The 72089-nt window shown below is 40.3% G+C and overlaps 1 non-coding gene across 1 annotated transcript; it reads left to right on the top strand.

Moving 5' to 3' along the window:
- Positions 1-50361: 50361 nt before the first annotated feature.
- Positions 50362-50465, top strand: LOC130952862 (small nucleolar RNA R71). The gene has a single exon (XR_009075038.1). It is a non-coding gene; the product is annotated as a small nucleolar RNA R71 (small nucleolar RNA).
- Positions 50466-72089: the final 21624 nt, after the last annotated feature.

Below are 72089 nucleotides of genomic sequence, written 5' to 3'. Positions count from 1 at the left end.
GATAGGACTTCTAGTTCTCATATCTTACCAAGAGCTTTGTTAGTTGTTAGTTTATTTCCTTTGCCATTTATAATTCTTGTCTATAATCTCAAAAACCCCAAAACAACTCACAACCAATAACAAGACACTTCATTACAATTCCTAGGGAGAACGACCCGAGGTCCAATACTTCGGTTTATAAATTTTAGGGGTTTGTACTAGTGACAAATAACTTTTTGCATGAAAGGATTATTGTAGGTTTAGATACTATACTTCAACGAGATTTCATTTGTGAAATTCTAAACCGTCAAAAATCTAATAATCAAAATGGCGTCGTTGCCGGGGATTTGCAATGGTGTTATGTTATTGGTTATTGTACATATGTGAATAGTGTGAATATCTTGTTTTTTGCTTTGTTTGCAATTTATAGAATTTTGTTTCACTTATTTTCTATTAGTTTTTGATTTTTATTTTCTCTTTTCACCATGAATTCTCATTTTGGCTATGAGTTTTGTTCCCAACATGTTATAGGAAATGAGAGCTTCAATGAGAATGTGTATCAAGGATGGGATAACCAAAGGTGGGAGGAGCCATATGCATATGATCAATCCTCTTGGCAACAACCTCCACCAATGCACTATGAAGAAGAGCCATTCTATGATGCATATCAATCCAATGGCTATGGTGAATCACCTTGTGACTTTCAAGAACCACCACCATATGCCTATGAGTCATATCCTCAACATGAACCTCAACCACACTCACAAGCCTATTTTCAACAAACACCTCCATATGACCCTAATCCATATCCATCCTACCAATAACCATATGAGCCATATGAACCACATATAGAGCTACCACCATTCTAAAATCAATATTTTCAAGAGCCACCCCCTCCATATTATTACCAAGATGAACCACCTCCAATATATGAAAATTTTCAACCACAAGACGAATTCTACCTTCCACCACAACCTCCCATGGAAGAATACTCATATCCATTGAACCAAGAGCCCTATGGTCCTACTCATGATATCCAAGAGGAACAAGAGTCAAGGGATCATCTCAAGGAAGCATTGGATCAATTTCAAGCAACCATGGAGTGTGTTGTGCAACAAGTAGAAAGAATGGAAAATATTGAACCACCACAATTCTACCAAGAAGAACTACTTTCCTATTATGAACCCTTTCCCTAAAATGATGAACCCTTCCATCCACCCCAATCTCTAATGGATGAGACCCTTGGTGTTCTTATTCAAGGGCAAGAAGAGATGAAAAGGGATGTGCAAAATTTCATGGCCACCTTGGATGCGGTAACAAATCAATTAGCATCCCAATGCTTGAACACTCAAGGAACTCCCATGGCTACATGTGGAGAATCGAATGAAGAACATAGCATGAAGGAGAGATTGGAAACCCCGGTGGGAAATGAGGGAAGTTGCTTTGTATTGGAACAATTGGAGGAAGCTTTAATTGTTGAAGACACGGAAGAAGTGGTAGAAGACTTAGGAGATGCGGAGCCTCTGTGGGAACATAGAGTTGAAGAAAACCCCTCCATGATGATTGAAATTAATGCTAGGGAGGAAAGTGCACACCTTCCAAGGCATATATCATATGAAGACTTGGATGGGATAGAGAAAGAATTGAGTTCCCTTGGTGATGACGATCAAGCATCAAGTCTTAGTGGTAAAGCATCCTTTGAGCGTGAAGAACCTTCTCCGGCTGAATTTGAAAGCGTTGAGGAGGTAAATTTTTCTCACCCTCCCTATTATGATTTAAGTAAGGGAAAAGGTTTAGATAAAGTTGTTGAACAAAGGATTGAGATTAAGAGATTTTGTGAAGAGGTGGAAGTCCTTAGAAATAGAAGGATGGGAGTGGAATACACTTTGTCAAGATCGTTGGAAGCATCTTTGCCTAGGTTACCATCTACACCTTCATTTGAGTGGGTAAAATTCGTTTCTATTAGCTTTATTGTCCCACTTGAGTATGGCTTGCTTGAAACGGATGGTCAACTTAGGATGCTTTGTGGGATGAAGCGTAAGCGAAAGATGTTTCGTGGTTGCCGTTGCAAATCAAGGCACATTTTAGTTGATACTTCAAGAGTTGAATACAAAGGTGGGAATAGTGCTCAAATAGATGGGTCTAGGAGGTTTGTTGGGCACTTCATAGAGAATTCATCTTGTTCACCACCCGGATGGACCAATAATGATGATCAACTTCAAGACAGGTGTGAAGATAAAGTGTGGGATCCCAGATCACAAGAAGAGGATCAACTTAGGAAGCCCCAAGCTTGTGAAAAACTCCATCAACACTTGGCTCAATCCATGAGAAATCTTGGGGCACAATGGAGAACCAAGCATTGGTGGGAGTTCCAAGACGAGTACAAGCACAAGCCACCATGACAATGAGTCTCTCAACATGTCCAACTTAAGGACTTAAAATAAAAGTGCTAGGTGGGAGACACCCCACCATGGTAAAATCTTTCCATACTCTTTTAATTTTGCTTAATAAGTGATTTGAGTTGCCATTGTAGGTAGATGTTTCATATAAATTTGTTTGTACAACTGAATTGTTATCATAGTCACATGTATGTTGTGTTTAGTAGTAGATGAATAATATCAAATTGCATTTTTTGTGAATTGTATGATGGTTGATTGAATAAAGTGTTGTGGGCAGTATAGGGAGCACCTGAGCACAATTTTTTTCTGCTTAAAGGGAAAAAAAAACGGGGTTAGACGCGCGCGCATGATGTACGCGCACGCGTCCCTGAGTAGCTGCATCATCACCCAAATTCCAGAGAGTTGGGCCTCTCTTGGGCAAACACTATGCCCTGAGCCCAATACAACCCACGCTGACGCGCACTACGTGCGTGCGCGTCCATATAGCTACAAGGAAGTGCACGCAGACGCACACCTGCCGCGTCCGCGTCGATCTGCTGCTACAACTTCTGAGCCAATATCCAGAGAGTTGCACTGGATCTAGGCCAACTTTAAGCCCCCAGCCCAACTCATCTCGCGTGGATGCGCACTAGCCGCATGCGCGCCCAAATGCCAAAAGGTGGAAAGGATGCGAGCGCACGCATCGCGCTTGCGCGCTTTATGTTACACCACCGACGAACGCGAACGCGCACTTGCCGCGTGCGCGTCTTAGCTGATGCCGCCATTCCAGGCCTTTGTTCTGAAAGTTGGGCGCGCGCTGAGCCCACTCTAAGCCTCCAGCCCAACTCCATGTACGCGTTCACGCACTGTACGCGCGCGCTCTTCTGCATAGTTTCCCCATCCACGCTTGAGCGCGCTGTACGCGCACGCGTAGGTCCCTAATTTTATCAATGCACGCGGACACGCACAGTGCGCGCTCGCATCGATTCGAAAAAGGGGATAACCCTAGTGCGCGAAGAGCACTGCGCAGCAGCGGACATCTCTTCTCCTTCCTCCTCGCCTCTTTCTCCTCCCCTTTCCCTTCAGCCACCACCAGCGGCCGCATTCGCCGCCACCACACCACTAACCCCATTCACCTTTATCACTCGCTCTCATTCTCCCGCCTCTCTCCATCTCTCATCTCACCTTCTCCACTCACTCTGCCCTCTACTCTCCCGAGCACGACCGCCGTAGCTCCGCCATAACCGCCACCATCCACGGCGGCGCGGCTCTCTGATTCTGTTGCTCCCGTTCCAATCCCAATCTCCTTTTCCATTTTTCGTTCTTCTCTGCTCCTAGGTTCCTGCTCGAACTCTGCTTTCTATTAATTTTTCATTTCTGTTAGCTACTGTTAGTTTTCTGTTAGTTAGTTAGAATTGAAATTTTGCATGTTAGGTTAGTTAGAAATAACTGCGGTTAGGTAGCTAGGTCTGGATAGAGGATTCTAGGCCTGATAAGTGCTCCGTTTGTGCATATCCGCTGTTTGTTTACTTGGGTGTTGTATGCTGATTTTGGACTGCTTTTTATGCAATTTGTGTTGCCTGAATGCTGTACCACTGCTGCTGTGCTTAATTGATGTTGCCTTCTTGCTATTTGTCCTACTTTGCTATCCGGGAACGTCCAATTTTAAGCCGGGATGCTGCCCAATTTTCAAGAAATCTATTTTCATTTTAGTCTCTATTGCAAATTTGGGCTAATTTCTATTTCCTCTTGACTTCCGGGATTTGCACCAATCATTGTGAACATGATTTCTATGTCTAGCCACAACTCCTCTTTTATTGAGCCTAAATATCATCATACCACTAATCCACCTTTCTAACTCACTAATTTCTTTAAACATTTAACTTCTACTCAAATTTAACCCTCTTTAACCATTCTTTCAAAAGTATGATGATTTTATGGCTTAATGAATAAGAGTTGTTGACTTTCGTGAACATTGCATTCTTGGTTTATTTGTTCACTTATGCTTACTTGTTTACCAATTTTTTTCAAAGTTCAGTTCACATCGTGATTGTTCATTAGCCAATTGATATCCTGAACATGCTTTCTTTGCTTCGTGCTAAGTGCTTTACTGCTTATATTCTATCATAGTTTCCAGGATGTCGGATAAAGGAAAAGCTATAGCCACTACCTCCAAGAAAAGAAAACATTCTACACCCTCTATTCCCTCCATTTACAAGAATTATGCTAAGAATCCATTGAATGACGAGGAAAAGGAAAATCAATTGCTACCTTCTACCGATCCAACCATGTTTTCCAATCTTTACTGTGAGCTTCGCCTTTCCAAGTATCGGACGACGAAACTGAATACTGAGAAGAAGCTTGTCCTTCCCATTGATGTGAGACGAGCAATTACTAGTCGCATCCTAGAGTTGGGTATGGACTTTGTTGATAGAGATTTGGGAGATATCAACATTTCTTGGGTTAAGGAATTCTATTGCAACTTCTTCTGTCCTACTTTAGATTCAATTCAATTGAGGGTAGAGAGGTTATGATCACTGAGTCAGCCATAGAGGAGGCATTGCAGTGCCGACATCTTACTGATGGCACCTGCGCTCATCAGCAGGCTGAGATAGATATTCACAGCATGACCTTTGACTATGAGGCGCTTAGGCGCGTGATTGGTTTACCAGATGCCACTTGGGTCATGGATGCGAACAACACTAAGTCTAAGGGGATGCTATTTGCTCATTTGACTAGAGAGGCCAAGACTTGGCAGATGATATTTGCCACTATGTCTTACCCACCACTCACTTTTCTGGGATCCCTATGGAGATGCTACTTTTGATTGGTTGTGTTATGGAGGGAAATGAGGTTTATTTTCCCCAATTAATCCGGCAGTGTATGTGGCAAGCACATATTCGTGGCCTACTTCCGTTTCCCACCTTGGTTACCAGTATGGCCGCCTTAGCTGAGGTCCCCTGGTTGGATGATGATGTGACACCACCACCCCCAGATGATGATGACAAGGAGGTTACTATTCCTTGGGGTGGTTGGGTGCACGAGAAGCCCCCGGCTAGACGCCGATCTAGGGCTAGAGCAGTGGTAGGGACAGTTGGACCTTCAGCATCCCCGTCCTCTTCTACAGCAGCTGCCCCATCTTCTTCGACAGCCCCTTCTTCAGCACCTGAGCCGACTTACCTACTGGTTCAGCATCTGTTTCGGTTTTTGGAGCGTGAAAAGCGCCAGATCAAGCGCCAACTAGATCGGATGGATCAAGCACTCATCTCCCTGGGCGCTGAGTTACCTCCGCTCCCAGACTCTCCGGCCTCCGATGAGCAGGATCATCAGGAGGAGGATGTTGATGAGTCGACTCAGCAGGATGCACCTCCAGCTGCACCTGACGCCACAGAGACTCCACAGCCACATGGGGAGCCGGTCCCACAGCCTCATACAGAGTCAGCACCTACGGTTGTACCTTCCCCTGATCCTCCAGTTTAGCATCGAGGACGATGCTTGATCTTAAGTGTGGGGAGGTCACCGGTAGCATTATTAGAGGACCGGTGAACATTTTTGCCACTTTCTTAGCTATCTTACTTTTCATACCTTTGTATATATTTGATGCATTTTGAGTTTATTTTGGATACTCTTACTATTTTTGTTCATTTTGGATACCTTTACTACTTATTTTGGATTTTAGATATTTTGGATGCTCTTGGATATTTTAGATACTTTAGATGCTAGACTCCATACTTTTTGTTGGATTTTTCTTTATATACTTTTGCATATCCTTCTTTTTAGCTTCTAGTGTGATTAGAAATCATGTTTGAATTGCAAAAACTTAGTCACCCTTTTTGCATAAGAAATTGTTTTAAGTGAAAAAGGAAAGGGTAAACTAAGGAATTTTTGAATCTTTCGATCACAACAATGCTTAGTCAAATATTGAGATTTTCCAAGAAATTTAATTATAGGGCATAGGGCACCAACCCAATTGATTGAAGAAAATTTTTGGTGAAACTTGCTTGAATTTTTACTTTATGAAGCATGTATTGAACTAAGAACACAAGCTCGTGAGACTTGAGCCTATTGATGTGGTTACATTTTATAACCACTTATTTTCCATTCTTGTGTGCAATTGTTCTCTTTCTATGATTGTGATCCTTGATTTGCTTGATTCTATATGTCCATTTATTTCTTGTATTCATGCATTTGTATGATTGAGGCCATTATTTCATTAGCCCACGTACCCAAACAGCCTACTTTTTGCTCTCCATTGTTAGCCAATTTTGAGCCTATGCTTAACTAACTTGTTCTCATTTTAGCACATTACAAGCCCAAGGCGGAAAACCAATGAAAGTCCCTTGCTTGGATCTTTGATTAGCCTAGGCTAGTGAAAGTGTTTATTATTCAAAGTTGGTGAGGCTTGGGAACATTGGATGGGATAAAAAAAAGGGGTAGTATACTTTCATATTTGGGAATTGGAAATATATTCATGTATCGATTGAATGTATAAGACCTTATGCAATTGACGTCCTTGTGCAAAGTATAAAAAAGAAAAGAAAAAAAGGAATAAAATGAAAATGAAAAGAAAAAAAAATAAGAAAAAGAAGAAAGAAAATGAAAAGAAAGCAACCAAAGGGGACAAAATGCCCCAAGGTGAAGTTCAATAAAAAGGAATCAATGCATAAGTGTTATGAATCAAGGAATAGAATGCATGAATATGTAAGAAAAAGTGAAGAATGGGTAGTTAGAGTAGTTTGAATTTGTATAGGTCATTATATAGGTTAGGTGGGAAAGTCTATGCTAATCCAATATCTAAACTCTAGTCCACTTAACCATAAATGATCCTACCTTGACCCTAACCCATTATAACCTAAATGAAAGACCTCATGATGAATGTATGCATGCATTGAATAAGTGTTGATTGTTAGAAGAAAATCAAATTTTGGAAGGCATGATTAGAAGAGAATTGAGTGAATTAACCCTTAAACACTTGAGTGAATAGAGCGGATACACATCCAGTGAGGGTTCAAAAGTTAAATCACATGTTTTCATTCATATTATCTATATTCTCCCAAGCTTGAACTTCTTTTGATAATTCAATACAATTGTGGTTTGGATTTGATCCTTATTGCCCTAGCTCTTGTGCCTACACATGTTCTCTTGGGAATTGATTTGTTTGAACTTAGCATTTGCATTCACTTTAGGTAGTTGCATTTAGATAGGTTCATATAGTTTAGTGCATTCAAATAAATGTCATACCCCTTAGTTCCTTCTTATTTTAGCATGAGGACATGCTAAGGTTTAAGTGTGGGAAGGTTGATAAACCCCATTTTTAGGGTTTATCTTGTATTGAATTTAGAGTATTTTGATGACCTTTTCTCGCATTTAGCCTATGAATTAGCATGGTTTTATAATCTCTCCCGTATTTGTGCTTAAGTATAAAAACATGCTTTTTAAGCCTTATTTTGATGAATTCTAATTCCTCTTTGATTCCATAAGATGCCTTGATGTGTTTGCTAGTAATTCCAGGATTGAAATAGGCTAGGCATGGATCAAAGGGAGCAAGGAAGGAAGCATACAAGTGGAGAGAAGCATAAAAAGTCAAAGAAGTGGAATTACCCATGCACGCGCACGCGCACAAGGCGCTCGCGCGCACATTGCAAAATCGGCCAGGGACGCGCACGCGTCGCAGTCCGCACATGACTTCATTAAAGCAACACATGCCTGGCGATTTGGAAGGTTTTCTGAACCCATTTTGGTGCCAATTGCTGATAAAAAGGAATAAAAGGATTAAGGATTGAGGGGAATAGGGAAATCTATCATCTAGTTACCATTAGTTCATTTCCACTCATTAGGATTAGTTTTAGAAGTAGTTTTTAGAGAGAGAAGCTCTCACTTCTCTCTAGAATTATGATTAGGTTTAGGTTAATCTCTCTTCTTAGATCTAGGTTTAATTCATGCTTTAATTCACTTCTCTTTTATCAAGTCTTAATCTTCTCCTCTTCCTCTTTCTAGTTATGTGCTTTAATAATTGTAATTCTTCACTTGTTTTGGATAGATTGTTGTTCCTTTGTTCTCTTTTAATAATGCAATTTGAGGTAATTCATGATAATTGTGATTTCCTTGATTGTTGTTGTTAATTTCTTTGCAATAATTGTTGTTAGATTTTATTCTTGTTATCAATTTACTATGCTTTCCTTATATGCCTTCCAAGTGTTTGATGAAATGCTTGGTTGGATTTTAGTGTAGGTTTTGTTCCTCTTGGCTTAGGTAGAGTAATTAGTGACTCTTGAGTTATCTAATTCCTTTGTTGATTGATAATTAGAAGTTGCTAATTGATTTGAATGCCTCTAAAGCTAGTCTTTCCTTTAGGAGTTGATTAGGACTTGCGGAATCAAATTGATTCATCCGCTTGACTTTCCTCCATGGTTAGAGGTTAACTAAGTGGGAGTAATGGACAACTTGTCATCACAATTGAGGAGGATAACTTGGATAGGACTTCTAGTTCTCATATCTTGCCAAGAGCTTTGTTAGTTGTTAGTTTATTTCCTTTGCCATTTATAATTCTTGTCTATAATCTCAAAAACCCCAAAACAACTCACAACCAATAACAAGACACTTCATTACAATTCCTAGGGAGAACGACCCGAGGTCCAATACTTCGGTTTATAAATTTTAGGGGTTTGTACTAGTGACAAACAACTTTTTGCATGAAAGAATTATTGTAGGTTTAGAGACTATACTTCAACGAGATTTCATTTTTGAAATTCTAAACCGTCAAAAATCTAATCATCAATCGACCCTTACTCACGTAAGGTTTATTACTTGGACGACCCAGTACACTTGCTGGTTAGTTGATGGAAGTTGTGAAATTATGTTAGATCATGGTATTGAGCACCAAGTTTTTGGGGCCATTACCAGGGAATCAATTTCGAACAACAATTTAAGTATGAATCACAATTTCATCCACCAGTCATACTTCAGAAGAATGCCCCATCCCTCTCATTTTCTCTTATGCTTTTTGTCACAAGTTATGCAGAAAAAAAATTGAAGGAAACTATTATTTTATACAAAAGTTGCAGCCTACTAATTAAGTAAGAAAATTAGGGGTTTTCCATCCCTCTTTGATTGCTCTGCTTCTCCGGCGGCACAAGAAGAGGGAGGAAGTTCAGCCTCAAAAGGAAATAAAAAAAATAAACAATTAATCTTTATTTTGTTCTTATAATGATATAAGTTATTTATTGAAAGTTATTAGTCTCCATCATCAACACCTCCTACATTTTGAGTTCTAACTTTCTATATAAGCCATAAACTTTGTCCCAAACACACCATGTTCTTTGGGTTCTCCATTCACACAATACCATTAGGTACATCCTATATATACTCTTTTCCATTTCCAAGTAAACATCACATTAATTAAATAACATATGAATTATCATTTGCTTAATTAAATTTTGGAGCTGTTGACTCTAAAATAAGGTGTTGCACTACTACTATGCATTTTTTCCCTTTTTCTACATGCTAATAATTGCAGTGTATATGGATCTTTGAATTATTTTTTGCAGGCTATTGTTATTAGTATTAATAAGCGTGTTGTGTGGGGATTGATATTCAATGAATAAGCGTATGAGTGATGATGCAATGGAGATTAATATTTTTTAACATGTTGACACCACTTTGTTGATGATTGTGTTTATTATAACAGGACCTTGCATATGTGAAGGTTTCATATTTGGATAATTGGTATGGATCATGCGAGTTTCATGATGATAATTGATAAGTTCTTATTTCTAAGTAATTAATTTCTTCTACTAATTAATCTTACATTTTTTGCAGACTCAAGCTTTGTGGCACCTCTTGTGTATGCTTTCATAGGAACCTCAAGAGATATTGCGATAGGAGTTGTAGTTGTGATGAACCTCTTGCTTGGGAGTTTGCTTGCTAGTGAGATCAGCGACACCAAAAGCCATGGCTACGTGCGCCTTGTATTGATTGCTACCTTTTTTGCAAGAATCACTAAATTGGTACTTGGAGTTTGCAGGTACATACAGTAGTAGATAGGGTCTCAACTATGCAAAAGGTTCATTTTTATTCATATATGCATTGTCCTTTTTGGTGGTGCTTTGGCTAAAGTATTGTGCTTTCATGAATGGTTATTGTAGGATTGGTTTTTTCATAAATTTCCTATCTTATGCTGCTATTGTGGGCTTCATGGCTAGAGCTGCCATTACTATTGCATTGCAACAGCTTAAAGGTCTGCTTGGCATAAAGGACTTCACCACAAACACTAATATTGTTTCTGTAATGCATTTGGTTTGGAGTAATGTGCACCATGGCATAAATATTTTCATCTTACTTTATATTTATATATGTTTCGGTATATTTTCATCATAGATTGCAGTACATTAAAATAAGTTAGCAGTGGCTAAAAATTCCTGTAACTATAGATTTTGTGTTACTACTTGCTAGATGAATCAAGCTGCTAGTGTATTATCTAATTTGGATCTTTAATAGGGTCATTACTAAATTTGTTATTACTTTACTTGTGATATTTTAGCCATTTTTAACTTGCTCTTATTTTTGTATTTGTCTAAATGTAGAAACAATATAATTGAGTAGCTTTATCAAACCAAGTCTTTTTTAATATAAATGTCAAATTGTAGGGGTTATAAACCTCTGCAATAAACATTTTTTTAAATTGCAGTGGTTTACAAACCACCGTAATTTTTTTAAAAAAACCTGTAAGCCAAATTGCGGCGGTTCTAAATCGCCGCAAATAATATAATCCTGTTTTGCGGTGGTTGTGCCAGCGGTTCATTAGAACTGCCACAAAATCAAATCACCACGCCCTAATACGCAATAGTTAACGAACCGCTGGTATGCCATTTTGCGGCAATTTTTAACCGCCGCAATTTCCCGTATGTCTTGTAGTGTAAATATCCGTTTGAAATATTTAAAACGTGAATCGCTGACTCAACAATCTTAGAACTTGACACATTGCCATATTCATTAATGATAATCATCACCTTCACTTCATTTATTTATTTCATTCATGGAACCATTTGGAAACAAAGAAAGAAAGAACCGAAGCCATAAGAAAAGAAATAAAAAGTGTGGCTTATAAGCATATATACATATAACTATGACAAATGCCTTTTATTTAATAAACCAATGCCACTTAATCAAGAATCATTATTATTCATCTTCACTTCTCTTCATTTATCACCGAACTTGTAACAACCTCGATTTTCGAGTATGCAAGATCTTTTCTGAAGGCACGGATTTCTCTGGAAGATCAGTAAAGGGAACATCTCTGCTGTATCATCAAGCATCTCAATCCTCATTGTCATTATGTCATCCTTAAGCTAGAACCTCTTCTGAGGCAAGCTCAATAACGCAATCACGAAGAACCTAATTTTTGAACCGTATCGGTTAGGAGTTTTGATTCTGATTTTCGTAAATAGTCTCAGTTTGATGAAACGTACTTGATTCATAAGAGAAGAAAGAAAATAGTATAATATTATCATTATATAAGTATTAGAAGCTTTTTGAATGATATTATAGTATTACCTGGTCTGTTTTAGTTAAAAACAGGAAATTGGTTTAACCAGGTTCATAGTTTACGGGTGCAGCTTAGCACCAGCACTCTCTGATAACTTTAGCAATGTTAAGGCCTCATCATACATGTTCTATTCTCATAATAAATATGTTACTAGTGTCATTTATGCTAGTAGCTCATAAAATAATCTTTAGAGATGTTTTTACGAGTGTTCTGATATATCTAGTTTTAGTAGTTATACACCAGAGATATTTTAATATTATTTTAATCCACCTTCAAGCCAACCAATCACAGCTCACCCTACACTTCCAAGACCCCCAAGGCCGGTTCATTTTCACCTTGTGGCTGAAAATAGGAAGAGAGAAACATAGAGAAAAGTTCTTAGTTCCAAATCTTCAAAGCTTGAGTTCTGCTGAACTTAAACTCAAATCAAAACTCCGATTTCACCAAAATGATCCTCTCTTCTTCTACTACATAACCATATAACTTATCAAGGCTGGAAATTAGGTTAGATGGCTGTCCCTTTCCCCTTTGAATTTGGCTTTCAAGGAAGCATGCTTAAAACACGTATTTTGTTGATGTCCTTCATTGGATCTCTTGCTTAGCTTGACTTGTGAGCCAAGAATCTTCAATTTCCAGCACGTTTAAGGAGAGGAATCCCTTCCTAACATGTTGATTAAGGTTTGTCCAGTTGAGGTTTTATGGATTTAAAGTTGTTCTTGATGTGTTTTAGGAGGAAAAGGTGCTTTAAGAACACTTCAAAGAGTAACCGGATTTGGAGCAGAAAATCAAAGTAGGGTTTGGTAAAACTAATCTTGATTAATTTTGTTTGAGTTGTGTGATTATGATCTGGTTTGGTTATGCTTGAAATTGATTTTTTATATGAGTGATTCTTGTTGAAAATTTGGTGAAATTTTGATGAAATTTGATGAAATTCAAGCTCTGAACTTGTGTTCTTGTGGCTGCTGGAAAACAAAACCCTAACCCTTAAATTGAGGTTCAATTTGTGTTAAAATCAAGTAGAAAAGATGGGTTTTAGTGGCTGCAAATTTATAATGAATTATGGTAAAAATCGGTTGCTGAAAAGATTGAAAAACGGGTAAAAACAGACAAAGAATCTGAAGAATTTACGAAGAACATGAAGAACACTTTGAGTATGGTGAAGAACAGGCTTTTGATCTTAAAAAGGGCAAGGAAGTAAAAGTTTTGGTGTTTAGGGGTTATTTTGTAATTTCTGAAAGTTAGGGTGGTTAAAGTAGAAATATTAAAAGTTACGGGTGGTAAAAAGTGAATTTATATAACTTTTAGGGTAAGAAAGGGTAATTTTCGTAAATATATTAATAAAATAATAAATAATAATAAAATATTAAATAACAATATTTAATTAAAAATAATATTTTAATAAAAATAATAAAATAATGCGAAAAAGGCAGTTTTCTGTAAAAGCTTTAGAAAGACTACTTTAAGCACAGAATCTCACAATTACCTTCATAAAACAATTAAGGAGTGGTAATAACATGTTAGTGAGGAAAAGATAAAGGAAAGATAAAAGTTAAAGAAGAGATAAAAATCGAAGAAAAAGGTTGTAAGGTTTTAATGACAGAAAAATAGATAGAGATTAGTGAACGAACTAGGGCAACATAGTTAGTTCTTGAGTTGCGCTTAGGGTTAGGTATAATATGAAAAGTTAAACTGTTTCAGTACAGACTTAATGAACCTATACTTGGGACAGGCTAACTATTCATACCAAAATTTACATAAGCTTTAAATACATACGTTAAGCAGAGAAATTGAAGCAGATTAAAGAGATAAAGAAGGGAAAAGAGTAACCAGAGCAGAGTAAAGAGATAAAGAGAAAAGAGTAATAGAGATATAGAGAAAAGAGTAATGAGTGCAGAGTAAACAGATACAGAGAAAAGAGTAATCAGTGCAGAGTAAACAGACAAAGAGAAAAGGGTAGTAAAACCCACGGATGGATAATTGGTTAAATACGAAAAGTACCCACGAACTGAATGATCATTGATCTCGGGGAAACCTACGAACTTTTAACTGTTTTATATGCGAAAAAAACCCATGAACTGATAATCATTGATTAAGGGAATAACCCACGAACTGAGGATCTCTGTTTTGTTGTGTGTTGATCTCGGGGAAACCCACGAACCGAGGATCTCTGTTTTGTTTATATTGATCTCGAGGACGCCCACGAACTCAGGATAACTGTTTTCCCTTGTGCGTATATTACGGGGTCGAGCTATGCGCCGACTGACGGTAGTCACGAAGGAGTGGTATTCTTACCACCGATACATATGCACTAAGGACACAGAGGAAAATCATATCTAGGACTTGTTCCTAGGTAATGTTGGGCTGCAGGGTGTAAACCAACACGTGAGCTCATGGCCTGCATAGGACAGACATGCATCATACTTGGTTGTGCATTTCCTCTGCTATGATTGTTAAATGAATGTATGCTTTGTTTGCTTGTATTCTATTCTTTGTATTTGTGTTTAATTTTCTTGTATTCTTTTGTTTGTGTTTTGCTTTCTATTTTCTCTATTTTCTCTATTTATTTGTATCTTTTATTTACTGCTTCTCTATATTCTGTTATTCGTCTGCCAAACAACACAGAATTAATGAACTTAACTAATAACCCCGACCCTACTAAGAACTCCCCAGTTCTTACCCCTTCTCTCTCCCTTCCCCCTTCAGATGGAAGCAAGAGTACCCTTCCGTAGTTTGTTGATGATCGCTCTGCAAAGAGGATTCCACTCTAGGTAGTCTTCTGAGTCTAGGGTGAATCTCATTCTCTGTTTATATGTATATACTGTAAGACCAGCCAATGTATGCACCCCATTTGTACGTGATCTTTAACCTAAATCCTGTGTACGAGACTTCTGTTGTGTGACTACTTGATGAGGTACCAGAGAGACGTCATATGGCAATGTTTGATCGTGCAGAGGAGTAGTAAATGATGTTCTACCTTTTGATAATGTTCCACCTGACTTGAGTTTTGAAGACTTAGAATGTACTTTCCCTTGCTTTAGTAGTTTAGAGGGACTAGGTGAGTATAGACTCTAGGCTAGCCTGGATGCCAGCTTAGGGACTTCTTGAATAGGTAAGGGCCTGGGATGTTATATGTATATTTATGTATATAGTTATTATCTAGCTATATCTAGGGGCATTCTAACTAAAAGTCTATACTCTAATAAAGGCTGGATCACAGAATGTTATCAACTGCTTGAGATGTATTTATGCGTGGTTATTTATAACTGTTTTATCTGCTATTATTTGTGAACTGATTATGAATGATTCTGTTTATTAATCTAAATGTTTTAAAAAAAAGTACCTCAAAAAATAACTACGCTTTTAACAACGAATCAGGCTCGTATAATAAATAATAGATAATAATTAAGAAGACAAGTTTGTAGCGCTCAGGTTCTAGTATGATCATGACGTACTAGAAATTAGGTCGTTACAGAACTTGAAAAGAAGAGAAAGAAAGGAATCGAGAGTGAGGAAGAGAGAACCTCCATGACAGTGAAGCTTCCGACTCCAATTTCTTACGATCCCTAACTCTAATAAAAAATCTAATCTGATAAAAGTGTTTGTATCCTCTTCCTCTACACAATGGTCTCATTTTTGTTCGGTAGAAGTTGATAGTGACGTAGCCTCTTTTCCCTTGAGTTCGGCCAATTAGAGTTCTAGGAGGCACAGACAATTTTTTACGCTTTCCTCTTCGGCAACTCGGTCAAAAATCTTCTCCGGAGTTTCGAGTATTTTGATTTTATACGGAGGTAGGATTTTGGTAAATTCTCAATTATTAAATCTATATTGAATAGGTGATTTGGTGTTGTGATTGATTATTGACTGAGTTTGATTGAGTTTATATTGAATTTTTACAACATATTAATGTATTTGTAAAGTTCATGGCTTGGCTGTGATGAAACTAGCAGGGACCGAACTGTTTTGGAGATTTTTGGGTTGGAATATCGTTGAGAATCAAGTAAAAATTGGTGAGATTTGATGGCCAAGAGATTAAATTAAGAGTTACGAAGAATCGGTAACTAAAAAACTCGAAGACGGATTAAAATACAAGTATTATTTTGATTTTTGAAAGAAAAAGGTTAAGGGTTTTGGTTTTGGTATAAGATGAAGATTGTTAAATAATTTTTTTTGAAGGGTAACATTGTATTTGTAAATAAAAATGAAGGTAAAATTTGTAATTAAATAAGTTATCGGGTATTTTGGGTGATAAACAAAGTTCAGGGATTAAATGGGTATTTTATAAAAATTAAGGTTTATTTTTATAAATATGAAAATAAGCGACGCTTCAAATATAATTTTATAAAATATTGAGGTTAAAAATAAAATATTAAAAAAGTTCGTTATTTAGAAAGTAAGTAATAAAATTTTAAAAATAAGATTTTATAAACTAAGTTTTAAAAGAATATTATAAATATTATTTTAAATACTTCTTTAAAATTACTTATTTATATTAAAATAAATTATTATTATTATAATTATTTATTAAAGATATTATCTTGTAAGAGTATCATAATGTGTATTATTAATGATAAAGGAAACAAGCAGAGTAATCTTGAAATCTTTAGAGAACGCAGACTTAATTAAAGAACTTTATAATTATTTTTCATAAGATACTTAGTGGAGAAATGAGAGAATATTGCAAAGATAATTTATAGTGTGGAATGATAAGAAAGAAAAGAAGAAGACAAAAACGAAAAAGGAAGAAAGAATCTAACGAATCTCTGCCACAGGAGAGCAGAGCACAGAAAAAAAAGAAAGAAAGAACGAAAAGAAAAGGAGATAAGCAAAGATGTTGTTTGGCACTAAGAACGAGCTGAGATGATTGTTTACCTGCTAAAAATGAGCAGAGATATTGTGGTGAGTCCATCGGGATTTGCTTTCCAGAGATACATCGGCCAATCTAGAAGATGGTCGCACCTGTAAGACAAAAGTTGCTTATAGAGGTTATCAATATATTCATTGGTTAGAGAAAGCCTCACCTGTAAGACCGAGATTCCTTATACAGGTTATGTTTGCATACATTGGCTCAAGAGAGTCACACCTGTAAGACAAAGGTTGCTTACAGAGGTTATGACACTAGACGCCAAACTCAGACAAAGGTTGCTGAGTTAAGTTGGAAGCGGGTTGAAGCCGACAGATGAGCTCATTGCCTGCACTAGGGATAGACATGCATCATAATTGTTTGTATATATTTTCTGTGATTGTGTATGTGTTGTGCTTGTTTCTCTTTATGTTCTTTACTTATTATGTTTATTGTGTGTTTTGGTTGTTGCTAATGACTGGATATAGTATTAAAATGGAATTAACTAACTACCCTGACCCTACTAAGAACTCCCTAGTTCTTACCCCTATTCTTCCCCCTTCAGATGGAGACGGGAGCGATTTTCTTCGAGCATGACCATCTATATATATACGAGGACCCGGTACATCATATTTTCTACGTAGTAGCCATGGAGCCTAGAGTATGCACATACGTGGTACGTGACCATCCATTTCACTACCCGATTAGCACTCTCTTTTTTTTACCCTGACCCCCGCGGCTGTTCGGCGATGACTGACAGTTCGGGTCGGACCTCACGTAAGGAGCAGTTCAGTTTAGCTTAGCTTTTGTGTTTAGTCTCTCACTTTTGATTAGAATCTCCAAGAGGTTAGGTATTGTTAGTCTTGCTAGGCTAGTTCGGGTACCATTTTAGGGGTTTCCTAAATGGACCTGGGCCCGAAGTGTTATATATAATAGTGTATGTGTGTGTGATGGTACACTGCATGGTTTCTTTTTGTAAGACTTTCCTGCATATAAAATTATATTATTATGTTCGTCCTGCTTGTTCAGTTTTTTCTTACATATTATTGTTGGTGTAGGCTTAATTCAGCGATACAGACCTTTTTGTTTTAAAAACATATATATATATATATATATATATATATATTGGTTACACGCTAACTCAATTACAGGCTTCATATTAATTGTTAGTTAAGTTTTAGGGAAGCAAGTTAGTAGCACTTGGTTTGCAGTATGATCATAACGTGTGATGAGCGGATAATTTGTATGCTTTTTGGCATTGTTTTTAGTATGTTTTTAGTATCTTTTAGTTAGTTTTTAGTATATTTTTATTAGTTTTTAATTAAAATTCACTTTTCTGGACTTTACTATGAGTTTGTGTGTTTTTCTGTGATTTCAGGTATTTTCTGGCTGAAATTGAGGGTCCTGAGCAAAAATCTGATCCAGAGACTGAAAAGGACTGCAGATGCTGTTGGATTCTGACCTCCCTGCACTCGAAGTGGATTTTCTGGAGCTGCAGAAGCCCAATTGGCGCGCTCTCAACGGCATTGGAAAGTAGACATCCTGGGCTTTCCAGCAATATATAATAGTCCATACTTTGTCCAAGATTTGATGGCCCAAACCCGCGTAGCAATCCGGCCTCAGAAATTCCAGCGTTAAACGCCGGAACTGGATTAAAAGTTGGAGTTAAACGCCCAAACTGGCATGAGAACTGGCGTTTAACTCCAGAAAAGGTCTCTACACGAATTTCCTTCATTGCTCAGCCCAAGCACACACCAAGTGGGCCCGGAAGTGGATTTTTCTGTCATTTACTCATTTCTGTAAACCTTAGGATACCAGTTTACTATTTATAGGACCTTTTGACTTTGTAAACAGTACCGGAGAACCTCATAACATTTTGTACACGTTTCCTTCCACAGTATGAGCCTCTAAACCCCATGGTTGGGGGTGAGGAGCTCTGCTGTGTCTTGATGAATTAATGCAATTACTACTGTTTCTTATTCAATCATGCTTGCTTCCGTTCTAAGATAACACTTGTTCCTAATCCGGATGAATGTGATGATCCGTGACAATCATCATCATTCTCAACCATGAACACGTGCCTGACAACCACCTCTGTTCTATCTTAGATTGAGTAGTTATCTCTTGGGTTCTTTAATCGGAATCTTCGTGGTATAGGCAGGACCTGATGGCAGCATTCAAGAGAATCCGGAAGGTCTAAACCTTGTCTGTGGTATTCTGAGTAGGATTCAATGATTGAATGTCTGTGATGTGCTTCAAACCTGTAACCTACTGGGCGTTAGTGACAGACGCAAAAGAGTGATTCTATTCCGGTAGGGGAGGGAACCAAACCAGTGATTGGCGGCACTGTGACAGAGTGCTTTGCATTAGCTTTCACTGCGCGGATGGGAGGTAGCTGCTGACAACAGTGAGACCCTACACGAGCTTGCCATGGAAGGAGACATGCGTGTTTGATGAAGAAGACAGTAAGAAAGCAGAGATTCAGAAGAGGGAGCATCTCCAAACCTCAACCTATTCTCCATTACTGCAATACAAGTAACCATTACATGTTCTTTTGCTTTTCACAATCAATCCTGATAATTTCTGATCTCCTGACTAAGATTTACAAGATAACCATAGCTTGCTCCAAGCCGACAATCTCCGTGGGATCGACCCTTGCTCACGCAAGGTATTACTTGGACGACCCAGTGCACTTGCTGGTTAGTTGTGCGGGATTGCAAAAGTGTTATTGCAATTTCGTGCACCAAGTTTTTGGCGCCGTTGCCGGGGATTGTTCGAGTTTGGACAACTGACGGTTTATTTTGTTGCTTAGATTAGGACTGTTTTCTTTTTGTTGGTTTAGAGTCTTTTAGTTGAGTCTAGTTTCATATTCTAAGTTTGGTGTCAATTGCATGCTTTCTTTTGTTTTTCTTCTTTTAATTTTCGAATTTTTTTTCTTGTTCTTAGTCCCTTTTTGATTCATAAAAGTTCTAAGTTTGGTGTCTCTTTGTGTTTCTCCTTTAAAATTTTCGAAAAAAATTGTGTTTGATTTTCTAAAATTTTAAGTTTGGTGTTCTTTTGTGTTTTTCTCTTTCCTCTTTTTAAGAATCAAATCTTTTTCATAAATTTTTTTTCAATCATATCTTTTTAATTGCTATTTTCAAAATCTTTCTTTTCACTAATTGATTCAGTTCTCAATTTGCTTTGATCTTATTTTATTTTTCTTTTTTTTTACTATTTTCGAATTTTATTTTATTTTCCTTTTATTTTGTTTTATTGTATTTCATTTTTTTTCGGTTATTTCAAAAAAAAAAATATAAAAATAAACAAAAATTTATCTCTTTGCAATTATCATCATTTCCCTTTTGTCCATTATGGACTTAAGTGGAATTAACCAGTCCAGAAGGACTCTGGGGTCCTATGCCAACCCCAGTACAGCTGCATATGGGAGTAGCATCTGTGTACCTACCATCAAAGCAAGCAGCTTTGAGCTAAATCCTCAACTCATTATCATAGTGCAGCAAAATTGCCAGTATTCCGGTCTTCCAGAGGAAGAACCTACTGAGTTTTTGGCACAGTTCTTACAAATTGCTGACACAATACATGATAAAGAGGTAGATCAGGATGTCTACAGACTGTTACTGTTTCCATTTGCTGTAAAAGATCAAGCAAAAAGGTGGTTAAATAACCAACCTACAGCAAGCATAAAGACATGGAAACAGTTATCAGAAAAATTCCTGAATCATTTTTACCCTCCAAAAAGGATGACCCAGCTAAGGCTGGACATCCAAGGCTTTAAACAAGAGGATAATGAATCCCTTTATGATGCCTGGGAGAGGTATAGAGGTATGCTAAGAAAATGTCCCTCTGAAATGTTTTCAGAGTGGGTACAGTTAGACATTTTCTACTATGGGCTTACAGAAAAAGCTCAAATGTCTTTAGACCACTCAGCTGGTGGATCTATACACATGAGAAAGACAATTGAAGAAGCTCAAGAGCTTATAGACACTGTTGCTAGAAACCAATACTTGTATTCTAGCAATGAGTACGTTCCCAAGGAGGAGATCATGGCATTAGTCACTGATCCTAATCCTCAGGAACAGATGAATGAGCTCGGTCAACAATTGCTCCTGATGCAGAACAGTTAGCAGAATTTAAAGAAATGCTCCATGATACTAAGGCTGCTAACAAGAGCATAGAACTGCAGTTGAATCAAGCAAAACAGCAAATATCTAAACAAATAACAGAAGAGTGTCAAGCAGTTCAACTGAGGAGTGGGAAAACACTGAAAGCCACTGCTCAAAAGAGCAAGAAGTCAATTAAGGAACAGTTGACAGAGGATGACCAAGCCACTGTTCAAAATCCCTCTGAGGACAGTAAGAGCCCAGAGAGGAATATTATTGGCGTTCAAACGCCAGAAAGGGAAGGAAAGTTGGCGTTAAACGCCCATTCCTTGCCCAATACTGGCGTTCAAACGCCAGAACAGGGAGGAAAGCTGGCGTTAAACGCCCATTCCCTGCCCAGTTCTGGCGTTCAAACGCCAGAAAAGGGGGAGAAGTTGGCGTTTAACGCCCAAACTTCATCCACTCCTGGCGTTCAAACGCCCAAGGAGAATCAGGCACCTGAGAGTTCTGATGATTATCCCCCTAACAAGGCCTCTTCAACCATTTCTGTAAGGAATAAACCTGCAGCATCTAAGGTTGAAGAATATCAAGCCAAGATGCCTTATCCTCAGAAACTCCGCAAGGCGGAACAGGATAAGCAATTTGCCCGCTTTGCAGACTATTTAAGGACTCTTGAAATAAAGATTCCTTTTGCAGAGGCACTTGAGCAAATACCTTCTTATGCTAAATTCATGAAAGAAATTTTAAGCCATAAGAAGGATTGGAGAGAAACTGAAAAAGTGTTTCTCACTGAAGAATGCAGTGCAGTCATTCTAAAAAGCTTACCAGAAAAGCTTCAAGATCCTGGAAGCTTTCTGATACCATGCACATTAGAAGGCACTTACACCAAGGTAGCCTTATGTGATCTTGGAGCAAGTATTAATTTAATACCTGCATCCACTATCAGAAAGCTTGGGTTGATTGGAGAAGTCAAACCAACCAGGATATGCCTCCAACTTGCTGATGGTTCCATTAAACACCCCTCAGGCATAATAGAGGACATGATTGTCAAGGTTGGGCCATTTGCCTTTCCAACTGACTTTGTGGTGCTGGAAATGGAGGAGCACAAAAGTGCAACTCTCATTCTAGGAAGACCTTTCCTAGCAACTGGACGAACTCTCATTGATGTACATAAAGGGGAAGTAACCTTGAGAGTCAATGAGGATGAGTTCAAGTTGAATGCTGTAAAAGCAATGCAGCATCCAGACACACCAGAGGACTGCATGGACGCTGACATTATTGACTCTCTGGTAGAAGAGATCAATATGGCTGAAAGCCTAGAATCAGAGCTTGAGGACATCTTCAAAGATGCTCAAACTGATCAGGAAGCACCAGAGGAGGCAATGGAATTTTCGAAAATTCCTCAGGAAGGGGATAAACCTCCCAAACCTGAACTCAAACCTCTACCACCATCCCTGAAATATGCATTTCTGGGAGAGGGTGACACTTTTCCAGTGATTATAAGCTCTGCTTTAAATCCACAGGAAGAGGAAGCACTGATTAAAGTGCTGAGGACACACAAGACAGCTCTTGGGTGGTCCATAAGTGATCTTAAGGGCATTAGCCCAGCTAGATGCATGCACAAGATCCTATTGGAGGATAATGCCAAACCCGTGGTCCAACCACAGAGGAGGCTAAATCCTGCCATGAAGGAGGTGGTGCAGAAAGAGGTCACTAAATTACTAGAGGCTGGGATTATTTATCCTATTTCTGATAGCCCCTGGGTAAGCCCTGTCCAAGTTGTTCCCAAAAAGGGAGGCATGACAGTGGTTCATAATGAAAAAAATGAACTGGTTCCTACAAGGACAGTCACAGGGTGGCGCATGTGTATTGACTACAGAAGGCTCAATACAGCCACCAGAAAGGATCATTTTCCTTTACCATTCATAGACCAAATGCTAGAAAGACTAGCTGGCCATGATTATTACTGCTTTTTGGATGGCTATTCAGGCTACAACCAAATTGCAGTAGACCCTCAGGACCAAGAGAAAACAGCATTCACCTGCCCTTCAGGCGTGTTTGCCTATAGGAGAATGCCTTTTGGTCTGTGCAATGCACCTGCAACCTTCCAAAGGTGCATGCTCTCTATCTTCTCAGATATGGTAGAGAAATTTCTGAAAGTCTTCATGGATGACTTCTCAGTGTATGGAGACTCATTCAGCTCCTGTCTTAACCACCTATCACTTGTCCTGAAAAGATGCCAAGAGACTAACCTGGTTTTAAACTGGGAGAAATGTCACTTTATGGTGACCGAAGGAATTGTCCTTGGGCACAAAATTTCAAGCAAGGGAATAGAGGTGGATAAGGCAAAGGTAGAGGTAATTGAAAAGTTACCACCACCTGCCAATGTTAAGGCAATCAGAAGCTTTCTGGGACATGCAGGATTTTACAGAAGGTTTATCAAGGATTTTTCGAAAATTGCTAAACCTCTGAGTAACCTGTTAGCTGCTGACACACCATTTGTGTTTGACACACAGTGTTTGCAGGCATTTGAGACCCTGAAAGCTAAGTTGGTCACAGCACCAGTTATCTCTGCACCAGATTGGGCATTACCATTTGAATTAATGTGTGATGCCAGTGATCATGCCATTGGTGCAGTGTTGGGACAAAGGCATAACAAACTTCTGCATGTCATTTACTATGCTAGCCGTGTTCTAAATGATGCACAGAAAAATTACACAACCACAGAAAAAGAGTTGCTTGCAGTGGTTTATGCCATTGACAAGTTTAGATCCTACCTAGTAGGATCCAAAGTGGTTGTGTACACTGACCATGCTGCTCTTAAATACTTACTCACAAAGCAGGATTCAAAACCCAGGCTTATCAGATGGGTGTTGCTTCTGCAAGAGTTTGATATAGAAATAAGAGACAGAAAAGGGACAGAGAATCAAGTAGCTGATCATCTGTCCAGAATAGAGCCAGTAGTTGGGACGTCCCTCCCTTCTACTGAGATCTCTGAGACTTTCCCAGATGAGCAACTTTTTGCCATTCAGGAAGCTCCATGGTTTGCAGATATGGCAAACTATAAAGCTGTGAGGTTCATACCCAAGGAGTACAGCAATGTGCAAAGAAAGAAACTAATTTCAGATGCCAAGTACTACCTCTGGGATGAACCATATCTCTTTAAGAGATGTGCTGACGGAGTGATCTGCAGGTGTGTACCCAGAGAAGAAGCACAGAGGATCCTATGGCACTGCCATGGATCACAATATGGAGGACATTTTGGAAGTGAGCGAACAGCCACTAAAGTCCTCCAATGTGGCTTCTACTGGCCTACTCTCTATAAAGATTCCCGAGAGTTTGTGCGTAACTGTGACAGTTGCCAAAGAGCTGGTAACCTGCCTCACGGATATGCCATGCCTCAACAAGGGATATTAGAGATAGAGCTGTTTGATGTATGGGGAATTGACTTCATGGGGCCATTCCCACCATCATACTCAAACACCTACATTCTGGTGGCAGTGGACTACGTATCTAAGTGGGTAGAAGCAATTGCTACACCCACTAATGATACTAAGACCGTGCTGAAATTCCTCCAGAAAAACATTTTCAGCAGGTTTGGCGTTCCCAGAGTGCTAATCAGTGATGGGGGCACTCATTTCTGCAATAAACAGCTATACTCTGCTATGGTTAGATATGGAATCAGCCATAAAGTGGCAACTCCGTATCATCCACAGACAAATGGGCAAGCTGAAGTCTCTAACAGAGAGCTGAAAAGAATCCTAGAACGGACTGTAATGTCCCGAAGAAAGGATTGGGCAAAGATCTTGGATGATGCTCTGTGGGCATACAGAACAGCATTCAAGACTCCTATAGGCACCTCTCCATACCAATTGGTGTATGGGAAGGCCTGCTATTTGCCTGTGGAACTGGAACATAAAGCCTACTGGGCAACCAGATTCCTAAACATGGATGCACAGTTAGCTGGTGAAAAAAGATTACTCCAGCTAAATGAGCTAGAGGAGTTCAGACTCACTGCCTTTGAAAATGCTAAAATCTATAAGGAAAAGGCAAAGAAATGGCATGACAAGAGATTGTCAACCAGAGTCTTTGAGCCAGGACAAAAAGTTCTGCTCTTCAACTCTAGGCTCAGACTGTTTCCAGGAAAACTCAAATCCCGTTGGAGGGGTCCATATGTGATTACAAAAGTGTCACCATATGGATATGTTGAGCTTCAGGATATTGATTCTGACAGTAAGTTCATTGTTAATGGACAGAGGATCAAGCACTATCTTGAAGGAAATCTTGAGCAGGAATGCTCAAAACTGAGACTTGAGTAATCCTCAGTGAAAGTCCAGCTAAAGACAGTAAAGAAGCGCTTGCTGGGAGGCAACCCAGTCATTAGGAAGGTATATGATTAGTTCTTACAGAGGCAAGTATCAAAAATGAAGGAATTCACAGAGTTACAGAAGGATTCAGCTCAAAAAGCAGAGAAAATGAGCTTACTGGCGAAAAAACGCCAGTAAGGGGCATTTTGGGCGTTAAACGCCAGAATGGGCACCATTCTGGGCGTTTAACGCCAGTAATGGTACCATTCTGGGCGTTAAACGCCAGAATGGGCACCATTCTGGGCGTTTAACGCCAGGTGTGCAGCATCACTGGGCGTTCAGAAAAACGCCCAGTGAGGAAGGTTTTCTGGCGTTTAACGCCAGCCAGGGTACCTGGCTGGGCGTTAAACGCCCAAAAGGGGTGCCAAGTGGGCGTTAAACGCCAGAATGGGTACCATTCTGGGCGTTTAACGCCAGAAAGGTGGGGGACCACATTTTTGCTTTCAAATCAGATTTTTTTCAAACTTTCCTTTTCTCACCCATACTTTTCTACAAAATCACACTTCAATCATTCATCATTCACTTTCAATTCTTCAAAAATCAAAACAATTTTTCAAATCTATTTCAAAATAATTTCAAATCTGCTTCAAAAACTCACCCTTTTCTCAAAAATTTTTCATATCTTTTCAAATTTCCTTTCAAATCTCTTTTTTTTTTCTCGAAATTCAAACACCCCCCACTCTATAAATGAACGTCCCTCACCCTTCCTTCCTCACACCATTCGAATTTTCTCTCCCTCTCTCTCTCTCTCTTCTCTTCTTTCCTCTCTTTTTACTTGAGGACAAGCAAAACCTCTAAGTTTGGTGTGCTTTTCCGTGATCACTAAGCCAAGATTCATCAATATCATGGCTCCCAAGGGAAAACAAACCAACTCAAGAGGAAGGAAAGAGACCAATCCAAAGAATCTTTGGAATGAAGAGAAGTTCTTAACCAAAGAACATGAGGACCATTATCACAAAATAATGGGACTGAGGTCAGTGATCCCGGAAGTTAAATTTGATCTGAAAGAAGATGAATATCCGGAGATCCAAGAGCAAATTCGAAACAGAGGTTGGGAAGTTCTGACCAATCCTGAGACAAAGGTTGGAAGGAACATGGTTCAGGAGTTCTACTCAAATCTGTGGCTCACAGATAAGCAAAGAATGACTGGAACCGCTTTTCCTACCCACAGAACTATGGTCAGAGGGAAAGTTATGTACTTCCATCTGGACAAAATAAGAGAAATCTTCAAGTTACCTCAACTACAAGATGATCCTGATTCCTTCAATAGGAGGATGGTGAGAGTAGATAAGGGGTTGGATCAAGTTCTAGAGGACATATGCCTCCCTGGAACTAAGTGGATAACCAATTCTAAGGGTGTCCCAAACCAACTCAAGAGGGGAGACCTCAAACCAATTGCAAGAGGTTGGCTAGACTTTATTGGGCGTTCCATATTGCCCACTAGCAACCGTTCTGAGGTCACCATCAAGAGAGCAGTGATGATTCACTGTATTATGCTTGGAAAAGCAGTGGAGGTGCATCATGTGATTGCTTGTGAGATATACACAATTGCAAACAAGAATTCCACTGAAGCCAAGCTAGCTTACCCAAGCTTGATCTCCTTGCTCTGTAAAGAGGCTGGGGTAAAGATGGGAGTAGATGAGTTCATACCCATTGAACACCCAATTACCAAGAAGTCAATGGAAGGACAAGTGCAAGACAACTCTATCAAGAGGAGGGCGCGTGAGTTCCTCCCTGAATTCCCTGAAATTGGCTACTGGGCCAGCCTAGAAGCATCCATCAACAAGCTGCAAGAGACTATGGAGCAACTGAAGGAAGAACAGCAGAATCAGAACTGCATGATCTGCAAATTGCTGAAGGAACAAGAGAAGCAGGGGCGTGATATCAAGGAACTGAAGCGCCAAAAGCTCTCCTCTCAAGCTGGGGGAGCATCCACTTCTCAAAATCAAGGTTGTTGAGTCCTAACTCTGTGAACACCTCTATCATTAGGAGCCTAAATTTTTTTCGTTTTTCTTGTTTTGTTTTCCATTCCTATCTTTATTTTTTTATCTATATTTGAGTCTTGTTCTTAGTTAATAATTAATAAAATTTGAAGTTTATGCCTTAAAGCTATGAATGTCCTATGAATCCATCACCTCTCTTAAAAGAAAAATGCTTTAATCACAAAAGAACAAGAAGTACAGGATTTCGAAATTTATCTCTGAAACTAGTTGAATTAGTTTGATGTGGTGACAATACTTTTTGTTTTCTGAATGAATGCTTGAACAGTGCATATGTCTCTTGAATTTGTTGTTTTAAGAATGTTAAAATTGTTGGCTCTTGAAAGAATGAGGAGAAAAGAGAACTGTTATTGAGAATCTGAAAAATCATCAAATTGATTCTTGAAGCAAGAAAAGCAGTGAAAAAAAAAAAATTTTCGAAAAAAAAAAAGAGAGAAGGAAATAAAGTTGTGATCCAAGGCAACAAGAGTGTGCTTAAGAACCCTGGACACCTCTAATTGGGGACTTTAGCAAAGCTGAGTCACAATCTAAGAAGGTTCACCCAATTATGTGTCTGTGGCATGTATGTATCCGGTGGTAATACTGGAAGACAGAGTGCTTTGGGCCACAGCCAAGACTCATACACTGGCTATGTTCAAGAATCAATATACTTAACTAGGAGAATCAATAACATTATCTGAGTTCTGAGTTCTTATAGATGCTAATCATTCTGAACTTCAAAGGATAGAGTGAGATGCCAAAACTGTTCGGAGGCAAAAAGCTACTAGTCCCGCTCATCTAATTGGAGCTATGTTTCTTTGATATTTTGGAGTCTATAGTATATTCTCTTCTTTTTATCCTATTTTGATTTTCAGTTGCTTGGGGACAAGCAACAATTTAAGTTTGGTGTTGTGATGAGCGGATAATTTGTATGCTTTTTGGCATTGTTTTTAGTATGTTTTTAGTATCTTTTAGTTAGTTTTTAGTATATTTTATTAGTTTTTAATTAAAATTCACTTTTCTGGACTTTACTATGAGTTTGTGTGTTTTTCTGTGATTTCAGGTATTTTCTGGCTGAAATTGAGGGTCCTGAGCAAAAATCTGATCCAGAGACTGAAAAGGACTGCAGATGCTGTTGGATTCTGACCTCCCTGCACTCGAAGTGGATTTTCTGGAGCTGCAGAAGCCCAATTGGCGCGCTCTCAACGGCATTGGAAAGTAGACATCCTGGGCTTTCCAGCAAATATAATAGTCCATACTTTGTCCAAGATTTGATGGCCCAAACCCGCGTAGCAATCCGGCCTCAGAAATTCCAGCGTTAAACGCCGGAACTGGATTAAAAGTTGGAGTTAAACGCCCAAACTGGCATGAGAACTGGCGTTTAACTCCAGAAAAGGTCTCTACACGAATTTCCTTCATTGCTCAGCCCAAGCACACACCAAGTGGGCCCGGAAGTGGATTTTTCTGTCATTTACTCATTTCTGTAAACCTTAGGATACCAGTTTACTATTTATAGGACCTTTTGACTTTGTAAACAGTACCGGAGAACCTCATAACATTTTGTACACGTTTCCTTCCACAGTATGAGCCTCTAAACCCCATGGTTGGGGGTGAGGAGCTCTGCTGTGTCTTGATGAATTAATGCAATTACTACTGTTTCTTATTCAATCATGCTTGCTTCCGTTCTAAGATAACACTTGTTCCTAATCCGGATGAATGTGATGATCCGTGACAATCATCATCATTCTCAACCATGAACACGTGCCTGACAACCACCTCTGTTCTATCTTAGATTGAGTAGTTATCTCTTGGGTTCTTTAATCGGAATCTTCGTGGTATAGGCAGGACCTGATGGCAGCATTCAAGAGAATCCGGAAGGTCTAAACCTTGTCTGTGGTATTCTGAGTAGGATTCAATGATTGAATGTCTGTGATGTGCTTCAAACCTGTAACCTACTGGGCGTTAGTGACAGACGCAAAAGAGTGATTCTATTCCGGTAGGGGAGGGAACCAAACCGGTGATTGGCGGCACTGTGACAGAGTGCTTTGCATTAGCTTTCACTGCGCGGATGGGAGGTAGCTGCTGACAACAGTGAGACCCTACACGAGCTTGCCATGGAAGGAGACATGCGTGTTTGATGAAGAAGACAGTAAGAAAGCAGAGATTCAGAAGAGGGAGCATCTCCAAACCTCAACCTATTCTCCATTACTGCAATACAAGTAACCATTACATGTTCTTTTGCTTTTCACAATCAATCCTGATAATTTCTGATCTCCTGACTAAGATTTACAAGATAACCATAGCTTGCTCCAAGCCGACAATCTCCGTGGGATCGACCCTTGCTCACGCAAGGTATTACTTGGACGACCCAGTGCACTTGCTGGTTAGTTGTGCGGGATTGCAAAAGTGTTATTGCAATTTCGTGCACCAACGTACTGGAAATCGGGTCGTTATAATTTGGTATCAGAGCAGTTCGTTCCTATTAAAGGCTGGGAAAACGGACTAAATCATGCATCTGCATTTTCTAAGTTGGGTTTTGTGCATATAGGATATCCTTGTGATATGAATTGCAAAATTGTCGCTGTGTATCCATTTGAGAGGCTATTCACGCTTTGTTTGAAATTTTAAGACTGGTCACCTTAATATTGAATGTTGCGTTTGAACAGGATCTTGATGGCTGCATAAGGACGAAGACATGGTAGGCGTGGTGCAAACCCTTTAGATGATCCGACAAGGGATGCGAACGCTTTTATAGCTGTGATGAACACCATGGCTGATGTTGTGCATGAAACGGCAACTTCTATGACACAAGAATTGACCATTTAGGAGAGATGAATGGAGATCTTAATGGAGAATGTAATGGTGAGCGCAATAGAGGCTGCCACCGTAATGAAGACGCTGGAAATCACGATAACCCTATGATGCTAGCAACCTTTCTGAAAGTGAATTCACCTAAGTTTACGGGAACGCTTGTTCCAACGGAAGCTAATAACTAGTTCCCCGGTATTGAGAAGTCCCTGTGAGCGCAACATGTGCCAGAAGGACAACATATGGAATTTGCAACCTATATGCTGGAGGGAGAAGCTGAACATTGGTGACATGGAGTGTAACGCTTTTTGAGACAGAAGGTGGAAAAGATTGTCTAGAATATTTTTAAGGAGGAATTTTACAAAAAGCATTTCCCTATATCTGTTTGTAATACTAAAGAAATGGAATTGATGCAGATTAAATTAAAAGTTTTGGTTTTCGTATAAGAGGAAGATTATTAATTACATTTTATTTTTAACGAGTAACATTGTATTTGTATATAAAAATGAAGGTAAATTTTGCAATTATATAAGTTTTCGGGTATTTTTGGTGATAAAGGAAGTTCAGGGGTAAAATGGGTATTTTATAAAAATTCAAAATTATTTTCTTAAATATGAAAATAAGTGAGACTTCAAATATAATTTTATAAAATATTGAGGTTAAAAATAGAATATTAGAAAAGTTCGTGACTTAGAAAGTAAGTAATAAAAGTTTAAAAATAAGATTTTATAAACTAAGTTTTAAAAGAATATTATAAATATTATTTTAAATACTTCTTTAAAATTACTCATTTATATTAAAATAAATTATTATTATAATTATTATTTATCAAAGATAATATCTTGTAAGAAGATCATAATGTTATTATTAATGATAAAGTACGCAAGCAAAGTAATCTTGAAAGCTTTAGAGAACGCAGACTTAATTATAGAACTTTATAATTATTTTCCATAAGATACTTAGTGGCAAAATGAGAGAATAGTGCGAAGATAATTTATAGTGTTGAATGATAAGAAAGAAAAGAAGAAGAAATAAACAAAAAGGGAAGAAAGAATCTAACGAATCTATGCCCAAGGAGAGCAGAGCACAGAAAAGAAAAGAAAGAAAGAACGAAAAGAAAAAGAGATAAGCAGAGATATTGTTTGGTACTAAGAACGAGCTGAGATGATTGTTTGGCACTAACGACTCTCTGCCCCGGGCATTTAGTGCCCCAAGGGGGGGTGCTAAAATAATGTAGAACGCCCATGTCTCTGCTCCCTTATTGCGCTAAATGCCAGAACTAGCGTTTAGCACCACCAGCATGTCTCCTCCAGGGTGTGCTATTTTTCTGCTTAAGTCTTCCGTTCTTGTTCTAGATACTGTACATGATCACAAACGTTAGAAAATCTAGGAAAACTATGAAAATCAATGAGAAATAAAATGCAATGAAATCAGACTAAAGTAAAACTGAATTAAAACTGAAATAAAGCAAAATTAAACTAAAGGATACATATGGTTGGGTTGCCTCCCAATAAGTGTTTCTTTACCGTCATTAGCTTGATGGGCAGCTCCTCTAAGGAGGAGGAATAGGGGCTCAAATCTTCATCCCTCATTGTGAACTTCTTTCTTGTGTTCTCGTGAATCAGCTCAACATGCTCTAGAGACAAGATCCTATTCAAAGTATGTGGTATGATTGGGTTTCTAGTGAACACCACCTTCATGCCAGGTGAGAAGACCTCAGTAGGAATCTTCTTATTCCTCCAGCCCTTAGGTACCTTCTTCTTGGGGCCTCCTCCATCTTTGGTGGGTGGTGAATACCCAACACAAATTTAGGTTTGATGTTAGGGGATACTGTGTGGCTTTCCACCAAGTGAGAAGGCTTAAGTACTGAGCTCTGTATGCAGGTACCTCTTTTGTTGAAGATTGGTAGAGGTTTAAAAACTTTGAACACCATCCAGTCCTCATGCAACCTCAGCACCAGTTTGCCTCTCTCTGTATCCTCTTCTATGTCCAGTATCACAAAATCTGCAGGGAGGAAGAGTTCTCCATCTTTGACTAGTACGTTCTCCACTAGCCCATACGCCTGCTTCCGAGACTTGTCAGCCATCTCCAGTGCTATTTTTGTAGGTTGTGCCTCTTAAATTCCTAGCTTCCTCATCACGAAGAGCGGCATCAAATTTATGCTAGATCCAAGATCGGACAGTGCCTTCTCAAATGTAATAGTCCCAATGGTACAGGGGATCAAGAAGCTTCCGGGGTCAGGCATCTTCTTGGGTAGCTTCCTCTGAATCAGTGCACTGCACTCCTTGGTTAAGACCACAGTTTCATCTCCCTTCAACGCCTTCTTCTCAGAGAGTGCGTCTTTCAAACAGGCCATATAGGGAGGTATCATCTTCAACACCTCAGTAAAAGGAATATTTATGTGTAACTTTTTAAAGATTTGTAAGAACTGAGTGAGTTGCTCATCCTTGGTCTCCTCTTAAAGTTTATGAGGGTGTTGTACTTCAGACTCTTATGCCACCAATGGGGCATGTAACAGTACTCTTCCAACCTCTTCTTAAGCCTTTTCTTCCTTTAACTCCTCAGCAGCTGATGCGTGCTATAAACTTGACAGCTACGATTTTAGGAAATTGCACGATCGGCAAAATTCCTTCCGGCAAGTGCACCGGTTATCGTCAAGTAAAAACTCACAATAGAGTGAGGTCGAATCCCACAAGGATTGGTTGAGTGAGCAATTCGGATTAGAAGTGTGTTCTAGTTGAGCGGAATCAAGATTTAGATGAGAATTGCGGAATGTAAAATTGGCGGGAAACGTAAATGGCAAGAAATTGAAAGTGCGGAATCTTAAATTGCATGAATTAAAGAGCGAGAAGCTAAATTGCTGAAATTAAAAGGGGATCGGGGTGATTGCATGAATTTAAGTGCAGAATGTAAAGAGAAAGTGGTAGATCAGAAATGGGGAATTCATTGGGTTTCAGGAGATATTGAAATCTCCGAATCAAAACATTTTTATCCCTTCCTCAACCAATGCATTCATTGAATTTTGCTTGGCAATCTTATATGATTGGATCCCAATCCCTTGGCTCACCAATTCTCTCTAAAAACAAACAAATTCCCAATCCCTTGGTTTAAATGTTCATAAGAAGAGATGATGCTCGATCACTGATTATACCACACAGTTTCATGAACCACAATTTGGTAGGATTACATGTCACAATATCCATCCAAACCCCAATCCAATTCACTGTGAGAAAGCTTCTCTAGCATGAATCCTCCATTCCTTTCCCAAGGTTCCGAAGGATTCTAATTATGGATAGTTTCTTTCCCAAGACAACTAACCAATGGAATTAGATCGAGAAGCTTTCTAACAAAATTCAAGAGAAAAGATTGAAGAAGAAGATAAAAACTATTATTGATTCATTGAATTACAATAGAGCTCCCTAACCCAATGAAAGGGGTTTAGTGAGTCATAGCTCTGAATTCAATTACAACAAGTATGAAAACTAGAAAAATGATCCAAAAGTCTCTAAAAAGGTCCTTTCAAACTTAAATTCTATCCTATTTATACACTTTCTAAATTGAGCTTCTGTTGTGTTTCTTGGGCTTTGAGGCCTTTTCCTGATTTCCTTTTGCTTTGGGTTTATGATCCATAATCCTGATGAGGCTGCTGATCCAATTCTGCAACATTCATTGAGCCAACTTAGTGATAATCAAATAATGACACATGACTCAACAAATTGAAATTTCAGACTCCTCAATTCTTCAGGCCCAATCCCATAAACCATGATATTCAATTGGGTTTCATACCAGAGTATATTTAAGTTAATATTTGTGCTCAAATGCTAACTTAAACTGCAATATTCTTGGCCCAAAAACCTTTTCAATTAGTGGCGTTTAAGTTGAAGTTTAAGCTTAAACTTCAACTTAAACGCCAGACACTTCCAGCAGGTAAAATTGTCGAACACGTTTAAGCTTCAGTTTAAGGTTAAACTGAAGCTTAAACGTGGGAATGGAAGAAAGCAATCCTGGAGTGTGAAATGTCGAACACGTTTAAGCTCCAGTTTAAGCTTAAACTGGAGCTTAAACGTGGAAGTGAGGAAAGCAACCCTGGAGGAGAATGGTTGAACACGTTTAAGCTTCAGTTTAAGCTTAAACTGAAGCTTAAACGTGGAAATGAGAAAGCAACCCTGGAGGAGAAAAAATAGTTGAACACGTTTAAGCTCCAGTTTAAGCTTAAACTGGAGCTTAAACGTGGGAATGCTCCCTGGTGCTTTCAATTCTGGCGTTTAACTTCCAGTTTAAGGTTAAACTGGAGGTTAAACGCCACTTGTGATATTCAAGCTTCCTTTATTGATTTTGTTGCTTCCTTGCCTAGCCTCTTCTTCCCTGAAATCATCCAAACAACTGCATCAAAGTCTTGCAAAAATTTCATGAGAAATCTTTCATTCATAGCATTCAAGTAATATAACTAAAAACTCATGAAATTTGCATCAAAAATCATACTGTTTGGATGGTTTATTGCTTTCTTATCCAATTAACCATTCTTGGTTACTTTAAGCTCAAGAAAATGCATAAAACAACTAAAACTAACAGAAAAATGCTAGTGAAACTAGCCTAAGATGCCTTGGCATCACAACACCAAACTTAATACTTGCTTATCCCTAAGCAAGTCCTGAGTTATTTGAGAAGAAAGTATGAAACAGAAAGCAATTACAATGGCTATATTAGCAAGCATTTGAAGTTCATCGGAAGGGTTTTATGCAGAAAGTTGCAGCATCACTTTTTCATTCTTATCAGGTAAGATTATCACTTTTTCATTGCATCCATCAAACACTGCTATGGCCTCTTGTTATTCTTATGTCCTTGGCACTTTTCCCTTCTTTGTGTTTCTTTTTCTTAGAGCTCCTTTGCTCCTTGTTTGCTCAGTGTCATGTGTTGCACAAGCCTTTGGCATTTTTCTTTTTCTTATCAGTGCACTACACATATCCACTACAGGCATTTTAGTTCACATTTCTTCTTGAGACATTGGTGCCCAGCACCTCTTTGTGTGACTAAATGTTTTGTATTTAGGTTGCTCTTGATAATGGACTTTTGGTTGATAATCCCGGGTTAGTTAACCCAAGTTACCAAGTGTTGAAACACTCCTCAGAACCTATTCATCCAAGCAAATCCTTAATACATAAACACCACAGACATTTGTCTCAGAAGTTCAAACCATTGGTGCCTAGTTTATTGTTCATACCCTGACCGGGCTCCTCCAAACTCGGTCAGTTCATAAAAGGTCCGACCTCGTCCTAAGGCTCACGCCTAAAGGTCGGACCTCGGACGGATAAAGCAAGGGAAGGCCCATCAAAAGGAACCCAGCCCAAACCTAAAGGCCGAAAAGGCCTAGCAAAGGCGGTTCCACAAAGATAGGGATAAAACTCCCGAAAGATAAGATAAAGATAAGAATATCTTATCCAGGGAAGATCACGGCCAACTACTATAAATACACTGGAGCACCCAGGTATGACATTCATTCCACATCTACACATATCTGCTTGGACCCATGCTAACTTAAGCATCGGAGTGTCATTGCAGGTACAACCACCAGCCACTCTGCATATCAAGCTCGGGTCCCTGAACCCCCACCTCGGGCCTCTCCAGACGACCGAGCTACATGTTTCAGGTAACCCCCGGAACATTGGCGCCGTTGCCGGGGACCTGGAAGTCATCCCTCTATCATGGCGGACGACCCTCTCAACAATGACCACGCTGCCTCTGAACAAGAGGACGAAATTGACACCGGAGAACGACCGGACAGCCCTCTATCACCACACACTCCAGGAGGAAACAAACAGAATCGCCCAAAGACATCACTCCCAAACAAAGATCCACAAAATTCCGAAAAAGAGAAGAACTCGGAGATTCTAGAGACAGTCCGGGCACAACAAGACCGACTGAAACAACTCGAAGAGGACATAAAGAAGCAGAAAGAAACTGAACAAGATCTGAGAAGGGAGACTCGAAAGCGCAGAGAATTAGAGGAAAAGCTGCGGAAAATAGAGGCCAACCTGAAAGACCGAACAAAACGCGGCACCACCCCCGAAGGCAACCATGATCCCTTCACGCGAGAGATCATGAAGGAGAAGGTGCCGCGAAACTTCAAACCACCCGACATGAATCTCTACGACGGCACCACCGATCCAAGTCACCACCTCAGCAACTTCAGAAGCAGAATGTACCTAGTCGACGCCTCCGACGCGATCCGGTGCAAAGCCTTCCCCACCACTCTCACCAAGTCAGCCATGAAGTGGTTCGACAACCTGCCACCAAGATCAATCACCAGCTTCGAAGACCTAACCAAAAAATTCCTAACAAGGTTCTCTATTCAAAAGGACAAGACAAAACATGCCCCCAGTCTACTCGGGATCAAGCAAGGTAACCAAGAAACTCTCCGAGAATACATGGAGCGATTCAACAAAGCTTGCCTGGACATACAACACTTACCCACTGAAGCAGCCATCATGGGACTGGCGAACGGCCTAAAAGAGGGACCGTTTAGCCAATCCCTATCCAAACGCTACCCGACCTCCCTATACGAGGTGCAGGAGCGGGCAGAAAAATATATCAACATGGAGGAAACCTCCCAGCTAAGAGACTCTTCTAGGAAGGAACCAACCTACCCACTCCGAGATCGGGATCGGGAACAGAAGAAAAAAGAAGACCCCAACTCGGACAAGCCACGGAAGTACCACAACTACACCCCCCTCCGAGTCTCCCTGGTAGACGTCTACAGAGAAGTATGCCACACCGAAAAGATCCCACCGCCCCGACCGCTAAAACACAAGAGAGCGGGAAGAGATCGGTCCGAATACTGTGAATATCACAAGCTCTACGGTCATTCTACTAACGACTGCTACGACCTAAAAAATGTTATAGAAAAGCTGGCCAGAGAAGGAAAACTCGACAGATACATAGCAGAGAAAGGAGAAGAGACCAGGAAGAGAAGGCGGGGAGATAACGAAGGTCGGGCCGAACAAACCCCGCGAACCCCTGAAAGACACGTTCACATGATAAATGGAGGTTTTGCAGGCGGAGGAACATCCAGATCCTCGCGAAAAAGACACCTCAAAGAAGTCTATCATGTCCGAGAAGACAGCCCCCTGCCCGAGTTACCTACTATCTCATTTACCCGAGAAGATGCTCAAGGGATACTTCCCGGGCACGACGATCCAATGGTAGTCACCATTATCCTAGCAAACGCCAACTTACATCGAACCCTGATTGACCAGGGAAGCTCAGCAGATATCCTGTTCAAAATGGCATTCGACAAGCTCGGACTTGAAGAGAAAGAACTAAAGGCCTATCCCACCGACCTATTTGGGCTAGGGGATACCCCGATCCATCCCTTAGGATACATCCCGCTACACACTACCTTTGGAAGAGGCGAGCAATCTAAAACATTAAGCATCGACTACATTATAGTCGACGTCGCTTCGGCATACAATGCCCTCATTGGGCGACCAACCCTAAACAGACTAGCAGCTATAGTCTCGACCCCACACCTCTGTATGAAGTTCCCTACCGCAAAAGGAATCGCTACCCTAAAAGGCGACCAAAAACTAGCGCGGCGATGCTACAACGAAAGCTTGAGCCTAAAAGGGAAGGAGGTCAACACGATAGAACTCGGACGAGTGCAGTCCCGAGAAGATCTCCGACCACAACCAGAGGGAGAGATCGAAAAAGTCCAGATTGGGAACACACCTGAAAAAATAACAAACATAGGAGCGAACCTCAAAACGGGCCTAAAAGAGGAACTCATAACCCTCTTAAAGGAAAATTCCGACCTCTTCGCCTGGAAAGCCTCCGACATGCCAGGCATAAGCCCCGACCTGATGTGCCATAAGCTATCAGTTTACCCGGGATCCCGACCTGTCCAACAAAGACGCCGGAAGCTCGGACCCGAGCGCATGCAAGCGATAGAAGAACAAGTACAAGCACTACTAGATGCAGGGTTCATTAGGGAAGTAAAATACTCCCTATGGCTTGCAAACGTGGTCCTGGTAAAAAAGCCCAACGGAAAATGGAGGATGTGCGTCGATTACACAGACCTCAACAAAGCCTGCCCCAAAGACCCATATCCACTACCAAACATCGACGCCTTAGTAGACGCAGCCTCAGGCTACAGATATCTCTCCTTCATGGACGCATACTCGGGATACAATCAAATCCCGATGTACGGACCCGACCAAGAAAAGACCTCGTTCATAACCCCAAGGGCAAACTACTGCTACGTAGTAATGCCCTTCGGGCTGAAGAACGCAGGGGCAACCTACCAGAGGCTAATGAACAAAGTGTTCTCAGAGCACATCGGACTACAGCTAGAGGTGTACGTCGACGACATGCTGGTAAAGACACAAGAAGACAGAAACTTGCTGACCGACCTCACCAGCGTCTTCGGCACCCTCAGAAAACACAACATGAGACTTAACCCAACAAAGTGCACCTTCGCCGCAGAAGCCGGAAAGTTCTTAGGCTTCATGCTGACTCAAAGGGGCATCGAAGCGAACCCGGACAAATGCCAAGCAATACTCAATATGAAGAGCCCGACGTGTGTCAAAGAAGTACAACAACTGAATGGAAGGCTAGCCGCCCTATCAAGATTCTTGGCAGGATCAGCAATAAAATCACTACCTCTCTACTCGCTCCTAAAGAAAGGGAAACCCTTCTCATGGACCCCGGAGTGCGAAAAAGCCTTCCAAGAATTCAAGGAATTCCTCGGGCAGCCACCAATCCTAAACCGACCTTTAAAAGGAGAAGAACTCGTACTATACCTCTCGGTTGGAAATCGAGCAGTCGCCTCAGCGTTAATACGCGAAAATGACCGAGGACAACACCCCATATACTTTGTAAGCAAGGTACTACAAGGGGCCGAATTAAACTATCAGAAGATAGAAAAATTCGCCTACGCCCTAGTGTTCACAGCTCGGAGACTCCGTCCTTACTTTCAAGCCCACACCATCAAAGTCCGAACAAACCAACCCATGAGACACATCCTCCAAAAAACAGACCTGGCAGGACGAATACTGCAATGGGCGGTGGAACTGTCCGAGTTCGACCTCCACTATGAAACCCGGACTGCCATAAAATCTCAGTATCTAGCCGACTTCATCGCAGAATACACTGAGACCCCTGGAACCCCACTCTCATGGAACCTGTATGTCGACGGGTCCTCAAACAAAACTGGAAGCGGAGCCGGGGTTATACTCGAAAGCGACCAAGGAACGCAGATAGAACTATCCCTAAAATTCGAGTTCCAGGCCTCGAACAACCAAGCCGAATACGAGGCCCTACTAGCAGGTCTAAAGCTAGCCGAAGAGGTCGGAGCCCAGAAAATCACGATCTTCAGCGACTCCCAGGTCATCACATCACAAGTAAATGGAAGCTACCAGGCCAAAGACCCAACTATGAAAAAATACCTGGACCAAACACAGGCACAATTACACTACTTTCCAGAGATACAGATCCAGCACATACCACGGGAACAAAACGCCCGGGCAGACGCCCTCTCAAAGCTTGCCAGCACCAAGCCCGGAGGCAACAACAGAAGTCTCCTCCAGGAAACCTTACAATCTCCCTCCGTGATAAGAGAGGAAGAAACGCTAAATATATCTGACCAACAGCAAGGATGGATGACCCCCATACTCAGCTACCTGAAGTCGGGAACTCTCCCCGCCGAAAGAAAGGAAGCTAAAAGACTCACGAAAGACGCCCAGAATTATACACTAATTCACGACGTATTATACAGAAGAGGATTCACAAACCCCCTCCTTAGGTGCGTCCCGACCTCAGAAACAAAGAGCGTCCTCGAAGAAGTCCACGGAGGCATGTGTGGGAACCATCTCGGAGCTCGGGCATTATCCAAAAAAGTAGTCCGAGCCAGGTTCTACTGGCCGACCTTACAGAAAGACGCAACAGAATTTGTGAAAATATGCCCCCTGCCAAAAACACGCCAATTTCCACAAAGCACCACCCGAAGACCTTATCAGCATCACCGCACCATGGCCCTTCGCAAAATGGGGACTTGACCTACTCGGCCCGTTCCCCCAAGGACCGGGGCAAGTCAAATACCTCATAGTAGGGGTCGACTACTTCACAAAGTGGATCGAAGCCGAACCCTTAGCCACCATTACGGCTCAGAAAAGCCGCAAATTCCTATACAAAAACATTGTCACAAGGTTCGGAGTCCCCTACTCCATCACAACAGACAATGGAACACAGTTTACGGACACAAGCTTTCAGAACTTGGTGGCCGAACTAAAAATCAAACAGCAATTCACCTCAGTCGAGCACCCACAAGCCAACGGACAAGCAGAGGCCGCAAATAAAGTCATCTTGGCCGGGTTAAAACGAAGACTCCAAGAGGCCAAAGGAGCATGGGCCGAGGAGCTCCCCCAGGTATTATGGGCATATCGGACAACTCCACACTCTACAACGGGAGAATCGCCATTCCGACTAGCTTACGGGATGGAGGCAATGATTCCTATCGAAATAGATGAAGGGTCACCCAGAGTCATCTTCTACAACGAAGAAGGTAACCCGCAGGCACAAAAGGAAGAACTCGACCTCCTCCCTGAGGTCCGAGAAAGAGCCCGGATCCGAGAAGAAGCCTTAAAACGGCGAACGGCCCTCAGATACAATCAGAAAGTAATAAAACGAAGCTTCTCCACTCACGACCTAATTCTAATCCGAAATGACATCGGAACACAAAAGTCGGGAGAAGGAAAGCTAGCTGCAAATTGGAAAGGACCCTACAAAGTAACAGAAGTCTTAGGAACAGGCTATTACAAGATATCCGACCTAGAAGGCAATGAGCTGCCCAGGGCCTGGCACGCCTGTAATCTAAGACGGTACTACAGCTAGAAAAATTTGACCCGAGGTGTACTCTTTTTCCCTACAAGGGTTTTTTAATGAGACACCCGGTCAAGTAAGGCACCCGACCTAGTCAAGGGTAAACACTCTGTAAATATTCTTTCCTTTTTAATACTAATCAAATTTTTCTATTTTCTTTTGTACTTCCTTGTGATGAAACAAATCCTAGAAAGTACCCCACCAAGGCGCATTAATTTATGCTCGACAAAACGCAAAAAATCATTTGCCAAGAGACCACACAAGGTCGGCAAAGATAAAGCGACGAGGTTCAAATTAATGTGAGAAGTTATAAAGCAACTCTGAAAAGGCTCAAAAAAGCCAAATAAAAAGAGATTACAAAAATAACTTAAAAGGCCGACCAACGACAAAGTCGGACCCAACAAAGGGAGGTACTCGAACGCCCGAGGTCCGAGAAAAAGCCCGGATCAAAGAAAGAAGCCTTAAAACGGTGAAAGCCAAAGATTTCGAAAACGCTTACTAAAAAGTTGCTATACAATAACAACTAAAAAGTACAAGCGAAAAAACGAAAGCAAAGAAAGGGGTAAAACAAAAGTTCCAAGCGCTAGCTAAAAAGTTGTTATCCAAAAACAACTAAAAAAGCATAAAAGCGGAACAAAAAGTCAAAACGCGAACAAAACACCGCATAATAAGCTAAAAAGTTACTACAAGTAGCTAAAAGCAAAAAGGGTGTCCAAAGCATTCACAGAAACCATCGAAAAACAAAAGGAGCCCACAGGTCGGGCAAAAAAAAAAACCAAAAGATAAAAAGGATTACAGAAGAATCAAAAATCCTTTCCGGACGCCACATCAACAGAAGGCTGCGGAAGAAACATAGAAATCGGGACAGCATCGACAGCACCATCATCTCGATTTAAAACCCCCACACCAGATCCATCCCCGGCCAAAAGTGAAGTCGGGCTCGCAATCGGAACTTGGGGGTCAGACACCGGAACCTCATCCTCGTTGGGAGCAGGAACAATCTTTCCCTCCACAACAACGTTATCCGTACTGAATAAACTCAGATCCAGATCAGGAGCAAGAACCCGGACCTGAGCCTTCAAATTTTCATACATAGCATCCATACCCTTAGCCACATGTCCCTCTAGCTCGTAAAAATCATCCTGAGCAGATTGCAAGTTCTCCTTTGTCTCCACAAGCTCGGCAGGTGCCCGAGTATAATTCTCCTTCGCCGCCTTCGCCATCTCCTCGGACGAACTCGCCGCCGCCACAGCCGCGGTAGCTTTAGCTTTCTCCTTCTCCAAAGACTCCTCCAGCTCAGCAATCCTGGCAGCCTTCAGTTTATTAATTTTCTCGAACTCAGACTGAGCTTTCTCAAGTCGGGAACTGGTCGCACCAATAGGGGATTTCTTGAACTCCCGGGCAATAGCGGCATGAAGACTAGCCATCCGGACACAGCTCCGCGCCATATACTGAAAATGGTGCTCCATAGACACATCATCAGTAGAAATAAAAGTCTGAGGGAGAATATGCTGTTCAACCCAACCAAGAGCATCGAAATCCTTGTCATTAAAACCCGCAGGCTCTTGAGAGGTCTTCTGTTTCTTGGGAGGAGGACCCGAGGACGAAGGAGGAGAAGAGGTAGCAGGTCCAGAAGTCGGAGGATCTTGATTTATAGCCCGGAACTGGGGAGTCGGAATAGTCTTTGACCGAGTAGTGACACCCACAGTAGTCTTCTCCGGAGAAGATCGGGCAGAAGCCCCCCCAGCCTCAATATTCCGAGCGGCCACAGACTTCTTCGTCCGACGAAGGTACTTCATGGAATCCGCCTGAGAAGACATCTCTGCAGAAATAAAAGAAAAGGATTACCACAACAGAAATTCCACCAAAACAAGCAAAGCCAAAAATACTAAGAAAGATGAATCTCGGAGAGGTCGGGAACTACCTAACTCGGAACGGAGAAGGCTTGGATCTCCCAACATTTTCTTCGTGTCCAAGTGAGGTGCCCGACCCCATAAACTGCTCACCACACCCACAAAAGCCTGCTCAACCTCATCTAGACTCTCAAAGGTATACTTAGCAGACACTACATTCTCCTGCCAACAAAGAGGAAAAGAAGGCTCCCCACTCTCATCTAGAAAGAAAGGTCGGGCGTCTCCAGCAGCCCGGACCTTGAAATAAAAGTTCTTAAAATCATGAAAGGACTCATCATAAAGGGTACAAAACTTCCTTCCCTGGTTAGCCCTAAAAGAGACCCAAGATACCTTCCCTCCACCCGACCCCGGCTTCGTCAACACAAACAAGTAGGAAAAAAGAGAAATAGAGGGAGCGACGCCCAAAAACTGACACAAAAGTTGAAACAGCTTTAAAAACGCCCAAGAATTCGGATGGAGCTGCGTAGGGGCAAGGTTACAAGACCATAACACCTCGGACTCCAGGTCGGTAAAGGGAAGTCGGACACCCAGCTTAGAGAAAAAACAATCATAGGCATAAAAGAAGAGCTTCTCGGAACTATCTAGGGGCGGAAAGCACACTCTCTCCTCGGAATCCGGGGCCACTAGTTCATAATCCCTCTCAGACTCTCTATTTTCACATATGCTACAGTGCCTACGGAACCTAGCTAAATACTCAGAATCTACCACAGAAGGGACTTTTAGAGGAAGAGGGTCTACCCAACCAAGACCACGTGGAATCTTAGTCGACATCGCTTGAAGAACCTTTCGAGACATAAAATTCTTACCTACAAAGAAGAAATGCAACAGCAAGCAAAAATCACATAAAGAAGACAGCGAAAACCCATTCAGCAAAGCAAGAAACAAAACCCCACGAAGAAAAAGCAACCCGGAACTAAAGATACCAGAAAACAAAAAGAGCCCCCCCCATATACAAACAACAAAACAAATGGCGGCGCCTCTTTTCGGGGCAACCCAGGCATAAAGAAAAAGAAGCAAACAAGAGCCACACAAAGAAATAGAAGCATATGTGCACAAGAAAAAGAGAAACATGGGAACAAACCTGGAAAGAAACGAAGACGACGAGCTCCGGAGCAAGAAGAAAACGACGGCACAGAAGAAACCCCAGAATGACGCACGGAGAGATTCGGGGAAGCAGAGTAAAAAGAGAGAAGAAGCAGTGCTCGAAAAGGAAAAGAAGAAACAAAAACGCAGAAAAAAGAGGAAAAGGGGCAAAATAAATAAAGCCCTCACAGAGCCCGAACGGAAATCAAGGAAAAACGGTAAAATGCAATAAATGCAGGAAACGGCCATTTCTGAAATTTGAAAAACCGCTATGCCCGAGCTCGACCTCCCGAAAAGGACGAACTCGGGCAGGGGCACTGTTTATACCCTGACCGGGCTCCTCCAAACTCGGTCAGTTCATAAAAGGTCCGACCTCGTCCTAAGGCTCACGCCTAAAGGTCGGACCTCGGACGGATAAAGCAAGGGAAGGCCCATCAAAAGGAACCCAGCCCAAACCTAAAGGCCGAAAAGGCCTAGCAAAGGCGGTTCCACAAAGATAGGGATAAAACTCCCGAAAGATAAGATAAAGATAAGAATATCTTATCCAGGGAAGATCACGGCCAACTACTATAAATACACTGGAGCACCCAGGTATGACATTCATTCCACATCTACACATATCTGCTTGGACCCATGCTAACTTAAGCATCGGAGTGTCATTGCAGGTACAACCACCAGCCACTCTGCATATCAAGCTCGGGTCCCTGAACCCCCACCTCGGGCCTCTCCAGACGACCGAGCTACACGTTTCAGGTAACCCCCGGAACACTTATTTTCTCAATTTTTTTGCTTTTTGGTTGCCCTTTTTCAGTGGCTTTTTCTTCCTCTTTTTCTTTCTTTTTCATGGCCAAAGACATTTATTCATCAAGATCCATAGACAGTATTCAAACTTCTACACAAAAATGATAATTCTACACTCAATTTCCAGTGATCTGACTAAACAATCAAGCATGCATACCACCACTTAATTCTACTTGATTTGTCACTAATTGAGCCAAGTTACTTTTGTTCAAACTTTTCTTTTATTTTTGGAAACAGAACAAGCATGGCAAGCATTTGTTTAAGAAGGTGAAGTTATATCCAAACATCTAGGCATTCACTTTATTCAAAGCAGTAAATCAACACTCATACTAAAAACTTCACATTCCAGAAAGATTCAACAGTTACAGTTTAAACCAGAACAAGCATGCTTTTGTTTGCCTTTTAAAGAATGGTCAAGGAACAATACCACCTTGTGAAATTTCTTGTTTTCTCTTTGTTGCCAGGAAACAATTTGATTTCTCCTTCTTCTCCTAATTGTTGCTTCATGTTCTTTCTAAGATCCTTGTTTCCTTTCCTGAAAAGAGTGATGAAGTTTCTTGCTTCTCAAGCACTTGAGTGGTTAGCTCAACTATGTATGGGCAAGTGTCTGAGTCTTAAGTTGGTGTGTGAACACCAAACTTAGTCTCCTACTTACTCCTCTGCTCTTTGAATCCTTGAATTCTCCTTGGAATGAAGTTGCTGCTAGGGATTTTAAGCATTTCTGTGATTGCTTAGAATGGTTGTTCCTTTCATATAATTCAAAGGTTGTTGTGTTCAGTTGATCTGTATGGTGGAACACCAAACTTAGAGTCACACATTCCCCTTTGAATTATTGATCCACGAATTCATTGTTTGGTGTGAAACACCAAACTTAATTCTTTGCAATGCACAGAAACTACTTCACCTTTTTATTGAAACAAATAAAAGAAACAGCAAAGGAGTATTACCTCAGGTTGGGTTGCCTCCCAACAAGCGCTTCTTTAACGTCATTAGCTTGACGGTCAGCTTCCTCAGTTGAGGTGATATTTAACCTTGTCCTTCTCCTCCACATCTCCCAAGTAATGTTTGAGTCTTTGACCATTCACAGTGAAGGTTCGTTGTGACTTTTCTTCCATGATTTCTACTTGTCCATATTGGGAGACCTTGGTGACAAGGAATGGTCCAGACCACCTTGATTTTAGCTTCCCTGGAAATAGCTTCAGCCTAGAATTGTAGAGCAATACTTTTTGTCCCTCTTCAAATTTCCTTGGGGCTATGTTGCTGTCATGCTTCTTCTTTGCTCTTTCTTTGTAAATTTTGGCATTCTCATAAGCTTCAGCTCTGAATTCTTCCAACTCTTGAATTTGCAACATCCTTCTTTCTCCAGCAGCTTTGCTATCCAAGTTCAAAAGTTTCAAGGCCCAGAATGCCTTGTGCTCCAACTCCAGTGGCAAATGGCAAGCTTTTCCATATACTAGTTGGTAAGGAGACATTCCAATTAGTGTTTTGAAAGCTGTCCTATATGCCCAAAGAGCATCATCTAGCTTAATCGACCAGTCCTTCCTTGAAGTTCCCACAGTCTTTTCCAGGATTCTTTTGAGTTCCCTATTAGATATTTCGGCTTGCCCACTTGTCTGTGGATGGTATGGTGTGGCTACCTTGTGTTTGACTCCATATTTTAGAAGCAATGCCTCTAATGGTTTGTTGTAGAAATGGCTTCCTCCATCACTGATGATTGCTCTTGGAACCCCAAAACGGCAAAAAATGTGTTTTCTGAGGAAGTTCATGACTACCTTATTATCATTGGTTGGAGTTGCTATTGCTTCAACCCATTTGGAGACATAGTCTACTGCCACAAGAATGTAATTATTTGAGTATGAGGTGGGAAAGGGTCTCATGAAATCTATCCCCCATACATCAAACAATTCAAGTTCCAGAATGAATTGTTGTGGCATTTCATTTCTTCTTGGCAGGTTCCCCGCTTTCTGGCATTCATGACAGTGCTTCACTAGTTCCTTTGCATCTTTGAAGATAGTGGGCCAATAAAAACCACACTGCAACACCTTAGCTGCTGTTCTTTCTCCTGCAAAATGTCCTCCATAAGTGGAGCCATGGCAGTCCCATAAGACTTCCCTTCCTTCTTCCTCTGATATGCATCTTCTGAGTATGCCATCCGAACATTTTTTGAACAAGTATGGTTCATCCCAGATGAAGTATTTGGCATCATTTACCAATTTCTTCCTTTGATGCTTGTTAAATTCCAACGGCAAACTCCCAGTGGCCTTGAAGTTTGCTATGTCTGCAAACCAGGGTGCTTTGTGAATTACCATGAGTTGTTCATCAGGAAAGCACTCATTTATATGTGTGCTTTGTGTGCTTCCTTCTTCACATGGTATCCTTGTTAAATGGTCTGCCACCTTGTTCTCTACACCCTTCTTGTCTTTGATTTCAATGTCAAATTCCTGCAACAAAAGAACCCATCTAATAAGTCTTGGTTTGGATTCTTGTTTTGCAAGTAAGTATTTTAAAGCTGAATGATCAGTGAAGACAATGACTTTAGATCCAATGAGATAGGATCTAAATTTGTCAAATGCAAAGACTATTGCCAAGAGTTCTTTTTCAGTGGTTGTGTAATTCCTTTGGTTGTCATTCAAGACTTTACTGGCATAATAAATTACATGTACCAAATTGTCTTTCCTTTGTCCTAACACTGCCCCAATAGCAAGGTCTGATGCATCACACATCAGTTCAAAAGGTAAGTTCCAATCAGGTGGGGCAATGATAGGTGCAGAGGAAAGTTTTTGCTTCAAAAGTTCATAGGCTAGCATGCAATTTTTATCAAATACAAAGGGTGTATCAGAGACAAGCAAGTTACTCAAAGGTTTGGCTATTTTAGAAAAGTCTCTAATAAACCTTCTGTAAAAGCCAGCGTGTCCCAAAAAACTCCTAACTGCCTTGACATTACTTGGTGGAGGTAGTTTTTCAATGAGTTCCACCTTAGCTCTGTCCACCTCAATGCCTCTATTAGAGACCTTGTGGCCAAGAACTATTCCTTCTGTGACCATGAAATGACACTTTTCCCAGTTTAATACTAGGTTGGTTTCTTGGCATCTCTTAAGCACCAAGGCAAGGTGGTGTAGGCAGCTAGGAAAAGAATCTCCAAACACAGAAAAATCATCCATGAAGACTTCAATGAATTTTTCAATCATGTCCGAAAAGATGGACAGCATGCACCTTTGGAAAGTGGCAGGTGCATTGCACAATCCAAAGGGCATGCGTCTATAAGCAAAAACTCCATATGGACAAACAAATGATGTTTTCTCTTGATCTCTTGGATCAACTACTATCTGATTATAGCCTGAATATCCATCCAGAAAACAATAGTAAGCATGTCCTGCAAGCCTTTCAAGCATCTGATCCATAAATGGGAGTGGGAAATGATCTTTTCTGGTGGCTTCATTGAGCTTCCTGTAGTCTATGCACATCCTCCACCCAGTGACAGTTCTTGTGGGTATGAGTTCGTTCCTCTCATTTGGCACCACAGTTATGCCACCTTTCTCGGGAACTACATGGATGGGACTAACCCATGGGCTATCAGAAATGGGGTAGATTACCCCTGCCTGCCATAACTTCATGACCTCCTTTTGTACCACTTCTTTCATGACGGGATTTAATCTTCTCTGAGCTTGAATGGAGGGTCTAGCATCCTCTTCTAACAAGATCTTATGCATGCATATGGATCAACTTATCCCCTTCAAATCAGCTAGGGTCCATCCAATGGCATCTTGATGAGTTTGTAGCACCTTGATCAATTCTTCTTCCTGTTCTTGGCTCAGGACAGAGTTAATGATAACAGGATGGCTCTCATCACTACTCAAGTATGTATACTTGAGATTAGGGGGCAATGCTTTGAGCTCCGGTTTTGGTGCTTCCTTCTCTTCTTTCACTCTCTCTGGCATGCTTGGCATGATTGTTTCAGCAGCCTTGATGTCACTAACTTCAATATCCTTGGTGAACTCCTCCTCTGTCACTTCCTTTGTTGTTTCCTCAAAGGTTTCTTGTACTGCAATGTCCACTACATCCACCCTCATGCATTCCCTTAGTGATTCTGATGGATAGCTCATTGCCTTGAATACGTTAAACACCAATTGCTCATCATGTAATCTAAGAGTGAGTTCACCCTTTTGGACATTTATGATGGCTCCAGCAGTAGCCAGGAAGGGTCTTCCCAGGATTATCGAAGCTTTGGCTTCTTCCTCCATATCTAACACCACAAAATCAGCAGGAAATATAAAATCTCCCACTTTTACCAACAAATCCTCAACTATCCCATGAGGGAATTTAAAAGTTCGATCTGCCAACTGGAGGGCCATTCTTGTTGGTTTGGCCTCCTCAATCTTCATTCTTCTCATCATTGTTAGAGACATCAAATTGATACTGGCCCCTAAGTCACACAAGGCCTTCTCCACCATGACTTCTCCTATGATGCAGGGAATTTGGAAACTGCCTGGATCCTTCAATTTCTGAGGCAATTTGTGTTGAATGATGGCACTGCATTCTTCAGTCAACAACACAGTTTCCTCATTTCTCCAGCTTCTCTTCTTGGTCATTAATTCCTTTAAGAATTTTGCATAGAGTGGCATTTGCTCTATTGCCTCAGCAAACGGAATGTTGATTTGAAGCTTCTTGAAAATCTCCAAAAATCTGGAGAATTGGCCATCCTTTTCACTTTTCATCAAACGTTGAGGATATGGTGCTTTGGGTGTATAAGGCTTCAGGACCTCTTTTTCTTTTTCTTTTGTTGCAGACGGTGTAGAAGATTATCCCTGTTCCTTGTCTCTCACATTTTCCTTTGCTTCATCCTCTGTGGTTTCCCTTGAGATATCCTTTAGCTTCTTTCCACTTCTGAGGGTTATGGCCTTACATTCTTCCCTTGCAATAGCCTTGGCAGCATGAGAAACGCTTGACCCAGGGGTGTGCTTAGACAAATACCCAATTTAATTTTCTAGCTTCTGGATGGCAGCTCCTTGGTTTTGCAAGTTAGAATTTACTTCTTCCTTAAAGGCTTTCAATTCGGTTATGTCTTGACCCATGGTTGCAAGCATTCTTTCTATCCTGTTTAATTGATCTTGAAATTGTTAGTTCGGATTAGGTTGGGCAGGTTGATTATTTTGGCCATGATATGGTGGTTGGGAGTAAGTGTTTTGTGTGGCTTGGTATGATCTTTGGTTGGAGTTGTAAGGTTTGTGGTTTTGTGGTTGGGTTTGTTGGTTTCCCCACCCAAAGTTTGGGTGGTTTTTCCAGCCTGAGTTGTAAGTGTTGGAATGTGGATCATATGGTTGCCTTTGTTGATTTCCCACATAGTTGGCCTCTTCCCAATCACCTCCTTCAGTGCTTACCTCCTCTTGATCTTGTGTGTGTATTGTAGCCACTTGATTTGTTCCTAATTTTCTGGTGAGCTCTGCTAGTTGCTTGGCAAACACCTTGTTTTGGGCTAGAATTGTATCAACATGGTTCAGTTCCATGACTCCCTTAGTGTTGTGTCTCTCTGAAGCATAGTAGTACTCATTCTCAGCCACTGTCTCAATCACTTCAATGGCTTCTTCCACAGTCTTTTTCCTGTTCAATGAACCTCCTGATGAATGGTCTACAACCTTCCTTGATTCATAAGAAAGTCCATCATAGAAAATATGTAATTGCACCCAGTCATGGAACATGTCTGGTGGGCATTTCCTTGTCAACTCCTTGAACTTCTCCCATGCCTCGTAGAGAGTTTCACCATCTTGTTGTCTAAAAGTCTGAACCTCAGATCGAAGCCTATTGACCTTTTGTGGGGGGTAGAAACGTGCCAGAAACTTGCTTTCCACCTCATCCCAGGTTGTTAGGCTCCCCCTTGGGAATGATTTCAGCCACTTAGCTGCCTTGTCCCTAAGTGAGAATGGGAACAAGAGCAGTTTATAGGCATCTTCCTGGACTCCATTGGACTTCACAGTGTCACAAATTCTCAGGAATTTTGTGAGATGTTGGTTTGGATCTTCATTAGCACTTCCACCAAATGAACAATGATCCTCCACCAGTGATATTAGCTGTGGTTTGAGTTCAAAATTGTTGGCCTGAATGGGTGGTTTCTGAATGCTGCTACCACAATTCCCAGAGGTTGGGTTTATGTATGAACCAAGAACCCTCCTCTCGGGAATGGCATTGTTTCCATCAGCCCTCTCATGGTTGTGAACTTCTCTATCCATGTTGAGATCTAGAGCTTCCTCAAAATTGTCCTCAGATTCTCCTTCAGATTCTTCTTCTCCCAGTACTCTCTTCCCTCTTGCTTCCCTTCTAAGTCTGTGAAGGGTCCTCTCTGGTTCGGTGTATGGAGGAGTTGATGTCCCTCTTCTCCTACCTGTCATACAAGAACACAGCACAGGCAACAAACAAGTGAAATACTCTTGGTTAATGGAAGAGTATGGTTAGAGCAGTTGAGGAATTAATTCAAATAGTTAGTGAGTCAGTGAGTTAGTTGCTTGAATTTAAAGGCATAAAGAAAGAAAGCAAGTAACAGAGTGCAGAAATTAAAATTCAACAAGTAACTTGAACTGAATTAACAAAACAAGAAAAATGCTCAATCTAGTTAACTTCCAATTTGAGAATTGTCAATCGAAAACCAATCCCCGGCAATGGCGCCATAAACTTGATGCGTGCTATAAACTTGATAGCTACGATTTTAGGAAATTGCACGATCGGCAAAATTCCTTCCGGCAAGTGCACCGGTTATCGTCAAGTAAAAACTCACAATAGAGTGAGGTCGAATCCCACAAGGATTGGTTGAGTGAGCAATTCGGATTAGAAGTGTGTTCTAGTTGAGCGGAATCAAGATTTAGATGAGAATTGCGGAATGTAAAATTGGCGGGAAACGTAAATGGCAAGAAATTGAAAGTGCGGAATCTTAAATTGCATGAATTAAAGAGCGAGAAGCTAAATTGCTGAAATTAAAAGGGGATCGGGGTGATTGCATGAATTTAAGTGCAGAATGTAAAGAGAAAGTGGTAGATCAGAAATGGGGAATTCATTGGGTTTCAGGAGATATTGAAATCTCCGAATCAAAACATTTTTATCCCTTCCTCAACCAATGCATTCATTGAATTTTGCTTGGCAATCTTATATGATTGGATCCCAATCCCTTGGCTCACCAATTCTCTCTAAAAACAAACAAATTCCCAATCCCTTGGTTTAAATGTTCATAAGAAGAGATGATGCTCGATCACTGATTATACCACACAGTTTCATGAACCACAATTTGGTAGGATTACATGTCACAATATCCATCCAAACCCCAATCCAATTCACTGTGAGAAAGCTTCTCTAGCATGAATCCTCCATTCCTTTCCCAAGGTTCCGAAGGATTCCAATTATGGATAGTTTCTTTCCCAAGACAACTAACCAATGGAATTAGATCGAGAAGCTTTCTAACAAAATTCAAGAGAAAAGATTGAAGAAGAAGATAAAAACTATTATTGATTCATTGAATTACAATAGAGCTCCCTAACCCAATGAAAGGGGTTTAGTGAGTCATAGCTCTGAATTCAATTACAACAAGTATAAAAACTAGAAAAATGATCCAAAAGTCTCTAAAAAGGTCCTTTCAAACTTAAATTCTATCCTATTTATACACTTTCTAAATTGAGCTTCTGTTGTGTTTCTTGGGCTTTGAGGCCTTTTCCTGATTTCCTTTTGCTTTGGGTTTATGATCCATAATCCTGATGAGGCTGCTGATCCAATTCTGCAATATTCATTGAGCCAACTTAGTGATAATCAAATAATGACACATGACTCAACAAATTGAAATTTCAGACTCCTCAATTCTTCAGGCCCAATCCCATAAACCATGATATTCAATTGGGTTTCATACCAGAGTATATTTAAGTTAATATTTGTGCTCAAATGCTAACTTAAACTGCAATATTCTTGGCCCAGAAACCTTTTCAATTAGTGGCGTTTAAGTTGAAGTTTAAGCTTAAACTTCAACTTAAACGCTAGACACTTCCAGGAGGTAAAATTGTCGAACACGTTTAAGCTTCAGTTTAAGGTTAAACTGAAGCTTAAACGTGGGAATGGAAGAAAGCAATCCTGGAGTGTGAAATGTCGAACACGTTTAAGCTCCAGTTTAAGCTTAAACTGGAGCTTAAACGTGGAAGTGAGGAAAGCAACCCCTGGAGGAAAATTGGGTCGAACACATTTAAGCTCCAGTTTAAGCTTAAACTGGAGCTTAAACGTGGAAATGCAAAACACAACCCTGGAGGAGAATGGTCGAACACGTTTAAGCTTCAGTTTAAGCTTAAACTGAAGCTTAAACGTGGAAATGAGAAAGCAACCCTGGAGGAGAAAAAATAGTCGAACACGTTTAAGCTCCAGTTTAAGCTTAAACTGGAGCTTAAACGTGGGAATGCTCCCTGGTGCTTTCAATTCTGGCGTTTAACTTCCAGTTTAAGGTTAAACTGGAGGTTAAATGCCACTTGTGATATTCAAGCTTCCTTTATTGATTTTGTTGCTTCCTTGCCTAGCCTCTTCTTCCCTGAAATCATCCAAACAACTGCATCAAAGTCTTGCAAAAATTTCATGAGAAATCTTTCATTCATAGCATTCAAGTAATATAACTAAAAACTCATGAAATTTGCATCAAAAATCATACTGTTTGGATGGTTTATTGCTTTCTTATCCAATTAACCATTCTTGGTTACTTTAAGCTCAAGAAAATGCATAAAACAACTAAAACTAACAGAAAAATGCTAGTGAAACTAGCCTAAGATGCCTTGGCATCAGCAGCATGCACCTCCTTAGGCTCGGCCTCCTTCCCATGATGAGGGCCTTACATTCTTCTCTTGGATTCACCTCTGTGCTTCTGGGAAGAGTGTTAGAAGGTCTCTCAGGTATCCTCTTGCTCAACTGACCACTTGTACTTCCAAGTTCTGAATTGAAGCTCTTGTCTCTTGCAAAAAGCTGTGAGTGGTTTTGGAAAGTTCAGAGACTATTGTGGCTAAGTTAGATTGTCTTGACTCTGAGAGTGTCCTTGCTGCTACTGAGAGGGCTGGAACTGACTATTTTTAAATCTATTCTGATTGGTTCTACCCTGGCTATTGCTGAAGCTTTATGGCAACTCCTTCCACCCAAAGTTAGGGTGATTCCTCCATCCTTGACTGAAAGTATTCGAATATGGATCATTGTTAGGATTTCTAGAGGAGTTTCCCATGTAATTTACTTACTCGGTGGTGGGTTGAGCATAGCCATAGGCATCTCCTTGGTTGTATCTCCCAGTCATGTCATTGGATGCCTCTTGAGTGTTGACAGCTGAGACTTGTATCCCTATTAGGTGTTGAGAGATCAAGCTAATTTGCTGGGGCATGATCTTGTTTTTAGTCAAGATGGCATCTAGTATGTCCACCTCCATGACTCTTTTCCTTTGAGTAGTCCCAGTGTTCACAGGGTTCCTCTCAGAAGTGTAAAGATATTGGTTGTTGGCAACCATCTCTGTGAACTCATTCGCCTCTTCAGGCATTGTCTTCATATGCAAGGAACTACCAGCAGAGTTGTTCAGTGACATCTTGGCAATCACAGAGAGACCATCATAAAAGATCTGCAGCCTGGTCCATTCTAGAAACATGTAAAGGGAACACTTCCTGATCATAAGCTTGAATCTCTCTCAGGCCTCACAGAGAGATTCTCTATCTCTCTTTTGAATGTCTGAACATCCACCCTAAGCTTAATCTCTTTTGAGGTGTCCAGGCTCTCCTTGGGTTGAAAGTCAAGCTTCTGTTTTGCTTTGTCTCTTACAGAAAATAGGGAGAGCATGGGCTTGTAAACATCAGGATTCACTCTGTTTGTCTTCACAGTGTCATAGATCTGTAAGAAGTTAGAGATGAATAAATTGGGATCCTCCTGTAGGAGTCTATGAAACTGGCAGTTTTGTTGTACTAGAGTGATCAACTAGGGCTTCAACTCAAAATGATTGGCACCAATGGCAGGTACAGCTATACTCTTTCCCTGCTTATTAGTGTTCGTGTTTCCACCATTAGCGTCCATGGTGGGCTCTTCTGCTTCCTTCCCAAAAGTTTCCTTGAGATTCTCTCTGGCTTTGTATGCTCTGGCTTGTTGCAAACACCACTTCAAGGTCCTCTCAGGTTTAGGATCAAACTCAAGAAGGGGTTCTTTATCTATATTCCTACTCATAAACTAACAAGAGACAAAGAAAAAGTTGGAGTCTCTGTGTCAAAGTATAGAGAACTCCTAGTGAGATATCCTATGTAAAAATAAATAAAATAAAATAAAGTAAGCAATTAACCTAAATTTTCGAAAATACAAGTAAAAATGTAACCTAAAAATTTCGAAAACTTGAAAGAAGACAAACATTAAGGTTTTTGAAAATAGAAAAGGAAAAAACACTAAAAGGACACCAAACTTAAAATAAAAAATTTAAAGAAAATAAATAGAGCAAAATTTGAAAATAAAGAAAAATAAATAAAATGAGAAATCAAAAATTAAAAAGAAAAAGTGAATAAACAAAAACTAATAAAACTACCTAATCTAAGTAACTATACAACTAGCAGTTGTAAATCACAAACAATCTCCGACAACGGTGCCGAAAACTCGATGCGCGAATTAGGATTTTGCACAACTTAACTGGCACTGGGTCATCCAAGTAATATCTCAGGTGAGTGAGGGTCAATCCCACAAGGATTGTTAGACTGAGCAAACAATGGTTATCCAGTTGGACTTAGTTAGGTGAATCAAAAAGGGGTTTGGTGAGTTGCAATTCACATAAACAATAAACAGTGAAACAAAGAAAGCAAATAATGATTTGATGTAAAAGCAATATGAGAAAACAGTTAAGGCTTTGGAGATGTTTATCTTTCTGGATTAAAAGTTCTTACCAAATATTTTAACAACGCATGATTAATTTTATGGCGAACTATAAATGTCTAAACCCTAATCTTTTAGTGATTTAGCTTCCTCTAACCTTCATTAACCGCCACTCTCGTGGTCACTTAATTCCTATTAGAGGGTTAAGTTTAGAAAACTAGTTTATGGCTACAAAAACCCTAATTCCCAAAACTAACAGTATTATATGTCATATATCCCAATTAGTTCATGTAATTTAGCAATTTAGGAGGAATTTGTTTTCAACCTATAGTTTAAGCTAGATAACTCTCTCGAGAATCACAAGAACTCATGTAGAAAAGGGTCATACTCTCGTTCCACCCAATTCATAAGATTAAGAACGAAAATAATCCTTAGAATTGGATCAATACATTAATTAAAATAGAAAATAATAGTACTAATCCATAGAAATAAACAGAGTTCCTAACCTTAACCAAAAGGTTTAGTTGCTCATGACTTACAGAGAAAATATGGTTCTAAAAACGTGCAGAAGGGAGAAGCTCTCAATTACAAGTGATCTTTTCCTTTTTATACTGACCTAATTTGAAACGAAAATAAAATAAAATAATAAATTCTAAAGCTAAAAGATATTGTTTAATTACAAAAAAAAATAAAACTAATAAATGCTAAATCCACTTGAGAAGCTCCAAAGACGGGAAATTCTGCCCGGTGCTAGCGTTAAACACTACTTTGGGTCTTTAACGCCCTAAGGGGAGTAGTGGCGTGCCTCTTTGCATCCGTTGCTGGTGCTAAACGCCAGTTGAGCATTCAACGCCAGGGGTGCTGCCAGCTTTCTTCTTTTTTGCTCCAAACTCCGCCAAATTGCTTCGAATTTCACCTGAAATCATAAAAACACCAAAGCAACTCAAAGTAGCATCTAAAAGGGATTTTTGCACTAAAATCAAGTAAAAATAAATAAAATCTAACAAAAGCCAACTGAAAAATGTAAGAGAAAGAGTATAAGATGCTCACGCATCAATCATCCTCAAGAAGAATTTTGTGCATACACATAGTCGAGCTTATCCCTTTTAAATCAGCAATGGTCTAACCAAGGGCCATTTTATGTTCCTTCAGAACAAGTAACATTGCATCTTCTTCACCCTTTCTTAGAGAGGAGCTTATGATCACCGATAAGAATCTTCTTCCCCTAAGAAAGCATACTTGAGGGAGTGGGGTAGATGTTTTAGTTCAAGCTTCGGTGATCCTCTCTCCTTTTTGTGCATGTTTGGCACCTCCTTGGAAGGTATAGGGTTATCAGTCTCATTCGAGTTCCTTTCCAAAGATGGCTCCAAAATGTCTTTAAGCTTTTGTTCTTCCAAAACATATTGGATCAATGGTTCAATTAAATCAATTTTCATACACCCCTCAGGGTCGCTGGGATGTTACAAGGCCTCAAGTGCATTAATCACAATTTTCTCTTTATTAACCCTTAATGTCAATTCACCTTTATGAACATCAATCAAGGTCCTTCTGGTAGCAAGAATGAACTTCTTACGATAATGTAGGCATCGGTATCCTCTTCCGTGTCCAATATGATAAAATCCGCAAGGAAAATAAAAGTTCCAATTTTCACAAGCAAATTCTCAACCACTCCAAGAGAAAATTTGATAGAATGATCTGCAAGTTGAAGAGAGATTTTGGTGGGTATTACCTCATCAATATGGAGCTTTCTCATCAGTGAAAGTGGCATGAGATTAATGCTTGCTCCAAAATCACATGATGCCCTCTGAATAGTAACGTCTCCAATGGTGCAAGAAATTAGAAAAACTCCCCAAATATTTCATCTTTTCCGGGAAGTTCCTCTGAATAATGGCATTACACTCCTTGGTAAGCACTACTGTCTCACTTTCCTTCCGATCCCTCTTCTTGGTCAGAAGTTCTTTCATGAATTTAGCATAAAGGGTCATTTGTTCTAGAAAACTGTTGGTCCTTTGTTACCTTTTGGAGCCTTTGGGGATATGGAAGTTTTGGTTTGTATTTTGGTACCAGAGCCTTTGCCTTTGGTGGTTCAGCCTCAACTTGAATAAACTGAGGGAAGGGGTGCTCAAGGTTGGTGTTCCTAGAGGATTTGGCATCACTTATGATCTCTTTAGCACCTTCTTCACCACTGTTGGTCTTTGGACCTACAACTTTGCCACTTCTCATACTTATAGCCTTACATTCCTCACTTGGAGTGTGATTAGGCTTCTCTGTACTTTGCTTGTTCAACTTGTCCACTTGAATTTCTAAATTTCTAATTGAGGCTTTAGTTTCCTGTATGAAGCTATTAGTGTTCTTGGATAGTTTTTCCAAGGCTATTTCCAATTCTAAAGTCCTCTGGGGATTTGAATATGAATTATATGCTTGATAGGGTTGAGATTAATGGCCAAAATTATTTTGAGAAGAGTAGTTATTGTTGCTAAACCCAGAATGCCTTTCATTTTGACTCTGATTTTTTCAACCAAAATTTGGGTGATTTCTCCATCTCAGGTTGTATGTTTTGGAAAAAGGATCATTATTGGCCAGTCTTGAAGAATTACCAATGTAATTTGCTTGCTCAAGAAGGTTTTATTCATAACCAAAGCTTCCAAATTGAGACTTTCCACCACTCGTATCAAAAGAAAGACCGGGTTAGCAATAGAGGAGACTTGAATACTTCCTAAGTGTTGAGTGATGGCGTCTATCTTCTGAGACATGGCTTTGTTTTGAGCCAATACAGCGTCCAAGGTATCTAGCTCTATGACGCTTTTCTTCACGGTCCTCTCTAACGAGTATAAGTACTGATTGTTGGCCACCAACTCAATCAAATCAATGGCCTCATCAGTGGTCTTCATATGCAAAGAATTTCCTGCAGAATTATCTAGAAAGAGCCTGGAAGCCTGAGTGATACAATCATAGAAAATCTGTTGTTGTACTGATGCCAGGGCATCTTGGCTAGTTTTACTAGCCATTTTTTGTATGCTTTAGGTTGGTTTCATGCATTTTCTTAGGAAATAAGCAAGTATTTGGTTGAAAATGCAATCACACCATGATTCAAGCAAACATTGTGAATTTTGAATGATTTCATGAGAATTATGCATAAATTGAATGATAAATTGGATGATGCATGATTGATGAGCGGATATTTTGTACGCTTTTTGGGGGTAATTTCATGTAGATTTTAGCATGTTTCATTTAGTTTTTAGTAAAATAATATTAGTTTTTAGGCAAAAATCATATTTCTGGACTTTACTATGAGTGTGTGTATTTTTCTGTGATTTCAGGTATTTTCTGGCTGAAATTGAGGGAGCTGAGCAAAAATCTGACTTAGGCTGAAAAAGGACTGCTGATGCTGTTGGATCCTGACCTCCCTGCACTCGAAATGGATTTTCTGGAGCTACAGGAGTCCAATTGGCGCGCTCTCAACGGCGTTGGAAAGTAGACATCCAGGGCTTTCCAGCAATATATAATAGTCCATACTTTGCGCAAGAATAGACGACGTAACTTGGCGTTGAACGCCAAGTACACGCTGCTGTCTGGAGTTAAACGCCAGAAAAACGTCATGATCCGGAGTTGAACGCCCAAAACACGTCAAAACCTGGAGTTTGACGCCAAGAAAGGCCTCCACACGTGGAAAGCATTAGTCTCAGCCCCAGCACACACCAAGTGGGCCCCAGAAGTGGATTTCTGCACCAATTATCTTAGTTTACTCATATTCTGTAAACCTAGGGTACTAGTTTACTATTTAAACAACTTTTACAGACTTATCTTGGACCTCATGCAATTTTCAGATCTGAATTACATACTTTGTGACGGCATGAGTCTCTAAACTCCATTGTTTGGGGGTGAGGAGCTCTGCAGCGTCTCGATGATTTAATACAATTCCTTTGTTTTCCATTCAAACACGCTTGTTCTTATCTAAGATGTTTATTCGCGCTTAACTGTGGAGAAGGTGATGATCCGTGACACTCATCACCTTCCTCAACCCATGAACGTGTGCCTGACAACCACCTCCGTTCTACATCAGATTGAATGAATGTCTCTTAGCTTCCCTAATCAGTTAGCTTCGTGGTATAAGCTGGATTGATGGCAGCATTCATGAGAATCCGGAAAGTCTAAACCTTGTCTGTGGTATTCCGAGTAGGATTCCAGGATTGAATGACTGTGACGTGCTTCAAACTTTAACCTGCTGGGCGTTAGTGACAGACGCAAAAGAGGGATTCTATTCCAGTAGGAGCGGGAACCAACCGGTGATTGGCCGTACTGTGACAGAGTGCGTGCATTAGCTTTCACTGCGAGGATGGGAAGAAGCCATTGACAACGGTGACACCCTACATAGAGCTTGCCATGGAAGGAACCAGGCGTGTGAGAAGAGGATCTCAAGGAAAAGTAGAAACTCAAAGGACAAAGCATCTCCAAAAGACTCCAAACTATTTATTCCCCAGTGCTGCAAATCAAAGTAACATTGTTCCCTCTTTTATCAAATCCAGTAATTTCACTTTTAATCCAAATTAATCCTTGTTGACATCCTAACTAAGATTAATAAAATAAATATTGATTGCTTCAAACCAATAATCTCTGTGGATTCGACCCTTACTCACGTAAGGTATTACTTGGACGACCCAGTACACTTGCTGGTCAGTTGAACGGGATTGTGCTCTGAACAAGTAATCAGTTAGTTAAATTAGTTCTCTTTGGCACATGCCAAGGAGCCATTAATTAAGGAACACAATTTCGTCCACCAAGTTTTTGGCGCCGTTGCCGGGGATTATTGAGTTTGAACAATTGAAGGCTTATTTTATTTCTTAGATTAGGAATAATTTATTTTCATTATTTTTATTTTTATTTTATCATTAAATTTATATTGATAGGATAGTTTCTTTTCAAGAACATCTGCATCAAGTGTCATATTTATTCCCAATTGGCTAAAGCATTGGTTTATATTCTTGATAAGGGAGCACCAGTACCTTTGAAAATCTTTTTCAAAAATAATTTTTCTTGATTTAATCTTGTGCCAAACTCTAAGTTTGGTGTTTTCTTGTTAATTTTAATATAATTTTCGAAAACTTGTCTTGATTTTCTAAAAATTTTAAGTTTGGTGTTCTTCCTTGTGTTCTTGGTGTTCTTGTGAATCTTCAAGGTGTTCTTGAGTTTTTCTTGTGTCTTGATCTTAAAATTTTTAAGTTTGGTGTTCCTTGGTGTTTTTCCCTCCAAAAATTTTCGAAAATAAGGAGCATTAGATTTAAAAATTTTAAGTCTTGTGTCTTTTGCATGTTTTTCTCTTTCATCATAAAATTCAAAATTCAAAAATATTTATTTTCTAACTAATTTTAAAACTACTTTTTCGAAATTTTTAATATAAAATTCAATTTTCGAATTTTTCATTGCATTTTTTAATCTTTTTCGAAAAAAAAAAAAAAAAAAATTTAAATAAATACTAATATTTTTAACTTCTTTTTACTTATTCCATTTTTATTTATTTATCACTACATTCCAAACTATAAATTTTCAACTTGTATTCCATTATGGAAGCAAGTAGGAATGAACAGTCTAAGAGGACTCTGGGGTCATATGCTAACCCCACTACTGCTTCATATGGGAGTAGTATCTGTATACCCTCCATTGGAGTTAGTAGCTTTGAGCTGAATCCTCAGCTCATTATCATGGTGCAGCAAAACTGTCAGTACTCTGGTCTTCCACAGGAAGAACCTACAGAATTTCTGGCACAATTTCTGCAAATTGCTGATACAGTACATGATAAGGAAGTGAATCAGGATGTCTACAGATTACTACTGTTTCCATTTGCTGTAAAAGATCAAGCTAAGAGGTGGTTAAATAACCAGCCTAAGAACAGCATAAAAACATGGAAACAGCTGTCAGAAAAATTCCTGAATCACTATTTCCCTCCCAAACGGATGACACAGCTAAGGCTAAGCATCCAAGGCTTCAAACAAGGAGATAATGAATCTCTTTATGATGCCTGGGAGAGATACAGAGAGATGCTAAGAAAATGCCCCTCTGAAATGTTTTCAGAATGGGTGCAATTAGACATCTTCTACTATGGGCTTACAGAAAAAGCTCAGATTTCTCTAGACCACTCAGCTGGTGGATCTATACACATGAGAAAAACAATTGAAGAAGCTCAAGAGCTTATTGATACAGTTGCCAGAAATCAGCATCTGTACTTAAGCAGTGAATCCTCTATGAAAGAAGAAGCAAAAACAGTAACTGCAGAACTCAGTCCAGTGGATCAGGCTAATGAATTCAATCAGCAATTAAATTTTCTAACTCAGCAACTAGCCGAATTCAAGGAAATATTACAGGAAACAAGAATGGCTAACAGGAACATGGAAGTGCAATTAAAGCAGACAGAAAAGCAACTGTCAAAACAAATAACAGAAGAATGCCAAGCAGTTCAATTAAGAAGTGGGAAAACATTAAATACCTCACTTCAAAGCAGCAGGAAGCCAAGAAATGATCAAGAGGATACTCAAAATCCCTCTGAGGACAAGCAGAGCCCAGAGAGGAACAAAGCTGGCGCTGAACGCCCAGATCATACTCATTCCTGGCGTTCAACGCCAGAAACAAGCATGGATCTGGCGTTGAACGCCCAAAGGGAGCATGGTTCTGGCGTTCAAACGCCAGTAACAAACAAGGAAGTGGCGTTTGACGCCACTCCAGCTCCCGCCACTGGCATTCAAATGCCAGTGGGGAATCAGTCACATACAAGTGCTGACCTTCCTAAAAAGGCTTCCCAACCCACTTCTGTAGGCAATAAACCTGCAGCAACTAAGGTTGAGGAATACAAAGCCAAAATGCCTTATCCTCAAAAACTCCGCCAAGCGGAACAGGATAAGCAATTTGCCCGCTTTGCAGACTATCTCAGGACTCTTGAAATAAAGATTCCGTTTGCAGAAGCACTTGAGCAAATACCTTCTTATGCTAAGTTCATGAAAGAAATCTTAAGTCATAAGAAGGATTGGAGGGAAACTGAAAAAGTCTACCTCACTGAAGAATGCAGTGCAGTCATTCTGAAAAGCTTACCTGAGAAGCTTAAAGATCCTGGGAGCTTTATGATACCATGCACATTAGAGGGTAATTGTACCAAGCAAGCTTTATGTGATCTTGGGGCAAGTATCAACTTAATACCTGCATCTACTATCAGAAAGCTTGGTTTAACTGAAGAAATTAAACCAACCAGGATATGTCTTCAACTTGCTGATGGCTCCATTAAGTACCCATCAGGCGTGATTGAAGACATGATTGTCAAGGTTGGGCCATTCGCCTTTCCTACTGACTTTGTGGTGCTGGAAATGGAGGAGCACAAGAGTGCAACTCTCATTCTAGGAAGACCTTTCCTAGCAACTGGCCGAACCCTCATTGATGTCCAAAAAGGGGAAGTAACCTTGAGAGTCAATGAGGAGGAGTTCAAGTTGAATGTTGTCAAAGCAATGCAACATCCAGACACCCCAGATGACTGCATGAGTGTTGATATTATTGATTCTCTGGTAAGAGAGGTCAATATGGCTGAGAGTTTGGAATCAGAGCTAAAGGACATCTTCAAGGATGTTCAGCCTGATTTGGAGGAATCAGAGAGGATAATAGAACCTCTGAAAATCCCTCAAGAAGAGGAGAAACCTCCAAAACCCGAACTCAAACCATTACCACCATCCCTAAAATATGCATTTCTGGGAGAAGGTGAAACCTTTCCTGTAATCATAAGCTCTACCTTAGAGCCACAGGAAGAGGAAGCACTAATTCAAGTGCTAAGGACGCACAAGACAGCTCTTGGGTGGTCCATTAGTGATCTTAAGGGCATTAGCCCAGCCAGATGCATGCACAAGATCTTGCTTGAGGATGACGCCAAGCCAGTGGTTCAACCACAAAGGCGGCTGAATCCAGCTATGAAAGAAGTAGTGCAGAAAGAGGTCACTAAATTACTAGAGGCCGGGATTATTTATCCTATTTCTGACAGCCCCTGGGTGAGCCCTGTCCAAGTTGTCCCAAAAAAGGGAGGCATGACAGTGGTTCATAATGAAAAAAATGAACTGGTTCCTACAAGGACAGTTACAGGGTGGCGTATGTGCATTGATTACAGAAGGCTCAATACAGCCACCAGAAAGGATCATTTTCCTTTACCATTCATAGACCAGATGCTAGAAAGACTAGCAGGTCATGAATACTACTGCTTCCTGGATGGATATTCAGGTTATAATCAAATTGCAGTAGATCCCCAGGATCAAGAGAAAACGGCATTCACATGCCCATCTGGAGTATTTGCATACAGAAGGATGCCATTTGGCCTGTGCAATGCACCTGCAACCTTTCAGAGGTGCATGCTCTCAATTTTCTCTGATATGGTGGAAAAATTTCTGGAAGTCTTCATGGATGACTTTTCAGTATTTGGAGACTCATTCAGCTCCTGCCTTAACCATTTAGCACTTGTTCTGAAAAGATGCCAAGAGACTAACCTGGTTTTAAACTGGGAGAAATGTCACTTTATGGTGACTGAAGGAATTGTCCTTGGGCACAAAATTTCGAACAAGGGAATAGAGGTGGACCAAGCTAAGGTAGAAGTAATTGAAAAATTACCACCACCTACTAATGTTAAGGCAATCAGAAGCTTTCTGGGGCATGCAGGATTTTATAGGAGGTTTATAAAGGATTTTTCAAAAATCGCCAAACCTCTGAGTAACCTGCTAGCTGCTGACACACCATTTATCTTTGATGAAGAGTGTTTGCAGGCATTTAAGACCCTGAAAGCTAAATTGGTCTCAGCACCAATCATCTCTGCACCAGACTGGACATTACCATTTGAACTGATGTGTGATGCCAGTGACCATGCCATTGGTGCAGTGTTGGGACAAAGGCATGACAAGCTTCTGCACGTCATTTATTATGCCAGCCGTGTTCTAAATGATGCACAGAAGAATTACACAACCACAGAAAAAGAACTACTTGCAGTAGTTTACGCCATTGACAAATTCAGATCCTATTTAGTAGGATCAAAAGTGATTGTGTACACTGATCATGCTGCTCTTAAATATCTACTCACAAAGCAGGATTCAAAACCCAGACTCATCAGATGGGTGTTGCTTCTGCAAGAGTTTGATATAGAAATAAGAGACAGAAAAGGGACAGAAAATCAAGTAGCAGATCACCTGTCCCGAATAGAACCAGTGGAAGGGGCGTCCCTCCCTCTCACTGAAATTTCTGAAACCTTTCCGGATGAGCAACTGCTGGCCGTCCAGGAAGTGCCATGGTTTGCAGACATTGCAAACTACAAGGCAGTGAGATTCATACCCAAAGAGTACAGTAGGATGCAATCAAAGAAATTAATCACAGATGCTAAGTACTATCTTTGGGATGAACCATATCTCTTCAAGAGATGTGCAGACGGAATAATCCGTAGATGTGTGCCTAAAGAGGAAGCACAGAAGATCCTTTGGCATTGCCATGGATCACAGTATGGAGGACATTTTGGAAGTGAGCGAACAGCCACAAGAGTCCTCCAAAGTGGCTTCTACTGGCCTACTCTCTATAAAGATTCCCGAGCATTTGTGCTTAATTGTGACAGTTGCCAAAGATCAGGCAACCTGCCTCACAGTTACGCCATGCCTCAACAAGGAATCTTGGAGATTGAGTTGTTTGATGTATGGGGCATTGACTTCATGGGACCTTTCCCACCATCATACTCAAACACTTATATTCTGGTGGCAGTGGATTATGTATCCAAATGGGTGGAGGCTATTGCAACACCCACCAATGACACTAAAACAGTGTTAAAATTCCTCCAAAACATCTTCAGCAGATTTGGTGTCCCTAGAGTGTTAATCAGTGATGGGGGCACTCATTTCTGTAATAAACAGCTTTACTCTGCTCTGGTACGTTATGGAGTCAACCACAGGGTGGCTACTCCATATCATCCACAAACTAATGGGCAAGCTGAAGTCTCAAATAGAGAACTCAAAAGAATCCTGGAACGGACTGTAATTAACCGTAGAAAGGATTGGGCAAGAAGCTTGGATGATGCTCTGTGGGCATACAGAACAGCATTCAAGACCCCTATAGGGACCTCTCCATACCAGCTTGTGTATGGAAAGGCGTGTCACTTGCCAGTGGAACTGGAACACAAGGCCTACTGGGCAACCAGATTCCTAAACCTTGATGCCAAGTTAGCTGGAGAAAGACGATTACTCCAGTTAAATGAGCTAGAGGAATTTAGACTCAATGCTTTCGAAAATGCAAAAATTTACAAAGAGAAAGCGAAAAGATGGCATGATAAGAAATTGTCATCCAGAGTCTTTGAGCCAGGACAGAAAGTTCTGTTATTTAATTCAAGGCTCAAATTATTCCCTGGGAAATTAAAATCCCGGTGGAGAGGTCCATATGTAATTACAAGTGTATCACCATATGGATACATAGAGCTTCAGGATAATGACTCTAACAAAAAGTTCATTGTTAATGGACAAAGAGTCAAACATTATCTTGAAGGCAATTTTGAGCAAGAATGCTCAAAACTGAGGCTTGATTAAAACTCAGTGATAGTCCAGCTAATGACAATAAGAAGCGCTTGCTGGGAGGCAACCCAGCCATTTACAAAATTTATTTACTAATTATATAAATTTTCTTTTTCTACAGGTTTAAGTCCAAGTGTCTTCTAGAGGTGAAATAACAATTGGTTGAAGTCAAAGAGTTACAGGGAAATTTGGAAGTTCACTGGCATGAAAAAGCCAGTAAGAAATACTTTGGGCGTTAAACGCCCAAAAGAAGCTCCCACTGGGCGTTTAACGCCAGTAAGGGTAGCCATCTGGGCGTTAAACGCCAGAAAGGAGCATCTTCTGGGCGTTAAACGCCAGAAAGATGCACCTTCTGGGCGTTTAACGCCAGTCTGCTAGCATCCTGGGCGTTCAGAAAAACGCCCAGTGAAGAAGGACTTCCTGGCGTTCAACGCCAGAAAGAAGCACCAAATGGGCGTTGAACGCCCAGGAGAAGCAACTATTGGGCGTTAAACGCCCAACACATGCATCATGTGGGCGTTTAACGCCAGGATGGTGGGAGGAGGTAACAAATTCGTTTTTCATCCTATTTTTTATTTTTATTTTTATTTTTTTCAAAAATTTTTATGTTTCAATTCATGTTTTCTTGCATAAACATATTTCAAAATATCATCCTTCAAAATCAAATTGGTTTTCTAAGAACCCTAATTTCTAAAATCCCTTTTTCAAAAATATCAAATGTATCTTAATTTATAAATACAAATCTTTTTCCAATCCAATTCTTTTTCAAATATTTTTAATATCTTTTTCAACTCATCTTATCTTTTTATGAAAGTACCTCTCCTTCTACTCCTCTCCTTTCCTTTCTTTTGCTTGAGGACAAGCAAACCTCTAAGTTTGGTGTGATTTGCCATGATCACTGAGCTAAAACTCATTAAGATCATGGCACCTAAGAGAACAGGAGGAGCAAGGGCGTGATCTAAGGGAGCTAAAGCGCCAAAGGATTAATCCATAAAAAAAGCACCACATATTTTGAAGAAGCACCTACTCCTCAAAACAACAGGTTGCTGAGTTCCAATTTTCTTTCCCTTTAATTTTTCTGTTTTAACTTAGTGATAATTATTCTTTCTAGAAATTGACCTTAGAAGATATTTAGTAGTAATTAGGATGTCTATTTTGATTTTATTTCCAATTAAGCTATAATTTATTTTTCTCATCATCATCAGGCATGAATAAAGTAGTAGATTTTTCTTTTAGAATAAAGAAGTAATGTATATTTTCGAGTTCTTAATAATAAAATCTATAATTAATTATATGTGGTGGCAATACTTGTTGTTCTCTGAATGAATGCTTGAACAGTGCATAAATTGTACTTTGAATTTGATGAATATTGGCTCCTGAAAGGATGAGGAACACGAAAAATATTATTGATGATCTGAAAAATCATGAAATTGATTCTTGAAGCAAGAAAAAGCAGTCAAAAAAGAAAAAAAAAAAAAAAAACGATCTAAAAAGAGTATATAGAAAAAGAAGGAGCAATAGAAAAAGCCAATAGCCCTTAAAAACCAAAAGGCAAGGGTAAAAAGGATCCAAGGCTTTGAGCATCAATGGATAGGAGGGCGCAAGGAAATAAAATCCAGGCCTAAGCGGCTAAATCAAGCTGTCCCTAACCATGTGCTTGTGTCATGAAGGTCCAAGTGAAAAACTTGAGACTGAGTGGTTAAAGTCGTGATCCAAAGCAAAAGAGTGTGCTTAAGAGCTCTGGACACCACTGACTGGGGACTCTAGCAAAGCTGAGTCACAATCTGAAAAGGTTCACCCAGTTATGTGTCTGTGGCATTTATGTATCCGGTGGTAATACTGGAAGACAAAGTGCTTAGGGCCACGGCCAAGACTCATAAGTAGCTGTGTTCAAGAATCAACATACTATACTAGGAGAGTCAATAATACTATCTGAATTCTGAGTTCCTAAGGATGCCAACTATTCTGAAATTCTAAAGATACAGGGAGATGCCAAAACTGTTCAGAGACAAAAAGCTACAAGCCCCGCTCATCTAATAAGAATCTGAGCTTCATTTAAAACTCTAAAATATGTATTACTTCTCAATTTCTGTTAGAACCTATTTTATTCATCTAGTTGCTTGAGGACAAGCAACAGTTTAAGTTTGGTGTTGTGATGAGCGGATATTTTGTACGCTCTTTGGGGGTAATTTCATGTAGATTTTAGCATGTTTCATTTAGTTTTTAGTAAAATAATATTAGTTTTTAGGCAAAAATCATATTTCTGGACTTTACTATGAGTGTGTGTATTTTTCTGTGATTTCAGGTATTTTCTGGCTGAAATTGAGGGAGCTGAGCAAAAATCTGACTTAGGCTGAAAAAGGACTGCTGATGCTGTTGGATCCTGACCTCCCTACACTCGAAATGGATTTTCTGGAGCTACAGGAGTCCAATTGGCGCGCTCTCAACGGCGTTGGAAAGTAGACATCCAGGGCTTTCCAGCAATATATAATAGTCCATACTTTGCGCAAGAATAGACGACGTAACTTGGCGTTGAACGCCAAGTACACGCTGCTGTCTGGAGTTAAACGCCAGAAAAACGTCATGATCCGGAGTTGAACGCCCAAAACACGTCAAAACCTGGAGTTTGACGCCAAGAAAGGCCTCCACACGTGGAAAGCATTAGTCTCAGCCCCAGCACACACCAAGTGGGCCCCAGAAGTGGATTTCTGCACCAATTATCTTAGTTTACTCATATTCTGTAAACCTAGGGTACTAGTTTACTATTTAAACAACTTTTACAGACTTATCTTGGACCTCATGCAATTTTCAGATCTGAATTACATACTTTGTGACGGCATGAGTCTCTAAACTCCATTGTTTGGGGTGAGGAGCTCTGCAGCGTCTCGATGATTTAATACAATTCCTTTGTTTTCCATTCAAACACGCTTGTTCTTATCTAAGATGTTTATTCGCGCTTAACTGTGGAGAAGGTGATGATCCGTGACACTCATCACCTTCCTCAACCCATGAACGTGTGCCTGACAACCACCTCCGTTCTACATCAGATTGAATGAATGTCTCTTAGCTTCCCTAATCAGTTAGCTTCGTGGTATAAGCTGGATTGATGGCAGCATTCATGAGAATCCGGAAAGTCTAAACCTTGTCTGTGGTATTCCGAGTAGGATTCCAGGATTGAATGACTGTGACGTGCTTCAAACTTTAACCTGCTGGGCGTTAGTGACAGACGCAAAAGAGGGATTCTATTCCAGTAGGAGCGGGAACCAACCGTGATTGGCCGTACTGTGACAGAGTGCGTGCATTAGCTTTCACTGCGAGGATGGGAAGAAGCCATTGACAACGGTGACACCCTACATAGAGCTTGCCATGGAAGGAACCAGGCGTGTGAGAAGAGGATCTCAAGGAAAAGTAGAAACTCAAAGGACAAAGCATCTCCAAAAGACTCCAAACTATTTATTCCCCAGTGCTGCAAATCAAAGTAACATTGTTCCCTCTTTTATCAAATCCAGTAATTTCACTTTTAATCCAAATTAATCCTTGTTGACATCCTAACTAAGATTAATAAAATAAATATTGATTGCTTCAAACCAATAATCTCTGTGGATTCGACCCTTACTCACGTAAGGTATTACTTGGACGACCCAGTACACTTGCTGGTCAGTTGAACGGGATTGTGCTCTGAACAAGTAATCAGTTAGTTAAATTAGTTCTCTTTGGCACATGCCAAGGAGCCATTAATTAAGGAACACAATTTCGTCCACCAATGATCCCATGATTAAGAGCAAGACTTTGATGCACTTTGTTTAATTGATTTCAGGCCAAAAGAAGAAGAGAAGAGCCACGTTAGTGGCTACGTTAGTTACACTAACATGGGCACTAACGTGGAAGGAAGGAAAGCCCTAACATTAGTGAGAAAAGTTAGTGGCATTAACTTTGAAGAAAGGGGTATAAGCCAACGTTAGTGGAAAAGGTGAAGGCCAATAACGTTTTCGAAGCAAAGAAGACCCACGTTAACAGCCACGTTAACTACATTAATGTGGTAGTTAACGTGGAAGGAAAGGAAGATGCCAACGTTAGTGGAAAAGGTGAACACCACTAACGTTTTCGAAGCAAAAAGACCCACGTTAACAGCCACGTTAACTTAGTTAACGTGGTAGTTAACGTGGAAGGAAAGGGAGGTGCCAATGTTAGTGAAAAAAGTGAGTGCCACTAACAATGGCGAAGAAAAAAAGACCCACGTTAACTTCCACGTTAACTAAGTTAACGTGGTAGTTAACGTGGGCAAAAGTCCCACCTGGCAGCCTGACTATGCCTTCTTCAAACACACATAACTTGACCCATAAAGCTCCAAATGAGGTGATTTCAGCGGCATTGGAAAGTATGATTCCAGAGCTTTCCAAGCATATATAGCACTACATGTTTGACACTAAATTTGAGGGAGAAAACCTGCCCCGAAAGTGCAAAGATGAACATGGTATAAACCTGTAGTAAGGCCAACTGACCTCTTCACCTTCCAAGAAGTATAACTCGAGCTGTAGAGCTCCAAATGATGCGCTTCCAAAAGTGTTGCAAAGTAGACATCCAGAGCTTTCCAACAATATATAATAGTATGGGGTGAACATTAAGTTTGAGCCCCTGATCGCTAGCATTATTGTGACTCACGTTTTCCATTAACGCTAGTCGCTAGCGTTAACGTGACTCACGTTTTCCATTAACGCTAGCGACTATGCCAGCGACCATGTCCACTTCAAAGGAGCATAACTTGAGTTACAGAGATCCAATTGAGGTGATTCTAGTTGCGTTAGAAAGCTGACATTCAGAGCTTTCCAAAGATATATAATAGTCTATAGTGGTCATGAAATTAGAGCACAAACAAGAGGCATCTTTTAAGCCCCAAAAACACCAAAGCAATAAAGCCAAGTCACCCTGGACCTCAATTTGATTCACTTCTCTTGGACCACCCAACCTCAAGGAAGCAAGCCCACAAGTGTCAATCAATCAAGGCCACAAGAAGCATCTAGAATAGGAATTTTTATTTAATTGTAATTTTCTTTTAATTTCATTTTGTAATTTAGGAGAGCCTATATAAAGGCTTTAGTTTTTACTTTGAAAGGGGGATTGGACAGAAAAATAGAATTGAAGGAAGGGGGAGAGAGTGAAGACCAATTCGAATTTCTGTGAATTGGCACACTCCAAGGGGAGTGGGTCTTCGGACCCCTCCCCTCAACCACTCTTCTTCCTTTTCTCTTCTTTTCTTCCTTAGGAGTAGTTTCTTTTCTTTGTACCTTCCATTTATGAATTTTGAAGTTTCAATTTCAGTTTAATCTTCATCTTTATTTTCTTGCACTTTCTTCTTTTCTATTTTGGTAGAGCAATGATCAACTAACTCTTTCCATTGGGTTAGAGAGCTCTATTGTGATTTAATGGATCAATTATAGTTTTCATTCTTCTTCTTTCTTTTCTCTTAATCTTACTAGAAAGCTTTCAATCTTCATTCAATTGGTTAGTTGTCTTGGAAAAGAAACTCTCCATAATTGGATCTCTTCGGAACCTTGGAAGAGGAATGAAGAGATCATGCTAGAAATGCTTTCTCATGCTGGACCAAGTTGGGTTGGGATGGATATGTGACTATAATCCCCCCAATACTTGATTTGGGAAATGCATGTGGTATAATCAGTGACCATACTTCATCTCTTCTCATGAGTAATTGACCAAGGAATTGGCTATTGATCAAGATTTGAGAGATTGGATTACCAAGGAATTGGAATCCAATCACTTAAGATTGCCAAGGAGATCAATGAATGCATTGATTGAGGAAGAGATGAGAATGAACTTGATCCGGAGAATTGTAACATCTCTTGATCCCAATGTTCATTTTATTTTTAGTTCTTACATTTACTTTTCTTGCCATTTTACTTTTCTGCACTTTATTACTTTCTTTACTTTTATGCCATTTACATTTCCTTGTTACTTATCACTCCAATATGATTCGTCTAACTAGGATAATCAATTACCCATTGATTGCTTAATCCGTTAATC

This window comes from Arachis stenosperma, chromosome 9 (assembly GCF_014773155.1).
Source record: "Arachis stenosperma cultivar V10309 chromosome 9, arast.V10309.gnm1.PFL2, whole genome shotgun sequence".
Taxonomy (NCBI): Eukaryota; Viridiplantae; Streptophyta; class Magnoliopsida; order Fabales; family Fabaceae; genus Arachis; species Arachis stenosperma.
Note: the sequence above shows the minus strand (reverse complement) of the source record. Positions and strands in the feature narration are given on the sequence as shown.